Below are 60,948 nucleotides of genomic sequence, written 5' to 3'. Positions count from 1 at the left end.
AAGTCGGGAATATTAGTGAATCTTACTTTGAGAAATAATGGGTTTACATTAATAGCCATGTGGCCTCTGCAGTGGGATTGATGTTAAACTGAAGAAAGGCTCTGGGGAGTTCAGGAAAATTGTATGATAATGTTTTGCTGCTTAATTATTTTTCAGTCATTGCAGTCTTTTCAGGGTCTCATTTCTCCTTGCAAAGTAAGAAAACATGCTCGATGCAAAGGTAATTTTTTATCTTTCTTCCTAGATGTTGATGCTTATATAAATCGAGACAGGACAGAGTTTGAAGCCCTTGGGCTGTTGTGGCTAACAACTGACGCTAGGTGTCAGGTTCTGATTGGTGCTGCAGGAAACTGCTCAGGATTCCTGCTGTGGTTGAACATACTCATAGAATCAACCAGGTTGGAGAGACCTCCAAGGTCATCCAGTCCACTCCTATCACCGAGCCTTATCCAGTCAAATAGACCATGGCACTAAGTGCCTCATCCAGTCTTTTCTGGAACACCTCCAGGCACGGCGACTCCTCCACCTCCCTGGGCAGCCCATTCCAATGGCCAATCACTCTCTGTGTGATAGTCATGATGTCCATTTCCAGTGTGAGGTGCCTGAAAATGCTAAAATGTTACATCTTTCTCCAAAACGCAGATCTGACATTTCTCTACTCAGCCAACTGAGTGAAGCATGTCTGAAACTTGCAGAGGATGGTCCAAGGAAGAAGAATGCCAGCCTTGGGTTTCAGAGCTTGCGCACAACTTCTTGGGTGACACCAACTACTCATGTCCTGAGAAAAAGCTCCCCAAAGGTACTGCTTCCACCTCCTAATTGTTATTGTGATCTGGGCTTCTAGGCTTTATGCTTTTAACTTGTCTCCTAGTTCATAAGGAGAAGAGAGTGTCTGAATCTGCAGAATTGGCTCCTCTAGGCACTGTTGTGAAGTATGCAAGTATCTCCTTGGATGCAAAACCAGTGTCTTTGCTGGTTGTTGATAGAAATTGTTTGTTTTGCTGCCCTTTTTAGCAAGCAAGTCTTTGGGGTGATCTTGGCTTCCTAAAGGACAGGAAAATTTCTGCACTGCCTCTGCAGAAACACAGGTGATGCAGCAACAGACTCTTGGCCAGTGCTTCTGTGTGTCAAGTAGATGAGTGGGGATCTTTGGGGATCTGCTCAATGCTCAGCAAGAGCTAGCAAGAAGATGAGGCCAGACTCTTTAATAGGACAGCAGGCACAAACTAGAACCCAGGAGGTTCCATCTGAGCAGGAGAAGAAACTTCTTTGCTGTGAGGGTGCCAGAACCCTGGAGCAGACTGCCCAAAGAAATTGTAGAGTCTTCTCTGGAGAGATTCTCAAGCTGCCTGGACATTGTGATCCTGGGCAACTTGCTGTGGATGCCCCTGCTTTAGCAGGAGGGTTGGATTAGATGATCTCCAGAGGTCTTTTTCATCTCTGGCGATTCATTGATTCTGTGATAGGTGATCGTGAGATGAAGGTTTTGCTGAACTTTGTTTACACACACACGCAAACCCATTCTCCCTTTTGTGAAGGCACCTCAGCCCAGACAAGAGGATGCACGGCACCTGACCTCCCCTCCTGGAAGCCGACAGGGAGAAGCCCCCAAGAACCGGCGACAAAGGTAATGTGAAGGGCTGCTTTTGATGCCTTTATTCTCCTGCACGGGGAAGGCCGGAGAGAAGGGATGGCGGGCTCGGTAAGCTAAAGGCCGATGAGAAAGGAGGCACGGCACCGCCGGTTCCCGAGGGTTTGCTGCCCGCGCAGGCACTACTACACCCCCTTTCCTCCTCCTCTCTCTCCTCCTCCTCCTCCCGGAAAGGAGGCCGTGCCCGCGTTCCCCGCCTCGGCGGGAGGCGCTCGGTGCTCGCCGCCCACCGCCGCCGGAACAAAAGGGGCGGCTGCATGGTGGCTGCGGAGCGCTCGGCCGCGCCCGCCCCGCTGCGATCCCCTCTCCGCTTCCCGCTCCCCCGTTCCCCTTCCCGCCACCATGTCGGGCAGCGGCGGCAGCAACAGCGCGGTGAAGAAGAGGAGCCCGGCGGGCTCGGCCTCCTCGCTGGCGCAGGAGGAGAAGCTGGCGATGGAGAAGATGCTGGAGGTGGCGAGCGGTGCGGCTCAGGAGAACGGCTGCGCCCGCTCGCCATCGCCCGGCGGCTCGGCTGAGGGCGAGGGGGTGACGCTGCAGCGCTCCATCACGCTGCTCAACGGCGTGGCCATCATCGTGGGCACCATCATAGGGTCCGGCATCTTTGTCACCCCTACCGGCGTGCTGCGAGAGGCCGGTTCGCCCGGCTTCTCGCTGGTGGTGTGGGCTGTCTGCGGGGCCTTCTCCATCGTGGGTGCCCTCTGCTACGCTGAGCTGGGCACCACTATCACCAAATCCGGCGGGGACTACGCCTACATGCTGGAGGTGTACGGCTCTCTGCCCGCCTTCCTCAAGCTCTGGATAGAGCTGCTGATCATCCGGCCTTCCTCACAGTACATCGTGGCTCTGGTCTTCGCTACCTACCTGCTCAAGCCCCTCTTCCCTACCTGCCCGGTGCCTGACGAGGCTGCCAAGCTGGTGGCTTGTCTGTGTGTCCGTAAGTATCTGCAAACCCTCTCCATGAGCCTGCTGCCCTCCCTCCCCACGTGGCTTACCATCGCCTTCCCCGGCGAGTCAGCCCAAGCAGCTAGCTTGCGTAGGAGATGCACCACCTCTCCCGTGCTACGCTGCCCCCATACCTGGGTTTTGGGGGCTGTTTGGAGCAACGGGAGTAGGAAATGTGACCCCAACACAAACCGAACAGAAAGTGCCCAAAATGCCGCTTACGGGCGACAAGCCTCGCTGATTTCTAGCGCGGCAGCGAGCAATGAATGCTATGTGCGTTTTGCCCATGTGCTCGAATGAGATCTCTCGTGTCCTTCCCACGGGAGTGTCTTCAGGCAGGGTAAGAATCCCCAGCCCTGCAGCGCTATGGTGGCTGGCGTGGGTGTTTTATATGCAGACGGGAGAATAATGTTCAGTTGGGAAATTATCTGTCAGGAGCAACTGGTGCTGAACGTGGCCTGTACTGCAGTGCCTGGCAGTTTTCAGCACCGGTTTGGAGATGTTTCTCAGCTCTGTGTGCACTGATACCGTGCTCAAAAGCAACATGTTGGTTGTTGTCTGGGTGGGGGGGGGGTTGAATAGTGAACGTTATTATAATATCATGAGACTTGCCTTGCGGAGAAGTTTAGCGCAGGGGTGAATTTAGGGCTGTTGGTGTCCGCCGTGGCATGTATCTGTCCCCTATACTGCAGTTTTTATCATCTTTGGTATTCTGGGGTCTGCGGGTTTGAAGCCTCACTTTCACCATTCATCTGGTGCCTACAGAGTCACCCCGTCTAAATTTCTCATCCTCTAAATAAGGGACCGTTTTCTGCCTTTATTTCCTATTCAGTTTATGCTCTACCTCAGTGGGTAGCTTCTGTGCCATTGCAAAGATGTCTGTTGGGGAAGGATGTAGTTTTTTTTGGTGAGCATTTGTTTGATGTATGAAGTTACACTCAAGTGATTGTTTTACTTGTTCATTTTGACGCTGTGAGGAGAAGTCAGCTTGTTTGTGCTGTCCAAAGGGAGATTGTGTTAGATTCCTTCACCCTCTGAGGCTCGCAGGCATTCAGAAGTGGCAGCACATGGTCGTTATAGGAAGATATATTGTCTGCAAATGTCTTCATACACAAACTGCCCCAGGCTTTGGTCGGTACGTTCAGTGGCTGGCTAGTAAATAGACTACAATAAGTAGAAGGCAGAGCAGCAAATCGTACTTTCTTTGGGCAAGATTGAAACTTGTTACCCAGATGAGTGGTGAGGATCATTAGGGCAAGCAGACAGGCATGTGGACTTCACATCTGAGTTCCTAACGAAGTGTCTGTGTTAATCACAGTATCACAGTATCACCAAGGTTGGAAGAGACCTCACAGATCATCAAGTCCAACCCTTTACCACAGAGCCCAAGGCTAGACCATGGCACCAAGTGCCACGTCCAACCTTACCTTGAACTGCCCCAGGGACGGCGACTCCACCACCTCCCCGGGCAGCCCATTCCAGTGTCCAATGACTCTCTCAGGGAAGAACTTTCTCCTCACCTCCAGCCTAAATTTCCCCATGCGCAGCCTGAGGCTGTGTCCTCTTGTTCTGGTGCTGGCCACCTGAGAGAAGAGAGCAACCTCCCCCAGGCCACAACCACCCTTCAGGTAGTTGTAGACAGCAATAAGGTCACCCCTGAGCCTCCTCTTCTCCAGGCTAAACAATCCCAGCTCCCTCTGGAGCCTCTCCTCGTAGGGCTGTGCTCAAGGCCTCTCACCAGCCTCGTCGCCCTTCTCTGGACACACTCAAGCATCTCAGTGTCCTTCCTAAACTGGGGGGCCCAGAACTGAACACAGTACTCAAGGTGAGGTCTAACCAGTGCAGAGTACAGGGGCAGAATGTAGTCACTTCACTGTAGCGGGGTTAGGAAGTAATTCTATCGATGGATTTCTTGTCTGAAGCAGGGGCTTGTGAAAAATGTTTTGGCCCTTTGCTGCCAGTCTGCAGTGTGGTTTCTTTGGTGACACAGAGAAGTGGGGCATGCTCACAGGTGGCATTCACGTGTTTTGCTGGGAAGCTAGTGGAGCATTGATTAGCTGGGCTTCCTTGTTGGTTTATGGCAAACTTTTGCTCTGCAGGAGCATACTGTAGTTGACAAAGCCTTTGAGAACTTGTTTCTAATAATAAGCAACTCTTCAGCAGCAGGATCTTTCCTGAAATAGGGATGAGGTGCCTCTGTTCCCATTTTACTGATCAAGAAATAAATGCAGGGATAAAGCAGACTTGCCCATGGCGAGAGCTATTCAGTGCCAGGATTGCAGCATAACATTTCTTGATGCCAGGTCTCAATCCCACATGCTTCTCCAATAAGTAAAGTGTCTCCAACTTTCTTTTGCTAACAATTAGTAGTTTTCTTGGAGCAGAACTTGCTCTTGAACCTCTATCTTGAAATGCCAAGGATAAAGAGTTGCTGGTTCCCCATACCTGCGTCATCTCCATGTGTTTCTTCTTTAAACTTTTCTCTCCCCCCTACACCCCTGACAGTTTATGCTTTGAGTTACATTTTTGTTTGTCTCCTTTGCTACAAAAGGTTAGTTCATCATGCCATGCCTCCAGCAAGTTAGGGTTTTTTTCTGTGACTTTGATTTTTGCAGTTAGCTTTTTAGCTGTCTGGTGCCAAAACCACATCTTGAACTAGGAACAATAAATGAAGGAGATCTGGTCCAAGGACGTAGCGACTCACACAAAACTTCTGTGGACTGACAAGTGGCTTTGTTAGGTGGTTGTGCCAAACATACCCCTACCCAGTGAGATACTCCTTTTTGTTACAAGAACTCTGGGTTAGGGAAAATGGCCTGTTTGTGTGCATGTTCCAGAGCATATGTGAACAAGTTATCTCAGAGAGAGGCAGAATGGTTTAGGAGGCAATGAGGGAACTTGGGGCCCCGGGCTGGAGCACAGTTGACTTACTATGAAGCCAAAACCCAGCAGTTTTGATCAGCACTAGCTGGGTTCTTTGCGAAGTTTGTATCTCAACATAAATTGCAATTGGCTGCACAGTTTCTAGTAAGAGGAGAAATAACTAAAGTTGTTTGTTTTCATTTAGAGTGTTGCTGGTGTTGAAGGGTTGAATAAATAATGTGTTATTTGGTATTTGCCACCATGAAGTAGAGGAAATTGAATTCCTGGTCATTAAGATAATCAAAATAAATTGCAGTCTTGAAAGGAAGGAAAATCAGTTGGAGTAGAGAATTTTGTTCCCTTTAAAGTGTTGAGGAAAACAAGGTGGGTGGTAGGAGGAATTTAACTACAAATAGGTATTTTCTGCTCTCAAGATGGTAATCTACAGACAGGCAGTTGGTATGCAAGAGACCTCTTCCATAAGACACCGCGAATGCTTGTGAGGGTTGCCTAATAAATGTGGGAATTCACCACAGGGAAGTCTTCCTGTAACAAGATGGGTCAAGCTGTGCACCATCAGTGTGGCTTGCTTCATGTTCACCACGAAATGTGCAGTGCCCCTAGGTGTAAGAGTTTGCAGGCAGATTGGCTTAGTGCTTTCAGGTAACCTGAGTAACTCACAAACTGCACGTTATTTTGCCTCTAAGATTGGATGGCTGATGCTTTGAGAACATTAAATCAGAAAAGCAAATGCTGAGGGATATCAAACATGAAATCTACCTGGTATCTAAGGAGTTTTGAACAGGAAAAAGTTCCTGAAGCTGAGAAGTTGTGCACATGCATGAAAAACCAACAATAACTTAAATTCCTCCAAATATGATCTCATCTCAGTCAACTTTACCACATCTATAGCAGATGGAGGGGCAGTTACTAGGTCCTGTCTTTGCATATTTGATTGCTAGGTCCTGATTTTGCATAATTCATAGCTATTAAGGTTGGAAAAGACCTCTAAGATCATCAAGATGACTGTCAACCCAACACCACCGTGGCCACTAAACATGTCCCAAGGTGCAATGTCTACATATCTTTTGAACTCCTCCAGGCATGGTGACCCTACCACCTCCCTGGGCAGCCTGGTCTAGTGCTTGGCTGGAATCTGGTGATGTCTGCCTGAGAGTAGCATTATTGTACGTGGCAAAGAATTAAACTACTAAGGATTCTGTACTCTGTCTCAGGTGCACATACCAAGCTTCTGACAGAAGATAAATGAGAATCCACAATAAGAGAATATTTAGGTAGTAAGTGCAGTTTGGAAAAGACTTTTTAATATTGACAAGGTCTTGCAATGACAAGATGAGGGGTAGTAGGTTAAAACTGGCAGGGAGGAGATTCAGAATGGATGTTGGGAAGAAGTTCTTTACAGTGAGGGTGGTAAAACACTGGCACAGGTTGCCCAGCAAGGCTGTGGATGGTCCCTCCCTGGAGGTGTGCAAGGCCAGGCTAGATGAGGCCTTGAGCAATCTGTTCTAGTGGGAGGTGTCCCTGCCTAAGCCGTTCTGTGATTCATTCTATGAATATATGTTGCAGGTCTGTCTTCATGTAGCAGAAGCATGAAGACACAGAAGCAGGATAGTGTAGCAATGTTAAATCCTTTCTTTTTTCTTGTCCCCATTGAAGAAATGGTGTCCAGGTAGTGGCCAGGAGAGTGTCTGGGTGCCAAGTTCATCCCTGATACCTTACAGTGCAAGTGGGCCAGAGACTCCAGCCACTTCTGTCAACATTTCTTATCTGAGCTAATAAATCTTACAAAGATCATTACAAAAATCATAGATCACAACTTGACAATGTTTGTTTTAGAAATGGCTCCAGGATGGAAAGTTTCTTCTTGCCCAGCCATACTCCTTATTTCCCCCTGTTCATTTGCAGATTTCCTACATGTGAGAGGGCTTTGAATTGTGGCACAGTAAATTCCCTGTAGGGAGACCAAGGGATATTGCTGCTTCCAGACCTGAACTGGTTCTTGCTTGGTGTTTCACCAGTGCCTGAACTGGTTTTCCTGCACCCATTTTATACACAGCCTTCTACACACCCTGTGTGCTACATGACAGGTACTTATTTCTTGACAGTATAATCTGCTCAAGTTGCATATAATTTCACTCATGATCTTCAATGTCAAATCAGTGGTTTGATTGTTAACTTCTGAAGCCTTTTATCACTTGTTAATTATAAATACTATTTCTACAGCAATATCTGCTCCTTCCCAAGCTCTAGTATTTTAATCTTCTTTTAATAGTTCTTTAGGCTTCCCTTTGCTGCTCCTGAAATACTCTATTGGGCATTCCTTCTGCAAGTGTGGAATTCCAGTGAAGTGATCACCTGTTCCTCATTGGTCTCTTCTGTTATGAGCAGCCTAATAGTGGAAGAATTGTTAGCAGTCAGTGCAGAGTTGAATCATACCTAATAGCATGTGTGGCTGACTCTCCCTGCGAGTATGTTGTGAGTTAAGGGAGGAAAATGATCTGAAGTCCAGGGTTTGGCAAAAGAGGATAAACAAATGCCTTGAATCCTTGACAAATAACAGCCATAGTCCATTGAGTGTCAGCACTTCACCTAGAAGTTGTCTGTGTTGAAAGCAGCAACATCTTTGTTTAGATCCATAGAGTGGTTTGGGTTAAAAGGGACCTTAAAGATCATCTACTTCCAACCTCCTACCAAGGGCAGAGACACCTTCTAGTAGAGCAGGTTGCTCAAGGCCTCATCCAACCTGCCTTTGAACACTTCCAGGCTTGGAGCCTCCACAGCTGCTCTGGGCAACCTGTTCCAGTGCCTCACCACCCTCACGGGGAAGAATTTCTTCCTAATGTTGAATCTAAATCCAGCTTTTTTCAGTTTGAAGGCATCATCCTATCACTGCATGCCTTTGTAGAAAGTCCTTCCTGAGCTCTCCTGTAGCCTCAAGGCTGCAATAAGCCTTCCAGTATTTGAGCCTTCTCCAGGCTGAACAACCCCATCTCTCAGCCTGTCTTCATAGGAGAGATGCTTCAGCCCTTGGATCATATTCATGGATTCTGCTGGACCCACTCTAGCCAATTCCATGTCCTTCTGTGTGGTGAGCTCCAGAGCTGGATGCAGTACTCCAGATGGGGTCCCATGAGGGCAGAGGAGAGGAGGTGGATTGTCTCCCTGTGCCTGCTGCCAGTGCTGCTTTTGATGCAGCCCAGGGTACAATTTGGTATTGAGGCTTTTCTTTCAATCTGACAGATTTAGCTGTTTGACCATCCTTGGAAGTGAAGCTATGGATAAATAGCAGGGATTAGGTGGCAGCAGGGCAAGCACAAAGTACATCTTACCCGTGTCTGTTTAAGATGGGTTTATTCTGCAGCATTGCTGCTTGGAGTTTGATCTGCTAGGGCAAGCAGGGTATGAAGCTTTGAGGATTTATTCCCCCCCCTTCTCCATAAAGGTGGATTAAATGACTAAGCTATATCAATAAACTGAGACTTGTTTGATCAGGGTGAAAGGAAGGGGTTTGTATAGACTCCCTGCTCTATGATTACTGTTGCAAGACTGAGGTTGCTTTTTTTTGTTTAAGCTCACATTTAATTAGAGTAGCATTAATGAAAACAGCCCCTGACACTAGCAGGACTGTACTGAAATGGATGAAGGTTTGGAGGACTCTTGGAACACAGCAAGCAACTGCTGCATTTCTTGGCACCCCTCTCTTGGCTCTCACAACAAATGACCCTTTAGATTTTATTGTCTCTGAATGGTTTACATGACCGTTGAGATCCTTCAGTCTTTCTTTTCTGACATGAGCAAATTACTAAGGCTTTTTCAGAGAAAATCCATCACCAGTCCAGTTCAGAGCACCATCAGTGGGTATTTCAAGTATTCCAGCAGTCTCATAGTCCCAGTGTCAGTAGATCAAATACAACGGATGAGAAAGCAGTTTCTTGCCAGCCCTTATGCAGAGCTGAATTCCGACCTTCTGCATGGCACAGGTGGCATGAATCAGCCTAAAATCTGCCTGGAATTTTTCATTAGGTTCATTAAATTCATGGCCCATGACTCAGTGCTCAAATTCAACCACCATCTGATGGCCTTGTGCAACCAAATCCAGTACAACTATGGAAAGATTCTTCTGGGTAAGTGGAACATCACTCTGGGCCAGGTAGGATGCTGATTTGCTTTGATTCTGTTCTGTGTTTTGCAGGTCCAGTAGCTGTCAGTCTCTTTGGCAAGGGTGGTGATGTTTAGGGGGGGTTTAATGTGTGTCTTCAGGTGTCCTTTTAATTTGCTGGGACTGGAAGAAAACTACTACCTTTTCCCATGGAAAATCCATATTGTTTGTCTTTCTGTGGTAAAATGACCTCTCTTGTGGAACTGCTGCATCAGGTTATCTAGCAGCTGTAACAGGAATGACACCAGCTCCTTTCTAAGGAGGCAAACCAGTAACTTTTACCACAAGCTAAGAGTTAGCTTCCCTACAATTACTAAACTCTTAATATTTAAGTTTTTCATGTGTTACACAGTTGGAATAGTGTGAACTGTTATCATTGCTATCACCTTGGTACCAAAGCAATGGGTGTGTCTGTCTGTGCTTGAGATCCAGCCTCTGCAGTATCTACAAACCATTGAATTCCTCCCTCAGCTCTTCCTTGGTCAGCCCTGGTGCTGCCTTTTGGCCCTGGCTATGCTGCACTGGTTGGCACCGCTCTTGAGAGAGAGGGGTGGCAAGAAAATACCTGTGAATTTATTAGTGCCAGAATTCTGGAAGCTCAAGGGTGTGGATGCTTCTGGGATCTGTGCTGCATGATGAAATGCTGCCATCACCCCACTCTGCACTGACTTCGCTGGCATCTAACTCAGAGCCTGTTTCAGCACCAGAGGCTTTCTGGAGCTGAAATCCAGCAGAGATGTGGAGCTCTGACCCCTGCAGGGTGTCTGCAAGCATTTCTTGGAGACGTCTGGAGCCCATAGTCTCAGTCAGGGCTAGAGGTGATTCCTTTACTTTCAACTCAGTTTAGGGCAGCTTTTGCTTTCTCCTTTCATCTGTCATTTGTTGATGCCCCAATCAGCACTGCTATTTTGGGAAGAAAGATGGGAAGAGAACTGTAAAACGCTGCCAGGTATGTTTACTACTAGACACATTTGCTCTGGAGCCAAGTGCTTCTTTCCAACAGCCTCGTGTGCCATTAAGCATTTCCCTTCTACAGACTGATTGCCCAGGCTGTTAAGTTTCTCCAGGGACTTGTCCTCCAAGAAAGATCTGTAAAGTTTTGCCTTCTGCTTACTCTTTTAGCACCTTGCAGGGCACAAGTCAACACTTAAGACCTATGAAGATGAAATTTGCCTAACCATTTTCTATGTCCTTTTAGGTTTATCTCCTGTTAGATTGTGCTGTTAGAAGTAGACACTTGAGACTACTGAAAGACACTGCGGTGTCGCAGCCACCTGACTATAAGCTGGGAGATGTTTTGGCCTTAGTGAATTGATTTTTCCCATGGGTTTAAATCACTTTAGTCAGTATAATGTCATTCCTTGGTTTTGTACTCTCTGTTTTCACCCTGTCTAACCTCTGGTGAGCTTGAGCAGCAATTCTCTTTAAAGCTTGTGCACCTTTTGTGTCTGTGCTATGTGCTGCTCGTCATCCCCGCGGTGTGTTTCTTGGTGGATCAGGGTTCAGCTTGTTTTATCTCTGTGTGAAACCTGGTTGCACTGTGGTAGAAGAGGAAGCTGCTTGTCCATCATCTGCACTCTCTGAAGAGTGAGAGGAGCAGCCTTTGCTGCAGGATGGGGAAATGGAAAGGAGATGAGAACTGCAAATAACTATGAAGAGAAGATGAACATCATCTGGTAGCAGATGGTAAATGGAAGCATCATCCTGAAATTGCAAGGGCTTAGCATTTTGGAAGTGTGCAAGTTAGGAAGGGGAACCATTGCATGATTTATCCTCTCTGTGTGGGCAGTGTTACAGTCTCAGTGGGGGAGTTGACGTGGAGGATTTCCCTTCATTCTCCCCTTTTCTTCCTACAAATTCCTTGTCCTACTACAAACTTTCTTTCTAGTCCTGTAATACCACAGGTCGCAATCCTTAGGTAACTTGTAGCAAGTTAGTTGAGTTTGCTTCTTCAAAGCAAGCTGCTCGGCCACACATACCCTTGTTAGAGATGTGCAGAATGAATTTTATAGGAAGCACTGCAGGAGATGGAAGAAAGGACAAAAGTGACATTGTGCAAGGCTCCTCGGGTGTGTAACTTCACAGGCAGCATGAATGCAGCTGTGCTGGTCCCTCAACAATTCCTACACTTATTGCAGACATGCTTCACCTGAAAATCTGCTGAAGGTCTTTGGTTGAGCAAGCTGCCATCACCTACCCCATCAGCAAGTTCCTTTTTACCCCTGTGAATGAGGGATGAGAGCCGTGGATCAGCTGCTTGTTTGCTTTTTGACCCCAGTGAAGCCTCTCTGAGCACTGTCTTTACTCCATCTCTGATCCTTGGCCACATTCCATTACCTGAGGAAAGCTGCAGCCCTGCCTTTTTCTGTATAGTATTTGCCAAGATCATCACATTGTAAATGCCAAGCCCTGGGTTACCTGCATTAGGGCTGTTTGCTTTGGGCAGAACCACGTGCCCACAGGGCAGCTTTACTACATCCTGCCTCCCCTTTGTAGTCACAGGAGCTGCTGTTACACATAGTGCTTGCTGTGGGCTTGTTCTGCGTGGTGATTCTCATGATCCCTTTCAGCTTTGTAGGGATTTATTCTTCTTGTCATCTAGAAATCATGGTTGGGAAAAGTCTTGGCAGTTGAGTTCAAAGGAATGTGCCTATATAATGTGAATTGCTGGGGGGCAAGGTTCTGGGGCCTCTGTTGTATTTGTCAGTTTATCCTTGGTTCCTATCAGTAGTGGGGAAATTACCAGATTGTGCAGGTGAGTGCCAGCAGAGCAGGTTCAGTGACATGCCTGAAGCCAACTGGGACTACTAGGGCAGAGTAAATGATTGAAGCCATACCTGCTGTTGTCTTTTGGAAGCTAAAGTTCTCTTCGGAAGCCTCTGGCTTCCCCTGTGGCTTCAGTGTCTTCAAATATCCTAGACTGGATATTAAAAAAGACATTCTTTACAGTAAGGGTGGTGAGACAATGGAACAGGTTGCCCAGGGAGGTTGTGAATGCCCCTCAGCTGGAGCTCATAGAATGGTTTAGGTTGGAAGGGACCTCAAAGATCATCTATTTCCAACCCCCCCCACCATAAGCAGAGACACCTCCCACTGGAACAGGTTGCTCAAGGCCTCATCCAGCCTGGCCTTGAACACCTCCAGGGAGGGAGCAGCCATAACCTCCCTGGGCAGCCTGTGCCAGTGTCTCACCACCCTCACTGTAAAGCACTTCTTTCTAACATCTGGTCTGAATCTCTCCTCTGCCAATTTAAACCCATTACTCCTTGCTATGTCATTACAGGACCTTGTAGGTAGTCCCTTCCCAACCTTCTTGTGTAGGCCCCCTTCAGATATTGGAAGGTCTCTATAAGGTCTCCTCAAAGCCTTCTCTTCTCCAGGCTGAAGAGTCCCAACTCTTGTAGCCTGTCCTCATAGCAGAGCTGCTGCAGCCCTTTGAGCATCTTGGTGACCTCCTCTGGACTGGCTCCAACAGTTTCATGTCCTTCTTGTGCTGGGGGCTCCAGAACTGCACACAGGACTCCAGGTGGGGTCTGAGGAGAGCAGAGCAAAGGGGTAGAATCCCCTCCCTTGCCATGCTGGCCACACTGCTCTTGCTGCAGCCTGGCACACGGTTGCTGTCTGGGCTGCCTGCACACTGCCAGCTCATGCTGAGCTTTTCATCACCCCAGACCCCCAGGTCCTTTTCCTCAGGGCTGCTTTCAGCCATTTGCTACTCAGCCTGTATCTGTGCTTGGGATTGCAGCAAACCAGGTGCAGGAGCTTACACTTAGCTTTGTTGAATTTCATGAGGCTGGCCTGGGCACACCTCTCCAGCCTGTCCAGGTCCCTTCTCTCTAGCGAGTCGACTGTGCCACACAGCTTGGTGTCATCTGTAACTTGCTGAGGGTGCACTTGATTCCTCTGCCCATGTCACTGACAAAGGTGTTCAAGGCCAAGTTGGACAAGGTCTTGAGCAAACTGGTCTAGTGGAACATGTCCCTGCCCATGGTGGGGGTGATTTGAACTAGGTGATCTTTAAGGTCCCATTCAACTCAAACCATTCCAAGCAACTCTCAGCCAGGGAGAGCAGTCACCAGAAGAGACAAAGGAGGGTACAGCACCTTTGGAACATGTTCTCTCTACAGCAGTCATTTCTGCTTCTGCCAGGAGTAAATACAAGTACCCCCTCTTACACTGCAGCTTTCTAGCTCCTATTATCCCAATTAATGTAAAGCCTTTGGAGAGGGGCTGCTGGATCAGACAGACAGGGTCACATCAGGTCGTGCTGAAATTCTTGTTTCTAGAATGGCTCCCAAGAGCAGCCCCAGTGGGTCACACAAAAGGTCTGCCTGGCTGCAGAGCTGGCTTCTGACAGTAGCCAGTGGCTGCAGCCTAAGGAAAGGTGCTGCAGAAACGAGGGCAGTGCAGTCTCATCTTCCCCTGCGTTGTATCAGTGCCCTGATTCATAGCAGAGCCCTGGCTGCGCAGCTTTCCCCCGTTGTTGATGTGGAGCAGTTCAGCTGAGGTGAACAGAGCAGTGCCAGCAGGAGTCCCACAGCCCCTGCTTCACTGGGTAGCATCTTGGATCAAGAATAAAGCTTTCTGCTGTAAGAAGCCCTAGCCCTCTGCTCTCCTGGGAAACTGAGCAGCCACTGGAATTTGTTGTGGAGTTTTCAGTCTGTCTTCTTTCCTCAGTGTCTGTAGGGTTCTTTCTGGTGGGTGAGACTGGGGTTTGAATTGGTTTTTTTTTAGCCCTTCCTGCATTGAAAACTTTTAAGCACAGTAGTAACTCCACCACACTCCTTTAGGAAAGACAAATATTATTGCACAGTGGGAAAAGCAGTGGAGGGAGACTGTGACTTGGAGGGCTTGATGTCATGTCTGATCTGAAAGGTCTCAGCTTCGTTCAGAGGCTCTACCCCAAAGTGTTTTCTTGCTTTTATGGGACCTGTTTATCTGGCAGTGGTGTTTTTAAGGGCTCAGTAGGGATGTTTCCATTGTTCTTTGATTTTTGGACTGCATAGAAAGCTTTTGCCTTTTATGTCTAGCACTGCTGTCCCATGGTCTGTGGGATCTCTGCAGAACACGAGAAACGGCCCTGAGACAGTCAGCATTTCATGTGGGGGGCTGAAGCAGCTATTGTCAGAGAAAGAGAGTGCCTAAATGGGGAAGGCAACGTCACTGTCACACCTCTGAGGGCTGTCTTCACTAGCAGGAGCAGTGTGCTTTTGGATGTGTTAGCTCATCCCTGAAACATCCCTCTGTAAACAAGGGCAGGTTTATTTTTAGTGTAATCGCTGGTTGAAGGGAGTCTTGGATCCTCTGCTCCTTCCCACTAGCATTCACCAGAGGTGCTCTTAGCAGGTGAATTGTGAGCAGTGCTTAGAGACAGCTCACTTGGTTTTCATCTCTCCCCCTTGCCTCCCTCCTGTAGCACAGACGCTGCCAGCTGACCTTGCTAACCTGTGTGTTCTCCTGCCTTGCATATCTGGACAACCTCCCTTTTGTCATGCCAGCTGGAGGCAGATACCTCCCAGTCTTCTGCAAGGTGACAAAGCTGTGACCCTGCAACCCCTCGATAGTGTTGGCCTGCTGCTTGATGCTGAAAAGCCTCCAAACCCAGGCACACTGTGTCTTTGCAGTCAGATGCACCATATCTCCCCTGCACAGCATGGGGTGGAGGGACCCTGGGCCAGGGGTGTTAGTTTGGGGGAAGGTGGTGTGGCAGGTTTGTCAGCTCTGTTCCTCCCTGCTTGTTCTGGGCTGCCTGCTGAAGCAGGTCAGCCAAAGCCCAGCTCATGCTGTCCTGTGGCCTGCGTGGCAGCCCATGTGTGTCCTTCTCAATGAAAACAGCTCTGGGTCTCGCCCACTATAAATGCCCAAAAAGCCCCAAAGTCTTTGGGATTGAAAGAAGTGACACAAAAAAATGTGAAGCTGAAATTCCTTCTTCTGGCTTTCGTTCTTGTAGAGCATACTGGATCACACGCACAAACCCTTCTTTGTGAAGGCTTCCATCTCTTTCTCCAATCTTCAGATACTCTTGTCTTGAGAGGACACTAGATCCTGGGAGTTTGGTGGTGGCAGGAGGAAGCCAGGGATCCTGAGAGCAAATATCATATTCCAGGATGTATAGTCTGCAGTACCAGGACTGGTTTTGCTCTCCCCCATCTGACAATCCCTGCCCTGAGCAGCCTTTCAATATGGACACTTGAATCCTCTCAGCCTGATGCATGTTGCTGTTGTGCTGAGCCCGAAGTGGGGTTTCAGACTCCTGTGGATGATGCAACTCATCCCTTCTTGCCTGCATGTGCTATGAGTCACGGGGAAGTCCTGTCCCCTCAGCACTCGCTTGAGCAGCACTGTGAAGCCTCATCATTGCTGTTAGGCCCAGGTACTGCAGGCCCTGAAGACCAAGCTCTCTGGAGCCAGCCTGTGGGTGCATCTGAGCTTGTCGGTGCCCATATGTTCTGGGAAGCCTATTCCCAGCTCTGACGTGGGCTCTGAGTGTAATTCCCTGAACTCTTACCACAGGCATGGCAGGATGCAGGCTGACAGTGACCCTTTTAAATACCTCAATACCATTGTCTTCTCCCATGGTTTTATTTGTCAGCTCGCAGCTCACTGTGCCCTTGCTGGGAGGCAGGGGATGAGATTGCAGGAACATGCCTTTGCTCCCAGCTGATGAGATATGCAAACAGCTCTGGTGCATGGTCCTGCCACAAACCAGGGTAGAGCCAGGATCATCCTGTTCATCTCAGCTTGGAGGTGAAGTAGTGAATGCATGGTATGCTGGAGCCTGTGTCCTTCACATGCACCTGTGTGCTTAGGGTGCACCCAGATGGGTGCTGGTCTGTAGCTGGAAGGAGCCTTCCTTCAGAGTAGGGGTGAGTTGTGGTTCTCACTGTGATGCTCCATGTGTGTTGAGGGTCTTAAAGCACAGGATGCTCTTGCTGGGCACTACAGACTATCTGACTACTTTATCCATCCCTTTCCCTGCTCTGTTCTGAAGTATCTCGTGTGGCTCAGCCCTATGAGGGCAGGCTTGCAGCCAGAATCTCTACTGACAGTCTCCTGGAGACATTTGGGCCCCTGGTGAAGGTGCTGCTCATCCCCCTTATTTCTGGGGTTTTGATTACAGCTAAAATATCCACGTTGCATGCTCTGGGCTTCAAACTGAGTGTAGATACAGCCAGAAACCTCAGGAAAAAGTGATCAGCCTTGAAGGTGAATATTTTGGGGAACAACTGCTTGGCTCTGCTCAAGGCAGCGGAGTCCTGTGAAAATGAACTGCAAAATGTGGGGGAAAGCCTTTGCCACAGGGACAGGCCAATCTGGAAAGATCCTCCAGGGAAAAGCCTCCAAGAAAGGTTGAGCTCTGCTCCTCCTCGAGCTGCTCTATGACTGGTTTGCTCCAGGGGCTGGTGTGGAAGCAGTAAGGGGTGGTTTGGTGCAAGGGACACAAGGAGAGGAGGGCATCCAGCATGTGGAGCACTGTCATTCTCTGTATGACACTTGCTCATCTCTGTAACAAGCAACAGGCTCTGGGGAGCAGGGAGAGAGCAGGACACAAAAATAGCAAGTGATTTGGAAAAGCAGTAAAGGTTTTAGCCATTGTTTTCTCTGAAGCAGCTGAAACTTGTCCAGTCAGCAGCTTTCAGGCTTCAGACAAGCCCTAGTTCATGCTGTCCCTTGCGTGGTAGGGTTGCCACACTGCATGGTGGCCGGAGAGGGTGATGCAGAAGGGAGTGATGAGGAAAAGAGGAAGACAGAGGTAGGAAATGAGGCTTTGCTAGCTGCATTAACCACTGAGCAACTTCCAAGCAGTGGGAGCTTCTCAGCAAGCAGAATGCAGTGTGGGGGTGCAGCATGATCAAGTACAGGAGCAGCCAGGGCAAACATGAGCTGTTGCTCTGGCTTGCTCTCTGCAACCCACTTGTCCATGGCACTGTGGGATGTGATCTTTGTGAGCATCTCTGAAAGCCTGCACCACCTGCCCTGGCACTGGGGGTCAGGTGGGGGATGAGGGCTTCCTTAGATCCAGCTCCTTCTCCCATCTGTGCTGCTGACCTGCAGGTCTCAGAGCTTCCCAAATGGGTCAGGACAGGAACATTTCTCTGTTTATGCAGCAGGCAGTATGCTGTGGCCTCCACAGCCTTCTAAGTACTATTGTTAGACAAATAACTGTTTACCAGCTCTGGCACTTCTGTGGTGTTGTCACACAACAGTGGCATTAAACCGGATCAGCTTGACAGGGACGGCGGCCAAGCACTTTGATGCTAAAGGTTGCAGTAACCACTTGTATTTGCATGCCCTCAGAAGTGTGGTTAGCAGTGGGGCAGGGCAGTTGTCCCAAGGAGCATATGCACTGCCTGAGCCACCTGTCCAAAGGCAGAACAGAGAAGTGTGTGCCCACAGAGCCTTGCTTTGGAAGAGTTTCTGTTTGCGGAAGAGACTCTTTGTGCTTGCTTAAGTTTTAGCAAAAAGCAAGTTCCAGTGTGGTGTAATTTGGTTCTCAGTGTTTCTTTGCAAGCTGATGTGGCTCTTCTTGTCCTTCCTCCCCCCACAGTGCTCCTCACAGCGGTGAACTGTTACAGTGTGAAAGCTGCTACTCGTGTTCAGGATGCCTTTGCTGCGGCAAAGCTGCTGGCGCTGGCTCTGATCATCATTCTTGGCTTCGTGCAGCTTGCAAAGGGTGAGTAGGCTTCGTTTTGCTTCTGAAGGTGGTGGAAGCCCAAAAGTTGCTAAGCCAAGCATTTCAGAGCTAGCAGAAGTGCTTTACAAACTCCTGAGTTTCTAGCTCGTACTTTGCAAAGGGCTGAGTGCTTTTGTGCATTTCCTTGGTGAGATTTCCTGTTTGCCTTGCTCCAGTTCTGGTGGATTCCATACCGCTGGAACCTAGCATACAGAATTTCAGACAGGTTTGGTTCGGAAGTGATCTTGAAAAGTCATCTAATCCAAAACCCTTGCATTCAGCAGGGACATCTGCAACTAAAACAGGTTGCTCTGAGCCCCAGACAATACGACCTGGAATATTTCCAGGGCTGTCTCCCACCTCTCTGGGCAACTTGGGCTGGTGTCACATGACCCTTGGTCAGTGTGAAAAACTTCTTCTTTCTATCTAGTCTAAATCTCCCTCTTTTAGTTTTAAAATATCCTCCCTTCTCCTGTGAGAACATGCCCTGGTGAAAGTCTATCCCCAGCTTTTTTATTGGCTTCAAGGCCTTTTCCATTTAACTCAGTCACTGCAGCCTCTCCCTTTGAGACTGCAGCATTTCCAAGTCCACAGGCAATGAAAATTTGGGTGCTGTGGCTCTTGGAAGCCTTTTCTGTAACTGTTAGCTGGTCATGACCATTTGTTGCTAGAGCAGCACCTGCACATGCAAACGAATCCCAAGTAACTTCCATTCTTTCACGGCCTGCCCCAGTACATTTTCCTTCCTCCTGCTTTGGGTGTGGGAGAACCTGGCCAAGTCCATGGGGTCACACAGGGAAGCTGGGGTCAGGCAAGGCTGCAGAAGCTGCATGGTGAGCAGATATTAGGGCTGTCAGCTGACACTAGCATGCATGTCTGTCATCTAACACCAGGAAGGAAGATAAAAAAGGGAAGATAAAGCAAATTTTCTGGTGATTTTGCTTGTTTTCATCATGCACATCTAAAATCCTTTCAAACCTAGGGGGAGATATTTTGTTCCAAACCCATCTGATGAACTAATCCACACAGATAAGCTTCTTTGTGTGAGTTTTGAGAAAATAAACTTTTCTTAGGGAACAGTAGAGGCCCTACTGGTAAAATCTGGGTGAAAGTCTGTAGATGTTCCCACCAGTCTGATCTGTTTGTGTGCACACAGGGGTTGTTATAATTCCTGTCTCAGCTCTGGGAGCCAGTGCTGTCTGTGCAGAATTTCTTGCTTTATCAGAGGGTTTATTCTCTTCCAGCTCAGTGGCTACGCTCAACAGGACCATTGTGTGAGGCTTATCACAAACTGTACCTCCTTCCTCTTCACAACTCCCCAGACTGCTTTGCTAAACTTTTTTTCTCTCTTAGAAGGAAGAAGATAAGTAACCATAAATCTCTGACAGTGTTTTAGCATTTTGCCAATAAAAGAACTTTACAGTTGTTTTTTTTGCTTCCAGGTAATAATCTTGATTTGCTTCTTCAGAATCTCCTTCCCTCCCTCTGTGGAGGGTGCCTTTGTACCACAATTCCTCACACAACATTTGGGAGATCTGTCTCTCTACAACTCCCTGAAATGAGGCTTGAGCCAGATGGGGTTTGATCTCTTCTCCCAAGGAACAAGTGATAGGACAGGATGAAATGGCCTCAGGTTGCACCAAGGAAGGTTTAGGTTGGACTGTTTCTTCCCCCAAAATGAGAGGGTTGTCATGGCCTGGACCAGGCTGCTCAGGTAGAGTCTCTGTCCCTAAAGGAATTCTAAAGCTGTGGAGATGTGGTGCTGAGTGACATGGTTTAGTGGTGACCTGGTACTGCTGGGTTACGCATTGGACTCAATGATCTTAAAGGTCTTCCAACCCAAACTGTTCAGTGATTCTACTTCAGACCCTTTTTTTGTAATGGCATTGACTAGAACCTTTGCAGCAGCCAGACCACTGGATCCTACAGCTTGTAGTGTTGACTGTTACCTCTGTACAGTTCTCCTTCCTGTGGCCCATACATACAAATTCCCTGTTTCCACCGATTTAGATCTGTAAGCAAGAAAAGATTTCAGTCTATACTGAACCCATCCTGTACTCTTTGGTCAGAGAATATTCTTGCCTTCTGTGATGCTGGTTTCAAGATTTTGATAGGTCTGGAGAGCTGCAGGTAGGACTTGTGTGCTTCTTGCACTAAATGTCATCTTCATGTGACATTGAGTTTCCTGCTGAACCACCTGGCCTCTTCAGACCGACTGAAAGATAACAAGGTCCAAAGCAGCAGTCAGGTGATAACATCTGAAGGAAAAGACCTTTTCTTCCTGTCTGTGCACACAACACTCAGCATAAAGCGGAGTGGTTCAGAGAGTGAACCTTAGGTTCTACAGAATCATAGAATCAGCCAGGTTGGAAGAGACCTCCAACATCATCCAGTCCAACCTAGCACCCAGCCCTATACAGTCAACTAGACCATGGCACTAAGTGCCTCATCCAGGCTTTGCTTCAACACCTCCAGGGATGGTGACTCCACCACCTCCCTGGGCAGCCCATTCCAATGCCAATCACTCTCTCTGGGAAGAACTTCCTCCTAACATCCAGCCTAGACCTCCCCCGCCACAACTTGAGACTGTGTCCCCTTGTTCTGTTGCTGGTTGCCTGGGAGAAGAGACCAACCCCACCTGGCTACAGTCTCCCTTCAGGTAACTGTAAACAGCAATGAGGTCTGCTCTGAGCCTTCTCTTCTGCAGGCTGCACACCCCCAGCTCCCTCAGCGTCATCTCACAGGGCTGTGCTCCAGGCCCCTCACCAACTTTGTTGCCCTTCACTGGACACATTCCAGCACCTCAACATCTCTCTTGAATTGAGGAGCCCAGAACAGGACACAGCACTCAAGGTGTGGACTGACCAGTGCTGAGTCCAGGGGCAGAAGAACCTCCCTTGTCCTACTGGCCACACTGCTCCTGATCCAGACCAGGATACCATTGGCTCTCTCAAGAGTTTCTCTCAAGATGCTCCTCACAGAGACCACATTTACACCTTGTTCTTACTGTCACATGACTACTTGTCTGTGTTCCTCTCTTACCACACACTGCCTGGGATTCTTTCTGTGCTCTAATGTGGATTTTATTAATCTCCTTATAGAAGTTGCAAGCTCTCTGATAAGTCCCTAAGAATGCACAAGCTCCTTTCATTTGCACTTCCTCAGCTTCCACATACATTCTGCAGGTTCCTCAGATGTTCTTTACATTATTTTGGATAACTTGATGCTTTTATGTATCAGGAGTACCTTGAGAAGCTGTCTCTCTTTCTTTTTTCCTTCAAGGAAAGCATACTGGCATCACTTAACACATGCCAAAAATGGGAAAGTGCTGCACTGTTCTGCATCTTCCCAAAGACAAGAAATGACGTGGGCAAGCTGTGAGGCAAGGGAATTTATTAGCAGAATGCTTAATTGTAAGGCAAAGCTCAAGGGGGCTACCCATGACAGTTGTTTCACTGGAGATTTACAAAAGCAGGTTAATAAACTCCTCTAGGGAATGGCTTAAGTGACTGGAACCTGCCTTGCATCAGAGGGATGTACCTGGTGCACCTGGAAGCCACCACACCTGTGCTCTCTGGGGCTCTGCTGTGTGTCAGCAATGAAGCACTGAGCTGCTGGGTCATCTCCAGGAGAAATGCTACAGGCCTAGTCCTCTAAAGTGCTGATACTTGTAAATGTGTCCCTTTTCTCTAAAGCCTGTGTAACCTCTGAGTAGATGTGTGATCCTGGGTCTCTTGCCTCACCACTGTCCCATGCCTTTACTCTGCCTGCCCTTTTCTTTCATACCTGTTGGACAAAGAGGGCTCCTACCACTACCAGCTCAGTAAATTCAGTCCTAGGCCAGCAGCTTGGGGTGAAATCCATGCCAAGTGGGTTTGTGTGGGGCTGCAGTTTCAGCACTGAAGGGCTTGTGTGTTCCCATGACAGCGTGAGTAGTGCTGATTAACATCTTTAATGGTTACTGTCCCGTTGCTGCTTTATGTTTACAGTATCCATAAACAAAGGAGGAGCAGTACCACAGTTTCTTGCTCAAATGTGGAAACTTCTGAGACTTCACAGAAATGTGTCTGACCGCCTGCCTTGGCTTTCTTTTTTTTTCCTTTCATTGGGATGTTTTCATTCTTTTCAGAAGAGCAGCAACATCTCAAGCAGGACAAAGAAATCTGTGGCAATACGAGCACACAGCAGACAGTGTTTCCTTGTGATCTTTCTGTGGACAGCTGGGTTACATTGCTTCTTTCATGCAGCTTCAAAAGGAGGGTACAAGTTGGCTTCCTACTTAGCCTTCCATCTTCTTGAAAGGGCAGACCTGCTTGGGATGCAGTGATTTTACTAGTCCAAAGTTACATTTGAAAAGCCTTTTGGGGGCAAAAGCTGTGTAGCTTTAAAAGTTCACTGTCCTGACCATAGCGTTTTGGTGCATAAAATAAGTGTGACCCTCAACTGTACACTCCACCAGTCTGTGGCACTTCAGTAGTATAAAGAACTTAGAGCATAGACAGGCTCAGGGTTTTGTCACTCCAGTGTTAAAAAAATCAGGCTTAGTTTTGGTTCTGCTGTTTTCCCAGCTCTCACAAATTGCTTTCCTGGGTACTGTGTTCTTCACTTGGTGAGTGGGATGTCAATGCTTATCAATATCTGAAGGGCAAGAATCAAGAGGCTGAGATCAGGCTCTTGTCAGTGATAGGCAGCAACAACAGAAGGAGCAGTGGTTGCAAACCGTAACCCAGGAGGTTCCCACTGAAGAGGAGAAGAATCTTCTTTGCTGTGAGGGTGCCAGAACTCTGGAGCAGACTGCCCAAAGAAATTGTGGAGTCTTCTCTGGTGACATTCCAAACCCACCTGGGCATTGTGATCCTGGGCAAGCTGCTGTGGGTGACCCTGCTTTAGCAGAGGGATTGGAGTTGATCTCCAGAGGCCCCTTCCAAGCCCCACCATGCTGTGATTCTGTGACTAGATTGTGCAGGCAGTTTAGACAGGGGCTGTGCAAGTCTGAGGGATGCTTTTTGCACACAGAGATCTGTGGTAAGATCTGCAGCTGTGCTCTTTGTATCCCATCACCCTGCACCTCACAGTGCCTTCAAAACTGATCTAGGCATGAACTGGTCATAAGCTGTACTGACCTTTAAGGACACTCTCATGCTTTTTGCATGGGAGGAAATTCAGGAGAGGTTTTGGTGTAAAAAAGAACCAGCTAAAACTCTGATATCTCTGATATTTTCTCTGTTGTTGATGTCCTAAGGTCTCTTAAATATTTATCTGCCCTTTAACAGCTCTAGCAGTGAGGTGCTGTTCCTGGCTGCTGCACATCTGGGGAGTGCTGACTCTGCCATTCTTCACCTCCAGTTCTGCTTGAAAACAAAACCAAAACCAATCCAGGATTGGGCATTTGGAACTTTGGGAATTAGAATTTAGCACTTATTTTATTATTTTTATTGAACTTTCTTTTCTCCTCTTAATGCTTGATTTCTGATCTTGAATTTCTCATCTGTGGTGCCTCGAGTGCCTCTTTGATGGCAGCAGCACTGTTATCTCTAAGTCCCTTCGTGGGCTTGCCAGAGAGCAGCAGAGTGGCATCTGCTGAACAAGCACGGGGTGAATTGAGGACAAAGCAGGCAGGGCTACCTCCAGACATTTGCTGTGGGGAACTTGGACGCTGCAGAGATTGGTTTAATGATGGGTTTTGTCTTTAAGTGGATGTGTACAATGCCAGCCAGCACTGGCACCCCCCACCCAATACCATATGCTTGTTGTCAGAAGGTGTTTAGAGGTGTAGTTGTGGATGGCAAATAGTCAGCTCCACACAGGAGAGTTTCTGAGAGGACTGGGATGAAGACTGAAACCTTCAGTTGTTGGTGTGTGCTTAGCATGTCTGTGAAGCCTCCTAAAAGTGTCATTGAAGTACACTGGGTGTGAGGCAAATTCTGGGTGCTGAGGGTGTGTGGGTACATCTGGGTCCTGCTTTCATTTATATTGTATCCCTTTGTCCTTTGCTAGAAAACATCTGTTTGGTCTCTGCCTTTCTCTCTGAGGGTTATTTTGCTAGTTCCCTACCCACATTTTTCTCTTTGGCTTTTTTCTTCTGAAAAATCTTGTGATGAAGACAGACCTGAGGGAAGGAAAGTTTACTCACTATTCCTTTCCTCCCAGACTTTTTTCTCTGCTACCAATGGAAACATCAGTTGAATGTCTTAAAGAAGCCCATTGAGCAGGCTCTGGAGTGAGACTGGGGTGCTGAGAGGTTGAGCCCTGCAGGCAGCAATGGAGAGGACACAGTTGTAAGCCTAGGGAGGGCAGGGCTGCTCTGGAGGGGTCCTGCTGACACAGCAGGAGTACTTGATTTTGTGGTTGGTAATTAAAATGTCAGGCTCCATCAGATCTCAGGGCACAGTGGCATGTAGATAATCCAGAGAAAACAAGAGTAACTCTTGTCTGAATTCTCTTGGGTTTGTACCTACACTTAATCACAGTCAGCCAGCCAGAGATGAATGAGCACTTAACATAGCTAAAGAAATTTGCCAGGAGTCTTACTTTGACTCATTGTCATCCTTCACATCCATAAGGTGCACCCAAGAGTGAACCTGATCAGCAGGTTTGTGTTTAGGAGTTTGGGGTTTTTAGCCACACTTTGAGTGCTGTGTCCAGTTCTGGGCTTCTCAATTCAAGAGAGATGTTGAGATGCTGGAAGGTGTCCAGAGAATGGTGACAAAGCTGGTGAGGGGCCTGGAGCACAGCCCTGTGAGGAGAGGCTAAGGGAGCTGGGGGTGTGCAGCCTGGAGAAGACGAGGCTCAGGGGTGACCTCACTGCTGTCTACAGCTACCTGAAGGGAGACTGTAGCCAGGTGGGGGTTGGTCTCTTCTGCCAGGCAACCAGCAATAGAACAAGGGGACACAGTCTCAAGTTGTGCTGGGGGAGGTCTAGGCTGGATGTTAGGAGGAAGTTCTTCACAGAGAGTGATTTGCATTGGAATGGGCTGCTCAGGGAGGTGGTGGAGGCACCGTCCCTGGAGGTGTTCAAGAAAAGCCTGGATGAGGCACTTAGTGCCATGGTCTAGTCGACTGGACGGGGAGGCTGGGTGCTAGGTTGGACTGGCTGATCTTGGAGGTCTCTTCCAACCTGGTTGATTCTATGATTCTATGGCCTGCTGCTGTGCTAACAGGGGATGGATGTAGCAGTGCTTTTGTGCACCCTGTGTGGTGTTTTACACAGCAGTTGTCACACTGCTGTCTGTGCCCAGAGGGAGCAACTCACCAAGGGACTGCCTTTAGGGCACAACCTAGGATACAAGAGCCAGCTGATGGTGGAGCTGTAGGTGTCTTGAGAGGAGTTTGGAGGCCAAAGCCAGTGGGCGTTCACTTAGCCAGCCCATGACTAACTCACACTGTAGATCCTCTTTGGCAGAGAAGAGGCAAAGCCTATGGATAGTGAATGTCCCTCAAGCTCTCAGTGTGTCTCTGCACGTTGAGACTGAGGATTGTGCAAAAGGGTTTGCAAGAAAAGCTTGCCCTGCAGCTGCCCATGCTGTTTCTTGTTACTCTGGCATTCACAAATGCCACTGTAATATGATTTTCCAGCAGTGAGCTTTGAAGGCAAGTTATTGTGCTTGCCTTACCCTCTTGTTCGTGGAGCACACGGAGATTGGAAGACCGTGCCGAAGGAGAGATGAACAAGGAAGCTGGGAAAGCTGCCAGCATCCTGCACCTCTAAATCACATCAGCTACATGTTGAAGATTAATCAGGCACCTTAATGCTGGAGGGTTGATACAACACAATTATGTTTTATGGGCCGCTTGCTCTCTCATTTTGGATTGCTGTTGCTGCCAAAAGTGGATGCAGATGCTGAGGCTAGGTGGGCATGGCAGATGAGTGTGCTATGCAGCTTGCTTGCTCTGGTTGGGAGTCAGCAGCAGTTCAGTTCTGCTCAGACAATTTTTTTCTTGCCCCCTCTGCCCAGAATGTTTTTTTTTTTGGCAATTACAGATTCAAGGAGAGTGTTCATCTTGGTGGGGCTTTTGCACTTTGCAAGTGTGAGCTTACTTGTCCAAGAATAAATGTAACCCCCTCAGTAACAGCAGAAAACCCTCTCAAAATACAGAAGCAGTTGGTCAGGGACCTGTGCTTGTTACGATCACTGTGTGCACATGCTGGCCTTTGGTGATGATGGGAACTGTTGTGTGTGGGTATGGAGGCTCCTGGCTCTGCTAACTGTTCAGGATGTAGGTGTGCCTTGACATCTGAAAAGCTGCTTTAGCTGAGGAGTGGGGATTGTAGTATGTTGCACATTTTCACTATCCTGGATGAACTGCCAAATGCTAAGCCAGATAAAGATATGTGCCTTGTGCTCGAAGCTGAGGAGCACATCTCAGACCTGCCAGAGTGGAGCACTCGTCACTGCTGTGGGCTGAGTGGTTTTAAGGCAGCTGACATGGGAGGCTCTGTTGGCTTCTCATTTTCCCTAGTGCAGCTATCCCAGCAATGCAGACATTTAACTAGAGAGCAGCTAATACTTTGGATCTCATTTCTCCAAAGCCTTTGGCTGCAGCAGAAGCAGTAGTTCGTGCCTAAGGTGTATCAGTATAGCTCTGTGTGTGCGTCCATGTGCTTTTGCTTGTGTTTTATATTCTGATCCTTTCCTACAGCCTTCAGCTGAAGTTAATGGCCTAGCCTGTGGTGCTCGAGCTGTGGGTGACAGGCAGGAGGATCTGCTCTCCCTGGATGTTCTTGGCTCTCCTGCATGTCAGGCAGCTTGGCTCTGCTTATCCTGTCCAGAGAATTCAGGTGGCTCATTCTTTGTCATTCTCAGTCACAACATTCTTTGTCATTCTCAGTCACAACATTCTTTGTCATTCTCAGTCACAAGCTCCTATGGATGCAGACTGAAGCTGTTGTGCAGATATGGAAAGGAAAAAGGAGCTTGTGGAAGTGGCTGGAGACCCCCTGTGTGGTTCCTTGAGGCCTTGCACTTTGCTTTTCACTCTGCATAGACAGAGGTAGACAAGGGGACATTTAGGAAGCATCTCAGAAGCATAGAATTTTTGTTTGGAAGAGACCTCCAAGGTCATAGGGTCCAACTATTGACCTAAAACCAGCATGGCCACTAAACCATGCCCCAGAGTGCCATGTCTACACATTTGGAACACCCTCAGGGACAGTGACTCTGCTACCTCTCTGGGCAGCCTATTCCAATGCCTGAAAACACCATTCCATGATGTGCTAAAGGTCATCCAGGGTCTTTTCATCCAGGTCTCAGTGCTGCTTCTGTGCTTTCTGTATCGCTGTAGGGCTCACATGCTTTTGATGTCTGCCACTTCTAGGTCTGCTTCTTTCTTTTTCTTCAGCAAACTTTATGCTGCAGACACAGAGGTGGTAAGAATTGAAAGACATTTGCTCAGGAGGAGAGTGAAAAGTTTTATGATAATATCAGCAGGATGCAGGGGAGGTGGGAAAGGTCTCTGTGGCTGAAGTAGCATTCTGGTGGATGACTGCAAAAGAAGAAGCTGTGAAGTTTGAGTAGGGTGTGTAGGGTGGAGTGAATACAGGAGCCCATACCCTTGGCTTCACCTCGGAGGAGAAGTAATAGTTCTTTGTAAATAGTCTTGGCAGAACTTCCCAGCACTGGGAGAAGAGCTTGTCCAGAAAACAGAAGGAAGCACTTGAAATGAGAGCATGTGTCATAGTCTGCCCTCAGCCACTGCTGTGAATTGGGACTAACCCCAGAGCTCCAGCTCCTCCCTGGATGCCCTCTCAGCTCTCCCAGAGTTCCAGTGTTGTCTTTCATCTGCTGTAGGACCCAAGTTTCATAGCTGCTGCTCAGAACTGCAGAGCTACAGTGATCAGATGAGCAAAGAGGTTTTGTAGCTGCCAAGTGTGACTTTCTAGGGGTGCCACGAGGTGCTGAGATGTTCTCCTAACCTTGGCCCCTGTGTGTTTCTTGCTGCCTTGTTTTTCTGGCTTAGCTGATTGAATTCCCACTGCTTTTCTCAGGAAATGGCTCAACAGCTGAGTGGATCTTCTCCTCTGGGGTTTTTCATGTATACAGCACATTTCTCCCTGGCTTGGTTTCCTCCATGAGCAAGCTGTGCTGAGGGTGTCGTCCATCCCCCCCGTTCTCTTGCTGAGCTCTCTAGATGGCTGTGTTCCCTCTCCTCAATGTTTAGGCAAGTTAAAAATCTTTAATTATCATTAAATGCTCTCTGCAAGAGAAGATTGCTGTGCTGTTAAAACTGGACTGGACATGACTGGGGAGCAAATGAACACTTTCAAAGGAAGGGTCTGAACACGCAGCACATGCACCCGGGGAAGATCCCTCCTGCAGGAAGGCCCCAGGTGACTCATCACTTGCTGGCACAATTACCAGAGTCTTGGCAGCTGGCAAGATCAGCAAATGGGGTTTATGTCAGAGCTTGTTATCTTAATTTGGTTAATTGTAGAGCAGAATGCAGTGGAACAGCCAGTTCAAACCAGGCTTCAGCTCGCTGGGATTGCCGGGCACGGGCAGGGCATTGCCTAGAGAGCAGCTGCATTGGACTGGGAAGGTGGGCAAGGAATGGCCCTTAGAGACCTCTCACTCCATGGGAACAGTGAAGGTTGAGCTTGGCAACCTCCGTGGCCAGTTTGTAACCCCTGATTTGATGCAATGTCTTGCAATTCAGACCTCCAAGAGGCTCGAAGTGCAGTTGAGGTTTGAAAGATGCAGCATCTGGAGCTGGGTTTCCTAACTCCAGTTTGAACAGCAGGCCTTAAGGAGAGTTTGTATTAGAGGAAGGAGGCAAGAATGAGCTGAGCCATCTGCCCAGTATCCCCAGTCCTCCAGCTGGGGCCAGTAGCAAGCATTAGTGGGTAAGTGTAAGAACAGGAAGGACAGGTGGTGCTTCCTGGACACGTGGATAGAAGAGCATTGTGGTGAGGACAGCTGCTCTGCTTACATGTTATCTTTGGGCTGTGCTTGTTGAGGAGTCCAGGCTCCTCTCGTGCAACCAGGAAGTGATAAAGCATGAAAGAAGCAAAAGTTGTCGCAAAGGAGCATCATCTGGACTCTTGAGAATGAGCTTGTCCCATTGGAGTGGGAAGAGACAGATCTCAGCTCCTCTGGTTACTTAATCATGTCCTGATGTGTTGCTACATCCATTCCACCACGGGAGCAAAGAAGTGAAGTTCAGTAACTTGCTGCCAAGTTTTTGGAGGGCTACAGGTCTAGCTGGGGGAGGCAAGGAGAGGGCAGTGAGGTGTCAGCTCCTCAAGGGTTGTGGAGAACAAAAAAACCCTTTCTTCCTACCTAGTCTCCTCTCTTGGCTGCCTCCACCCTGACTTGCCACTCCTTTGCCTGTAGCTGCATTGTGATGCTTCAAAGAGATGGGTTAGGTGCATGCCACGGCGGGTGCAGGGAGAAGTGTGTGACTAATTAGTTCTGTCCCACCCACCCATTCCTCCATCCATCCACCACTCCTGCCCACCCACAAAGAAATGAAATGCCTTAGTTGGAGTGCTGGTGCCATAGCAATCTCACTTCACTCCTCTTTACTCTTGTGTCCTGGAGGGCAGCAGTCCTGACACACAGCCAAAGTTTCTCTACAGCCCAGCAAGCCACCAAATTGGGCTCAGACCCTCCTTGCCTGGAGGCTGAATATGCCCCTGCTTCCTAAGTAGGTGGCACATCCTGACTCCAGGCATATGGTTTCAGTCTGGGGACCACTAATGCTCTCCTGGCCAGCTGGGTGATGGTTGGCAGCTCAGCCCTTCCTCTGCAGTCACCAGAACACAGTTTCCGTGTGAGGTTTGGGAAGGCACAGAGTGAAACCTCCAGATGCCTCATCACAAGGAACATTCAGCCTGAGAGCTTTTTCCTCTTGTGATAGACAGAAAGAGGCTTTGGTGGAACCTGGTGTCCAGCTGTAGACGAGAAATGGAACTGTGAGGATGCTGCTTGTGCCTTGTCTGCTCCCAGGTCTCAGCATCCTCCTGACTTAAAGGTGGTGATCCCTCGGCACCAGTGGGAGCCATGCTGCTGGCAGAGCACAAGCAGACCTTTGAGTTGTCTCAGGGGGTGTTTGCAATGCCTGGGGAGCTCTCCCAGTCCATGCTGTGCTGTTCCTGTAGCTAACTGCAGTCACTGTTAACAAAAAGTGTATCTCACTCCCTTAACAGAAGACCTGGAAAGGCCTGGACTGGTAATTACTCAGGAGAGGCAGAAAATAAATTCAGGAAAGCTGAGCCCAAGGGATCCAGCAGAATGTGATACAGTGCACACCCACGTCCTGCTCAGCCTTTTTATTCACAGCCAGGCCCAGGGCATTAGTGCTAAGTTAAGATTATATGACTGAATCCATAAGCTAGGAATTAGGGCTCAACTCACAGCCTTAGATTGGTCTCTTTGCATTCCCTTACGCTCCAAGGAGCATTTTCTAACAACAGTTGGTGCATTTTGCTAAGGGGGGTTCTCTGGCTGAAGGGGCACCAAATCAACCAGCATATCTCAAGGTGGCTTCAGAAGAAACTTCCCTAGTGCAAGAGGCTGTTAGGAGAGGGGCAAGGCAACAGCAGTGGAGAACTGCAATCTGCAGTAGGATCAGGACAAGTAGAGCCTTGGAAAATTGGTATTTCCTGACTTGGTTGCCCAGCTGCTCTTGTGGTCCTGCCTGTTTTGCAGCTCACACCCACAGCATCTCTTTGTAAAGGGGAGAGCAACCAAGAAGAGGAAAAAGGCAGTTTTGGTTTTCTAGGTAGGATGGGGAGCAGAGAGCATCTTGGATGCCCTGTTAGGGAATATCTTTTTGTCCTGGTTAGGAATTTGTGGGAGAGAAAAGAGGTGAAAGAAGCAATGCCCAGGATGGAAAGAATGGAGATAGAACTGGAGGATCAGGTAGTGCAGGAGTAGGAATAAAGGAAGTGAAGAGAGCCATACTCGGGATGGAAAGGATGGAGCTAGAGGGTGAGAGACATGCCGTAGCTCTCCCACGTGCACAGGGCAGCTCTGTGTCACTGGCACAGATTTAGAGCAGTCCCTTGCAAGGAGGCCCCTGTGAATACAGACTGCACCAGTAGATCAATACTGCCACCAGGAAAGCCTTGGAGGGCTTTTGCATCCGTGTTTGTTACCCAGCCTGTGCAGAAGTGGCTTTTGGTGGCGCAGGGGAGTGAAAGTTGAAGTGTGAGACGGGAGGAGGCCATCCGGAGGAAAGATGCCCGGTTGCTAGCGTGCCTCTCCTTTCCCCCGTGCAGGTCCTGGGTACCTTGTGCTGAGAGCTGAAGGGTTAAGCTCCAGGTCCTGCTGACTGCCATGTGATGCAGCTGCTGGGCGATTAATGAAGGTCTGTGCCCTAAGAGCAATCACATGGGCCTCCCCGGGCTCCCTGCGTGCAAACGTGCCCTGCTCCCCGCTTCCGTCCGCACCGAGGGGAGCACTAGCTCCGGGGAGGGGAATGTGCCTCCACCATCCCAGGCCTGCACCAGGCTCCACATCAAAAGGCAGGGAACAAAACAACTTGCAGAGCATTTTAAAGCAAAACAAATAAAGCCTTGGCTGCTCAGGGTGAGTTCTTACCCAAGGTACAATCAAGTGGTCTATTTATGGCTTTCCAGTTCAAAAGCAGATACATAACAGGAACTGTGGATATTCAAGCCCTAGAGAAGCTAACTTCTGGTATTCCAGCCCCAGAGAACCTGACTTCCCACAATCAAAGGGCTTGCCATAGCCCTCTGCTTTATCAGGTGGCTGGTGGGACCAGAGGAAATCCTTGGTTTCTGCTTCACTGGGTGGCTGGTGGAAGTGGAGGAAATCCTGGGTTTTTATCGAGTGAAAACAGCTTTCAGCTGAGAGGACAATGTGACAATATCTGTTTGCCTAGCATCTTCCAGTAGGAAGGTCCCCAGAACGTTTTCTTCACAGGGTGATATCTGAGAGATCACCTCAGTGATAGCAGGTTGAAGTGTGAGAAAGTCTCCAAGGACTCAGCCTCAACCAGTTGCTTGGCTACATTTGGAGCTGGTGACTTGCTGCATTACTGCAGGTGAATTACAAACTGGACACCTGGAGCAGTCAGCTCAACGGAAATCCATGCACATGCTCTCCAGCACAACCCTAAGTGCATCAGCACAATCGTTGTCCAAAGAGCAGCTTTTGCCTCTAGGTTTCTCCATTTCAGCACCCACAGAAGGCCCTTGGAGTTCCTGGTCCATCTGCATCAGTCCTTTCTTGCTTTTGTTTCATGCAGGTGATGTGTCAAACCTGACTCCTCAGCACTCCTTCGAAGGCACGAAGGTTGAAGTGGGGAACATTGTGTTAGCTCTCTACAGTGGTCTCTTTGCCTATGGAGGATGGTAAGATGCAGCTTTCTTGTCTTCTTTTTCAGTGCTAAATACTGTAACCTGTTGCTTTTGCTCCAGGGCTGAGTTTGCAGGCAGAGCCTGGTCTAAAGCTTCCTGTCTGTCTTGTAATAATCACACTTCACACCCCATTTCCAGCAGAGATGCAGAAGCACACAGAAGTGGAGGTTTAGAAGAGGCAGCAAGTGGGTGATGATGCACCATGGTGCTTGGTGCATCTCCTAGATGTGCTGAGAGAAAGCAGTAGGGTAGGTTTGGCTAGCAGAAGAGTAAAGTGCTGTATGCCAGCAGATTACTTGGAGCACTAAGCTGAAGCTCCTGCAGGTCTTTTTATCAGGCTCTTTGAGCATTTGCAAGTACAAGGAGAAGAAGGTCAGTTATAGCCACCCTGGGGTGTTTCTGTCACTCCTGGGTCCAGCTCTTCTCTTGCAAGGAAGCTTGCAGCTTGGTGTGCTGCATCCACCAGCACCATCCAGGACTTGGGCTTGGTGGGTTTTGTGCTGTAGAGCTTAAACTACTCATCAGCCATCATGAGTTCTACTGTGGGTGTCAGTCTCCCTACCCCTCCTGAAACTGCCCTGCAGAGGAGTGAGATAGGATCATAGAATGCTCTAGGTTGGAAGGGACCTCAAAGGTCATCCAGTTCTAACCCCCCACCATAGGCAGGGACACCTCCCACTAGAACAGGTCACTCAAGGCCTCATCCAGCCTGGCCTTGAATACCTCTAGGGAGGGACCATCCACAGCCTCCTGGGCAACCTGTGCCAGTGTCTCACCACCCTCACTGGAAAGAATTTTTTCCTAACATCCAGTTTAAATCTGCCTTTGCCAGTTTAAACCCATTACCCCTTTTCCTGTCATTACAGGACCTTGTAAATAGCCCTTCCCCAGCCCTCCTGTAGGCCCCCTTCAGATACTGAAAGACCACTACAAGGTCTCCTCAAAGCTTTCTCTTCTCCAGGCTGGAGAGCCTTAACTCTTGTAGCCTGTCCTTACAGGAGAGGTGCTCCAGCCCTCTGAGCATCTTGGTGGCCTCCTCTAGACCTACTCTGACAGTTTGATGTCCTCCTTGTGTTGGGGGCTTCAAAAGCATACAGAGGAGGGTGTTTCCTTTATTGCAGGGGCTAACCAGAATTAACCACTCTGCTTTTAAATTGCAGGAATTACTTGAATTTTGTTACAGAAGAGATGATCAATCCCTACAGGTAGGTGTGTGTCCTGTGGTAGCTTCCTTGGGAGGAAAACTTCTTGTCCTTGGGAAGTCCTTTCCTTGGGTGTGTACCAGGGGTTGCTAATCAGCCCAGAATCCAAGGTGTTTTTCTGGGGAAGTAGGCAATGAGATAAAATAATGACATCGTTCCTCCCTGGAATGGAGGGAGAAGTGTAGCAATCTCTGCATGAGCAGGACTGCTGCTTGCACTACTTTGCTGAACTGACCCTATCAGTGTTGTTGGGATGTGTTGCTTCCTTGGCAGGGCACATCTTTGCCTCTCAGGCAAGGCAGAAGCGCTCAGGACTTCTACCTTGTGAAGCTCTCACAAGAGAACTTGTGCCTACATATGTTTGTCATGTGCTCTTCCTCGTCTGTTGAGCAACAGCCACCCTCTGCACTGCTGGAGCCTTTCAGGGGTATACAGAGGAGCTGGGGAGATGGCCCAAAGCAGGACATGGCTGAGAAGCCTGGTTTTGCTCGTAGGGGAGGTGCCTCTGAGGCACTGTCCACGTGAGCTTCAGGGTCACTTGTGCAAGAACCTATTGCTGGCTGACCCTGGCAGTGGTTAGTGCCTGCTGGGAAGCACAAGACTTGAGATGCCCTTTCCTTGACAGACAGAGTTCTTCAGAAGGGGGGCTGTGGTTTGCAATTATTTTCATGCCTTCTGAATGCAGTCATGGTATTTGACTTTCTCCTCCTGTGGCTTTGAGCTCCACTAGACCAATTTTATATGGCATCAAGCAGAGTTTCCTTTTTCAGTTCCCATTTGCAAATGAAGTCAGACCGTTTGGAAAGGTAAATCCATCCCAACACAGACCTGTCTTTGCAGACCCACTCAGCCTGTGTCCAACCTCATTTTCTTTGGTGTTTCATCTGTCCAGCCAGCTGCACAGAGTGACAGCCTAAAAGCTGCCCAATAAATCCTTGAGCTTTCCATCTTCTACAACAGACCCAGCAGCACAAATGCTTTTCACAAAATCCCACTGTGGTGAGGGTTGAAAGGGACCCCTGAAAATCATCTAGCCCAACTCTCCTGCTAAAATAGGGTCACCCACAGCAGGTTGCCCAGGATCTTGTCCAGATGGGTTTTGAAAGTCTGCAGAGAAGGAGACTCCACAATCTCTCTGGGCAGCCTGCTCCGAGGCTCTTAGTACCCTCACACCGAAGAACCTTCTTATGTTCAGATGGAACCTCCTGGATTCCAGTGCCCCTTGTCCTGTCACTGGCCACCCCTGGGAAGAATCTGGCCCCATCCTCTTGCCCTCTCACCCTTTGGCACTTGCTGAGCATTGATCAGATCCTCTCTCGACTGCTCTTCTCAGGCTAAGCAGCCCTAGGGCTCTCAGCCTTTCCTTCTCACAGAGAGGCTCCAGGCCCCTCAGCATTGTCTCCACTGAACTCTCTGCAGTAGTTCACTGTCTCTCTCAAACCAGGGAGCCCAGAACTGGTCACAGTTCTCCAGATATGACCTCACCGGGACAGGAGAACCTCATTCAGTCTGTTGGCCACACTCTTCTTTGTGCCTCCCAGGAGACCATTTGCCTTTTTGGCCCTAAGGGCACATTGCTGACTCACAGGCAACATGTTGTCCACCAGCACTCCCAGGTCCTCTTCCACAGAGCTGTTTTCCAGCAGGTTAGCTCCTCACCTGTTCCCCTTCTCCTTTGCCCAGTAGAGAGTAAACAACTCCCTGGAGGTGTTAAAAACTCCTGTAGATTCCAGGATGTGTTTAGTGGCCTTAGTGGTGTTGAGTGGACAGTTGGGTGTGATGATCTTGGAGGCCTTTCCCAGCCTTGTGTGAATACATGTGCCAGCCCACTGGCTAACAAGAGGCGTGGGGGGGTTACTTTTAATTAATTGCAGTGATCTTGGCTTAGTGCTCACCCAGACAGATAGGATCACTCCATGCAAAATGTCCCTTCTGCCATAATCCTTCACTCTACATCTGTCAGCCTCCAGGCTGTGACCATGTGGGCATATTCTTCTCTGCTAGGGGGGCAGAGGAAACTAAGAGCCAAAGAATGCTTCAAGCCAGCTTTGAGTGAGCACAGGAGGGCTGCAAGATGATCTCTCTTATAATTGTCTCTTTTCTTCCTAGAAACCTGCCTCTGGCTATCATCATCTCACTACCTGTGGTCACCTTGGTTTATGTGCTGACAAACCTGGCTTACTTCACAACCCTGTCAACCGAGCAGATGCTGACATCCGAAGCTGTAGCTGTGGTAAGAGCAGAGCTGTTCTGATGTGACTCATCTGATTGCTGGGGCTGGGTGAATCAGGCTTGGAGTCTCTGCATGCACCTCCCTAGTTTGTTCTGGTCATGGCTGCTTACAAAACCAAAAACCTGATGTTTCACAGGAGATAAAGAGCAACTGTGATGGGAGCAGAGAGGTACAGCCAAGTGGGATTGCTCACAGACAGCAGTGAGGGTGAGCAGCGCTCGCTGGCATCATAATGCTCGTAAATAGTCAAGGTTGTTGCTGGCCTCCTGACTTCTCCTCAGTCACCAGAGAGTGGTATTAATGGGAAAAGGTCATTCAGTTAGTCCTGAGCCAGACTGTGCTTCCTCCTTTTAATCAGGAGAAGAAAACAATATTTCTGTTAATTAAAGTGGAGCTGCAGGCAGAAATCCTGATTGCTTCAGAACTGCAAGCTGACTGGGAGCAGGATTGTTTAGTGCTTCAAGAGCAGGCTGCCAGGCCAGGGTAAGATGGTCAGGGCCATTGAGGTGACAGTGCTTTGGGTTAGTACCAAGCCTCTGTTCCAGCCCGCACCTACACGGTGCTAGATTACTGGAATCATAGGATTATTAAGATTGGAAAAGACCTGTACGATTATCAACCCAACACTGTCATGGCCACTAAAACACCTTCCAAAGTGCCATGACTACAGGTTTTCTGAACCTCTTCACTTGTGGGTACCAGCCTGTGCTGCTGTGTGCCTTTGCAAGCCTTGAAATCAGTGTGACAGTGCTGCAGAAAACTGCAGTGAAACTGCAATTTCTGATAACCTACCACAGCTCCAGGTCACTGCCTTGCTAAGCTAGTGGCAGTAGCTATGTGTCTTGATAGTTTTTGGTCTGCTGCAAAAAGGACTTTGGGGTGCTGGAGCATGGTCAAAGAAGAGCTTCACAGAATCAAGCAGGTTGGAAGAGACCTCCACGGTCATCCAGTCCAACCTAGCACCCAGCCCTAGCCAGTCAACCAGACCATGGCACTAAGTGCCTCAACCAGGCTTTGCTTGAACACCTCCAGGGGCGGTGACTCCACCACCTCCCTGGGCAGCCCATTCCAATGCCAGTCACTCTCTCTAGGAAGAACTTCCTCCTAACATCCAGCCTAGACCTCCCCCAGCACAACTTGAGACTGTGTCCCCTTGTTCTGTTGCTGGTTGCCTGGGAGAAGAGACCAACCCCACCTGGCTACAGTCTCCCTGCAGGTAGCCCATTCCAATGGCTGGTGAAGGATCTAGAGATCAGGTCTTCTGAGGAGCAGCTGAGTGAACTGGGGCTGTTCAGCCTGGAGAAAAGGAGGCTGAGAGGAGACCCCCTGGCTGTCTACAATGCCCTAAAGGGAGGTTTGAGCTAGGTGGGAGTTGGTCTTTTCTCCCAAGGAGCAAGAGACAGGACAAGAGGGGATGGCCTCAAGTTGCCCCAGGGGAGGTTTAGGTTGGACTTGAGGAACAATTTCTTCCCCTTGGGGGTTGTCAAGATGTGGACCAGGCCACCCAGGGCAGTGGTGGAGTCCTCATCCCTGGAGGGATTTCAAAGCCATGGAGATGTGGTGCAGAGGGACCTGTTTTAATGGTGACCTGGCAGTGCTGGGTTAACAGTTAGACTTTATGATCCCAAAGGTCTCTTTCAAAAATTCTGTGATGCTGTGAATCTCTTTGCAGTTTGTTTGGTCCTGAACCATTTTGGACTGCAGCTCCGATAAACATTGTGTCCTGACCCTGAGAGGTGTTTTTGCAGTTCCACAGTGTGGTTTTTCAAGAAGGAGAAGCAGCAAATGGCCATATGGAAAACTCTGTGGCAGCTCCAGCTCTAAGCCATGTAGCTCATTCAGATGTCTACCAATGTTAACTCTCCATAGGTAGCTCTGAGTTCTTTTGGACATTTTGGGTGTGAAACGTCTGTCTCGTTGCTCCTCCTGTAGGACTTTGGAAACTATCACCTTGGTGTCATGTCCTGGATCATTCCTGTCTTTGTTGGCTTGTCATGCTTTGGATCTGTTAATGGATCTCTCTTCACTTCTTCCCGGTAGGTTTTCTTGCACAATGTTGTGGGGTTTGTTTACAAAGTCATGCTCAGTGCTCTGCGTTTGGAGTTGTCCTCCAAAGAGTGGCTGTGGGTAGACACAAAGACTAAAGGGTCTGGAGGCCATGTGGGGAATGCAGAGGGAAACAAATAAAAAACTGGGACTTGAAAACTGTATCCAGTTTAAAGGAAAACCTTTCAGTGGTCTGAATCTTCTCTTCCTCAGGCAAAGTTCTGCAGAAGTTATTAGGACTTAAACAAACACAGGCTTGGGGCTCGCTGATTGATGTTGCTTGAGAAAGTGGCTGTAATGAAAAGCAGAAACTTATGAAACTTCAGGGTTGAGAATTCCTCCAGAAAGGGGAGAAAGGACAGGGCAGGACAAGGATTGAGATGGTTCCAATGCTGACACACATCTCCTGGGTTGTCTAGGGAAAGTCACTTAATTGCTTTCTCTGGCAAAGAAGATCAAGTACATCTTTTCTTGCATTCTCTGATGGTCTCCAGCCTTTCTCCTGAGACAGGGACTTTCCACTCTGTGTGTGCAGCACTCCCCATGCTGGGCTCTGATCCTGGAGAGCCCTGCTGCTGAACTCCATCGACTAGCATAAGGGCAGAGCTGGCATCATGCAGGTCACTGCCCAGGGAGAGAACCTTGCGTGAAGCCTGCGTGTTTCTGACCCGCTGCCTCAGTGCTCTCCAGGCTGCGCTTGGGTGGCCCCACTTGTGTTGTGCTGAAGAGACAGGGATTAAAGGTTGAGGAAGTGATAACTGCTTTGTCTCCCTCACCTCAGGCTGTTCTTTGTGGGATCCCGAGAAGGACACTTGCCTTCAATCCTGTCTATGATTCACCCCAGGCTCCTCACTCCTATGCCATCCCTCATCTTCACGGTAAGGGCCTGGGTCTGCGGTGATGAGCTTCAACTTGGTACTGAGAAATGGGCTGTGAGTGGTTGGAGTAGAGCCACCTCCAGACACAACCATTCCTGCATGCACCTTTTTCTGTTCCTTCTCACATCCTTATGTTCCACTTGTGGTTTGAAATCACCCCAGGCAACAATTAACAATAGCTTAAATGAGTCAAAGATAATCAACCTGATTCTTTCCCTGGCTGATAGCTCGAAAACGCCTGGATTTACTTCCCTGGAGGTGTTCAAAAACATGTAGACATGGCACTCTGGGGCATGGTTTAATGGCCATGTTGGTGTTAGGCCCACAGCTGGGCTTGATGATCTTTGAAGTCTTTTCCAACCCAAACAATTCTGTGGTTCCATAGTGCTGTAACCTACATGGTTACCTACACGGTGCATGTAACTTACCTCCTGCCTTTGCTAATGTTTGGGTTTTTTTTTTTCTCTGGTTGCAGTGCATCATGACTCTGCTTTATGCTTTCTCCAACAACATTTTCTCAGTCATCAACTTCTTCAGCTTCTTCAACTGGCTATGTGTGGCTCTGGCCATCATCGGCATGATGTGGCTGCGTTACAAGAAGCCAGAGCTGGAAAGGCCCATCAAGGTGAGAACAATGTGGTAATTACATGGTGGGTTCTCCTTGAGTCTCTTCTCAGCACCAGGGGGCTCACCAAGTGTGCTTGCTTGTCCTGCGTGGGAGAAGGACTGGGATTGCAATCATGCAGGGGAAACGTTGTGCTGGAGCTCACACAGGTGTCCCAGCTGCATGGAAATCTGCTGGTTGAGAATCGGTGCAGGAGGATGAGGAACTGCCATGGATGTGGGCACACAAGAGTGCAGGATGTCAAAGATGTGGGGTGGCCAAGTGGGAAGCTCTCATTGCCCAGGAGATATCACGTGGCTCTCAGTGAAACACTCTGTACCACTGTGGAATTCACTTAAAATAGGTTTTTAATAAAGCAGACAAACCCTTGCCTGCAGAGAGAGAACTTTGTTCTCTTTGTCCTTGGCCAGCTTGGCAGTACCATGTCCCATCTGGGAGGAGGCCAAGATCATGTCAGCCACAAGCATGTCTGCCTTCCTTAAAGGCATGCCTCTCATCCCTCCAGCACACTCAGGTCCCTGCCAGCAAGCAGGCAGCCAGAGAGAAGCAGACTCCCAGACCTGCAGCAGAGCCTTCCCAGGGAAGCTCTTTGCAAGGAGTTGCCTTTGGGGTTTGGTTTCTCTTCCTGGGCTGTTCTCAGCAGGGGCCCTGCTCAGAGCAGGGTAGCCAAGACCCCTGAGCAACACCCTTGAGGATTCTTTGGCTTGTGCCATGGTTGCTGCTGAATTTGATGCTGTTGGTAGAGGTGATTTTTATAGGGCATCATTCAAGATGGACTGGGGTCAAAAAAAGGCTGCTGAGAAGGGCTTGTGGCTCTTGGCAAGTCACGTCTCTGAGCATTGTTTTGCTGGTTTTAAGGGTACCTATTAGGTGTTTGCCTACATCTGTTTTGTCCAGGATTGATGGAGAGCTCTGCCTAAATCGATACCTTTCCCATGGCAGCACAGGGTTGTGGTCCCCTTGTTCAGAACAGTCAGACAGACAGGAGCAGGATGACAGAGCCCTAGACAAGGCTGGCCAGAGAGGTTGTGGACCTCTGTCTCTGGAGAGATTTCAAAGCTGCTTGGATATCGTGATCTTGGGTAGCCTGCTGTGAGTGCCCCTGCTTTAGCAGGGGCTTTGGACTAGATGATCTCCACAGGTCACTTCCAACCCCTCACCATGGTGGTATCTGGAATTCTGTGAGCACTGTCCATGGTGCACACAGTCTCTTTCCCTCCTTGGGCTCTATGGCAAGATGAAGTTCACTGACAACTGTTCCATGTTCTCCTGATACAACTTCTAACCTGTTCTCTACGTCCTCGTGTAGGTGAACATCTGCCTGCCCATTTTCTTCATCCTGGCTTGCTTGTTTCTCATTGCTGTTTCCTTCTGGATGACACCGAAGGAATGTGCGATCGGCTTCGCCATCATCTTCAGCGGGATCCCCATTTACTTCTTCGGGGTCTGGTGGCAAAACAAGCCCAAGTGGGTCCTCCAAGCCATCTGTAAGTACTAGCAGTGAGGAGCAAGGGTACAGGTCGACCTTAGAATCATAGAATCAACCAGGTTGGAAGAAACCTCCAAGATCATCCAGTCCAACCTATCCCCCATCCCTAGCCAGTCAACTAGGCCATGGCAAAGGTCGACCTTTGCTCCAAAAGGAGCAGCTTCCCAGTGAGCATGCTGCAGCTGGTAGCACCAGCTCTCCTGTGTGGAGGCTTCCACAAGGCTTGTCTTGGCTCTGATTCTGTTCTTCTGTAACAGCAACAAGTTTTAACCTGGTGATGACCTGATCTACCAAGCGCCCAGACTTCACCCTGACTTGCAGTAATTGCAAAGCTTGGGTCGAACACCAGCAGGCTTTTTTTCACCTTGGCAAGCAGGTGGCTGTTACACAGTGGAGCATAATTCTCTGAGCACATTGCTGCCTTTCGTCTGCCTGCTGTAAAAGCACAGGGTCAAGCCTTCTGTCCCTGCCTGGCGGTGTAGGAAGGGGAAAGAAGCAGCAGCACAACAGTCTGAGCACTGTTGGCCTCACTGGGGCTGGCTGCTGAAAATCTGTGATTGGTCCCAGCCCTTAGCCAGCGCTAACATTCCTGATCCAGACAGAACTCTCTCCTTGGCATCAAACCGCGGCAGCGGAGCAGAGGGAGGGGAAAATCCCTGGGATGTTTCCTCTCAGGAGGTTTGTTTTTAAGGTACCTTCACAGAAGGTTTTCCGACAGCTGACGCAGCACCGCGGTGAGTTGGGAAGGGATGGAGAGGCTGTGCTTGGCACGTGGGACCTCTGTCTGAACAACTGAGTCCAGAAAGTCACTCCCTCTTGTCCCAAGTAACTGAACTCTGCTGTCTGCTTCCCAGGTCTTGTACAGCAGACTGACCTAGAAAAGCTGACATGTGCCCAGCCTTAGCTGGGTGCTTTTTATGAGGAAGAAAAAGGCTTTTAGCAGTGCTCAGCACTTGCTCTTCTTTTTTTTTTTCTCCTCCTGCCCCCCTCCATCCCTCTCTCTCCCTCACACTCACTTTTTATTCTGAGTATTAGGCTCAGCTCCTGGAAGAGCCTAATTTTTGCAGCTAGTGGGTGGCAAATTTCCCTCTTAATTGTCATCCACCACCAAAGGCTTGTAAAGAGAAGACAGAAAATACTCTCGGAGCAGAGGATGATAATCCTGTGAAATGTGTGGACTTTAAACCCTTCACCCTTTGCAGATAATCCCCAGCACAACTTGAGACTGTGTCCCTTTGTTCTGTTGCTGGTTGCCTGGGAGAAGAGACCAGATTGGTGTCTTCTCTCTAGTGCCTCCAGGACAAGAGGAAAGGGCTTGAAACTGCACCAGGGAGATTTTGATTGGATTAGGAGAACAATCTTTACTCAGAGTGGTGAGGCATTGGAATGGGCTGCCCAGGGAGGTGGTGGAGTCACCATCCCTAGAGCTGTTCAAGAAATGTGTGGATGTGGCAGTTTAAGGGTCACAGTGGTGTCAATGATCTTAGAGATCTTTTCCAACCAAAACAGTTACACCATTCTATGTATGTGTGCTCTCTCTGACCAGTACTTTGCTTTCTTCTTCATAGACTCTGCCACAGTCCTGTGCCAGAAACTGATGGAAGTGGTTCCACAGGAATCCTAAGCAGGAGGAGCAGAGACACTGAGCTCGAGGAAACGCACAACACTGTTTTGAGATGACACAAGGAGAAAACGCTTCTGATCCCTCATAAATGAAACCTAGGCACTGGAGCACCCCGTTGGAGCCACTTCGTGTCTGACACCAAGCCTCTGGCTCTGCCTTGTCTCCTCCAGCCCCTCCATCACTCCCCTGTAACCTGGCAGATGAGCAAGCCTGCAGTGAGAAGTTCTTGGTACGAATGTGGGCCAGGAGGAGGAATTCTTGCTGGCAGCTTCAGAGGGGCCCTGCCTGTCCAGCAGCAGCAAGTCTCATCAGCATCTCTGTGTGTGTGGGGGGAGGGGGTACTGAGGGCTGTGCTCTAATTCTGTGTAGGCCGACTTGATTTGGGTCTGGGATACTCCAGATAACACTAAATGAGCCCAGTCTGAGTGTTGCCAGCTGTACAAATATGCCTGTGTCTGGAGCTGGGACTGTCACAGAGCTGCAGAGTGGGCCTGAGCCGGGCCCACCTGCCTTAGCTGGTCAAAGAGAGGTGGTTGGGAAGCAAAGTTTGGCTGAGGTTGGCTCACACACACACAAACTCATACCAAAATACGTGCTGCTGGATGCTTTGGACTCTGTCCACTAGCAGTGACTTCAATGAGACAAGGCAGAGCAGAATTAGTGTCAGAGAAATGATGTGGGGAGGCCTCATCTGACCTTCACTGCATTCCTGACTAGAGCACTTGAGGCCCCTGCCACTACCTGGCTTGTAACTCAGATCCAAGCCATCTCCCTGCTATTGAGCCAGTCCTCTGGAATGCTCTTCACCAGAATGCCCATCCATGGCCCTGTGACTCAGCCCTGGGGCAGGTGGAAGCCTGAGGGTGGAATTCCTCCTGAGAAACCCAGGGAATTGCAATAAGCAGAAGGCCAAGTCCTCGACTTGCTTACTCTGTGTTTCTCTGTAGATAAGATCCTGACCAGCATGGAATGAGCAGTATCATGCTCTCCAGATGACCCTGTTCACTGCCCACAGTATGCCTCGTGTGCTGCCCCAAACCGTTTGCAAAGAGGAAATGAGAGAGGTGGGATTCCCTTGGCTCAGTCCCTGGGGTCTGTCTCTGCATTGCCTGTCACTATGCCCTGCATTATGCCATGCAGGGGAGATGGGACCAGCTGGGTCTGGGGGTGTAGAAAGGGGCAGATGCTTTATCCTAATCTGCTGTAGATGGTCTGGTTTGCCTTAAGAAGCAGGGCCTGGGGCCTGGTCCTTCTTAGTGCAAAACTGCGGCATCAGGTTTGGCTTGGTGAGATCCCCCTCGAAATCCTCCCATTCAGGGAGTGGTCTTAGAGCACAAACCACAATTCACATGTGAAATCTTGGTGTTCTGTTGTGGTGCAGTCTCCTCCCCTGGGCCCACCCACAGTCCCTCTAGTTCCCAAGTAGTCGAAACTGTCCCCTTAGGAACATGTTACTTTGTGTGGTCAAAAGTGTCACCTTTCCAGCAAAACTGCAGCTCTTGAACCTTCTGCTCATGGTGCCTCTGCGCTTCAGGTGATAATTGGAAATCAAAAGCATCTTGTCCTCACAAGTGAGCTTCGTTCTCTGCTGCACATCTTCTTTGTGCTTGTGCTTTGTGCAAATGGGGCATTGAGATTACTTTATCTCCTCAGTATTTCTGTCAGCTAAGCTGTTGGGGAGCCAGGATCCTCCAAGAGCTACAGCTTTCTCCTGGCTGCTCCTCATTGCTTAGAGATGTGTTGGGTGACAGGGCATCGAGGACACCAATGGTACTAGCTGATGCTTTGTCCTTTGAGGAAGTTTTTAACCACAAGAATCATGTTAAGGCAGGTGGCAAACTCTCTTCTGGCATCTGTGGCAAACTCTCTTCTGGCACCTGTGACAATGATGGTGGCCAGATCTATGTGCAGCTCTTTGCTACTGCTTCACCAGCTGCGTGTCTGCTTGGAGGCAGTGCAGGGGGAGTAGGTGAGACAATCATCACACTGAAAACCTTTGCTGTCAGGTGGCTTATTCCATGGCAGCTTAGTCTAGAGATACCCAAACCAGCTCAGGGGCTGCTTTCGCTGTGTTAGTGTTGAGCTCTCCTGGAGCTGAGTTTGGGTGTAGCTACAGCACAGAAGAACCCAAAGCTGATGGCCAGTGCCTGGCTCTTTAGGGACCTATGTGCAATGAATTGGAGCATCTTGGATCCAGTGCCTGCAGAGAGGCATTTGCAGAAGTAAGATCATGAACCATAAAACCTGAACTCGAAGTTTTTGAATCCTTCCAGCTGAAGGCTGAGAAATTTGGGCAGAGTTGTGATGGGAAATCAGTGTTTATGCTGGACCTGATTCATGGAGAGAGAGCCTCTGCCTGTTATCTTCCACCTGATCCACAGTTTTTTGGTTGTTGTGGTGAAGTTCATCATGAGGGTGGTGGAACACAGGAACAGGTCACCCAGGGTGGTGGTGGAGGCCCCATCCCTAGAGATATTCAGGGTCAGGCTTGATGGGGCTCTGAGCAATCTGCTCTGGTTAAAGATGTCCCAGCTTACTGCAGGGGAACTGGACTAGATGGCCTTTGAAGGTCCCTTCTAACCCACCCCATTCTATGATTCTTTAATGGCCTGTGGGCTACCTTCCTGCAGGATTCAGCGCAGGGGCTCCCAGTGCTAACACACACCAGCAGAACTCCTTGGGAAGCAAAGGAATGGGATTTTAACTTGCAGCCACCTCAACCCAATGACCAGAGCAGTGCTCAGAGATCAGAAATGGGCCCAAATCTCCCAAAGGCCTGGGGGCTTGACTGGATTGGACAGACTTGAATGACTCCCATCAGTGGTGAAGACCATCAAATCACACTTAGCCCTCCTAGTGAACCTTTCACACTGGTTTTAAAGAGGAGATGTCACCCTGAGAAGTTCTTTGGTTTTTTTTTCTTTTTTAATTAATTAACAGATCTTAATTAAATCCTTCACTGGCTTGCTTGCTTTTTATGGATTTCCATGGGGTTTCATTTGCTGCTTTCTGTTACTAACCTACTGGCTCTGGTGTTGATGCCACCCGTGTCATAGATGATTCTGCCAGTGTCTCCCTGACAGCAGAGGTGTAGGAAGGAACTGAACCAGATACCAGCACAGAATGACAACAGTATTGAATCTGCTAAGCCACAGCTTGCATCTCAACAATCATCTTTCCAAAACCTTTTTTTGTGGATTCATTGACCCTGACAGTTCCCTCTCCACCTCCCTGAAAGGAGGTTGGAATGAGGTGGGGGTTGGTCTTTTCTCCCTATAATCAAGTGATAGAATGAGAGGAAATGGCTTCAAGTTGCACCAAGGGAGGGTTATGTTAGATACTAGGAACAATTTCTGTACAGAAAGAGTGGTCAGGCCTTGGAACAGGCTGCTCAGGGAGGTGGTGGAGCCACAGTACCTGGAAGTATTCAAAGATGTGTAGACAGGGCATTTCAGGACATGGTTTAATAGCCATGGTGGTGTCAGATCAGCAGTTGGACCTGTTGATCTTAGAGATCTTTTCCAACCAAAACAATTCTGTGATTCTCCTCCACCAGAGTTTGGTGGCATGGCTGTAAGATGTTGGATTAGGGAGATGAGGAGTAAAGGAGTAAAACTGACCTTCATTTAATACAGCAAACACAAAGTCATCTCTCCAGTGGGTGGAACTGCTGCTATAACAGCATCTGCTGTCCAGCACCACAGCTTGGAGCTCAGATCAGCAGCCTACAGTGGTGCTGCCCTCAGGGGCTTGCCGTGTTCAGCTAGGTTTAGGTGTAGTAAAAAGAGAGAATACATCCTCCCATGAAGGACCTCCCTGCTGCCTGCTTTCCTCAAACGTGGAGTGTAGATGTGTCCTGGAGGACAAGTGGAGCAACACAGACCTCACAGAAAAATTTCCATAGCTGCCAGTCCTGGATGTGGGATTTTTTCTGTTGTTTCTCTGTTTGCTTCTGCTCTTTGGAGCCCATGATCAGGTCATGCCTGTTGTGACCCACCATAGGAGATAAACCCTTCCCACAAAGGATGCTCACAAGGGCCATTTGCTCTCCTTAACAGTAGCTACAGTTAACGAGGCACCACATGGATCTGCTTCATGTGACAGTGTTCTCCAGGAGCAAGCAGAGAGGCCATGTCAATGGATTCAAAGAGGCATTTAGGTTGGAGAAGACCTTTAGGATCATGGAGTATTTCTGTAAGCCATGGCTGTGCTGCAGTCATCCCTTGGCCTTTGTACCAATCCCCTTCTCAGTTACCCCTCTCCTTACCTTGTTTTCAAGTGTTGAGGCTGCCAGCAGCCCCTTGCTGGAGATGTCGATGGAGCAGGGACCTGCAGGGACCTGCTGAACCATGAGGCCCGCAGAGCCAGGTGCTTCCTCACCCACTGCCTTCCTCTTTCTAAATGAGAAACCCTCCCACCCGAGATGGGAACCAGCCCTGCAAAACACTTCCCTCCCAAAGTCTTGGGGGTATTTAAGTCATCCTGGATGAATTCTTTATTTGTTTTTTCTTATTTATGTTAACTTCCTGCAGGATTTGCAGTGCTTCCCCTCTCAGACACCCTGTTCTGGTAAACATGCGTCTGTTTGCGGTGGCACCCTCTGTGGATACCCAGTTCAAAGGGGCTCTGTCACCATTGAACAAACTTTAAAGACCCTTCAACTGGATTAAAACTCACAAGAAGTAGCTTTGTTGTTCTCCAAGCCTCCTCCCTGTGTGTGGCTCAGTTAGGGGAATAAATTTGGCCCCTTCATGGGCTTCTCTGCTGTAGGTCTGCCCAAGAGCAGAGCTCTTGAAAGGCAGCAGCATTGCAGCTGAGCTCTTCCTGTGGCCACCATTTCCTAACCATGCAGAGATGTTTGCAGTGGCAGAGTCTCAAGCTGGCTGCAGGGAAGGGCAGGAAAGGCTTCCTCTCAGCCTGGGAAGGAGCCTGAGCCTTCAGCTGAGGCTGCAGCGTTCAGGGGCTTTCATAAGAAATAAAACTTAAAGAAAATAGAAGGGAACAGCCAAATGCTGCCATTATGCAGTACTGTGGCTGCCTGGGGCTCCTCTCGTGGGGTGCCAGCTTTCCCATCAACTGGCTGCACAATTCTATTTCCAGTGACATCAAAGGGGAAGATGATGTTGGCCTTTGAGAAAGGGCTGGAACAAAGCTTCCTCCTGGAGCTTGAGAAAGGGCAACCCGGGGCCAAAATGGCTCCGCTTTCCCCTGGGGCTCAGATTGAGGTCTGCTGGCCGGCGCCATGACCTTGGCAGAGCCCTATGGACTGAATCACAGCTTTGGGACATCTCCATGCACATCCCCAGCATGGCTGGAGCCGGCAGCACTTGGCTGCCAACCAGGGATTGCGGCAGGCAGCTCCCTGAGGGGATGGGAACCTGCTCCTGTGCCTCTGCCGGGCACCTTCCCTGTACCAGAGCATCAGCAAGACCTCAGTACTGAGGAATGCTCAATAGGCTCTCCAGTTCTGGTGGCTTCCTGAGCTGCAGCCAGCCAGCCTTTTGCTGGTTCTATCCATACCTGAGTAGTTTCTTCCCATTTTATGTGGTCCAAACTGGAACTAGCAGCTAGGCTGAGGTGGTTCTGTGTGTCAAAGCCAAGTGTGGTTCAGCTGCAGGCAGGAAACGTGGCTTGGATTAGGTCACCCCGAAGGAACCGATGTCCAGAGGATCCTTTCTTTGCTCTCAGCCCCTGCTCCTTGCATGAGAAGGGCTGTGGCTTCCTCCAGCTGTTGAAGTGTTAATGAGAAGAAAAAAGAGTATTTTTAAAAATCTTTAATTCATTTTTAAATGGCCTCAAAGAGACTTTATAGCTACACCTAAATGTCCTCTCTGGGTGACCTCCATCCTGGCTCAGGTGCTTGTGGTATGTGGTGCTGCAGGGCCTGGCTGTGGCTCCTGCGCTGGGACAAACGCCCCACTTTTGGGGGGTGGGGAAAAGCCTTATTTGTTCAGAGGACAGGGTGAGGTCTGTGTCCCACCTAAACCCTTGCACAGGGAGAATGTTTAGTGGTGCCCAGACCTTGCACCACTGCCTGTGGGACAAAAGGAAGGTGGAGTTCACTGCTGGTGAAGAATCTGACTTCCAGAGCCACCTTTCCTCTCAAGTCTGTTGGGTTTGGTTTGGGTTTCTTTTTTTTTTTTAAACACCTGGGAAAGGAAAAAAGATATTAACAGACCTGATTAAGCATTTTGTTATGTTTGGTTGCTTTAAAAATGTTTTACTAATTTAAATGTTGCTGTAGATGACATTCTATTTATTTTAAGGGGTTAAAGATCTTTCAGTCTTAATACTTCTGCAGTCGGCACTGTCTCTCTACGTTTGTGGTCCTGTCCACACAGCTACTCTCCACCACTGATCAAGTGCTGGTCAGCCACTAGTAACTGAATCAAACTGCCTTGTAAACCAAGATGTCTCTTGCAAAGTCTGGTTTGGGTTTGTTGGTTTGGTTTTTTTTTTTCCTAGTGATTCTTTTACATCTGTGGTTAACAAATCTGTTACATGTTTGGGTTGTTCTATGTTTTTTGGGGTTACTGTTTTGGTTTTTTTTTTAACAAAGAAAGCTGGATTACAACTCTTGTGTTGCTGGTTTTTGCCTCTCAAACTTTTCACTCTGCAAAAGGTCATCTGGTTTTATCCCACAGCCAGCACCCTACCCCTAGGTTTCCAATTGTTCCTCTTCCCACCCTCCTCTTTGGAAGTCTAGTTACTGTTTCTGGGTGATAAAACTAAGGGAATGTCTCTGTGGGGACAGGCTGCAAGAGTTGGAGCTGTTTGGTCTGGAGGAAAAAAAGGCTCCAGAGAGACCTTAGAGCAGCCTTCTAGTACCTGAAAGGGGCCTACAAGAAAGCTGGGAGTTGGCAGTCAGGATGCTGGTGCAGGTAAAGGGTCCAGGAGTAGCCCAGACTCATTGCAAGAAGCATCTGGAGGCTACAGTGAGCAGAAAGATGAAGAGCATCCTGGGGAGAGACAGGCAGGTTTCACAGAGGGAGGTAAATCCTCAGAGAGGACTAAGCTTGCAGTGCCTTTTGAGTTTCAGCAGGCTCAAGTCTCTCCATGCTTCCCCTGGGATTTGAAGGAAGGCATTAATCTTGGTAATAATTGTATGGGAGAGGGAACACTGGCAGAAGCAAGTAGTGGAGGGAGATGGCCTGCAGGGCCTGTGCGTGGATCTTCTCTTGGTTCAGGCCAGTTCAGCACACACCATCTGGAAGAGGAGATGGACATAGGTGACAAAGTCTCATCGAATACAGAGCTAGTTGAAGTGAGAGATCTGCTGGCAAGGCAATGAAAGTGCAGGTGAGAAGAGTGTTAGGAAGTGAGACAGAAAAGGAAAACTTGCAGTGACACTGCCATGTCACTCCATGCACCTGCCATGAACCCCGAGCTGGTCCTGGTCCCCAGCGCCCTGCCCGGGACTGGGGAAAAGGGAACAGGAGAGGTCTTCACAGAATGAGGGCTCAGGCGGGTGGCCAGAAACAAAGGCAGGAAGTGTCTTCTCCCACGGCAGCATTAAATCATGTGCCTGTTGTCAGGGGATGTTGTTGAGAAAACTTTTATGTGCACACTGGAGTTCAAAAAGGGCTCAGACAAAAGGGTTTGTTATTATCTGCAGGAGCTCTGCTGCAGCCTCTGCCTGAGGAGCCCTAGGCTGAGTCTGAGGCTAGGATCAGACCCCATGTTCCATGTGAGTTTGCCCACTGATGGCTGCTGGAGATGTGTTCTTTAGGCCACGTGTTGACTCTTCGTTTCACCTCTGTTTTCCTTTGGTTTGGCGTCACTGCACCAGCTACGCCTTTGTGCCTGGAGGATGAACATCAATGGTGGCAGAAGAAGTCCCATGGTGGTACAGGAAGCCTCCTGCTGGGCTTTGCCCATGAAAGACTTGCTGTGTGGGAGCCACGTGTGGACCCAGCAGGGTCTCAAGGCAGCACTAAGCTGTCTAGACATCTCTCCAGCTTCAGTCTTGTGTCTGCTGGTCTTTTGTCCCAACAGCTGGAGGTTACAGTGGTGGTGGGAGAGGGCAAGCGTGGGAATGCAGCCCTTCTGGAAGACACACAGGCAGCAAGACTGACAGTTTTCCATCCTCAGACCCCAACCCAGGAGTGCCACTGTGAGCAGCACAGGGCAGGGGTGGGTCTGCCACCAAGGGTGGGCAAACCTTCAGCAGGCAGAAAGGTCTCTGCAGAGTGGAGGCAAGCCCAGCACAAAGCAGTAAACCCCTTGCTTATTGAGGACTGGTGTGACAGACAAAAGGGTCTAAGTATGTTTGGGAAGATGCCACTGAGGGTGGGGAGTGACATGGGCTGGGAACTGCTTGAAGGGTGCAAGCATAAATGAAAGCAAAGTGGCTAGAAGTGGGGTTGAAGCAGAGAAATGAATGCTCCAGAAACAAGACACAGGGGTGGGGAAATTTAATGAGAAGAGAACTGATGTTGATAAACTTCCCTGCAGTGAAGTATAGCCAACAAAAACTTGTCCCCTTAATATTGGAGCAAAGGAAGTTCTGCTTGGACATCTGTTTTATTTTTAAGAGGAGATGATGTGATTTCACCTGTGGTACAAAAGCTGAGAAGTTAAAGGTGTCTCTTCAGAACATGCTGCTCTGTCCTGGTTTTGCTGGAGACCTGCTAAAGTGCTGGAGCCCAAGCACTGGGTTTATAGAGGAGTGGGTGTTGTAGGTCTTTAGTGAACCCTTAAATACCAGACCTCAAAATCTAGCAGAGGGATTTTCTGCTGAATGTTTACTGAATGTGCAAGTTTTCTGCCTAGCTTGGACTCTATTCCCCCCCCACTCAGCAGAGAAAGCAGAGAAGAGTGTGGTGTGTTCAGGAAGGGCCTGGAAAGTTGATCTCTCTGCCAACCAGCCACCAACATGTCTGGCTTTGTCTCGGTTTCCCCAGCTGTGAAGGATCTTGCCCACCAGAACAGATGAAAAGCTCTGTCTGAGTCAGGTGGGGCAGTACGTGCTGGGAATTCCCTTGGTCTTTATCCAAGCAAAGAGACCTTGAGCAGCTGAGTCTAGCTGAGAGGTGTCCCTGCCTGTGGCAGGGAGGTTGGAGTAGTTGATCAATAAGGTCCCTGCCAAGCTAAGCCATTCTATGATGCCATGATTTGAATCTTTACATCTAATTACAGACTAGAGAAGAATGAAAAGACAACTCCTCTGGCCCGAGCCTTTCTTTCCTGATGTAACTAACTTTTCCTCCAGATGCTGTCCTTCTGGGGCCACTGTGCATGACCCTCATATTCACATCAAGAGTTCTGCCAGCACCCTGTCCTCAAAAGTCAGCTTGCAGTCCAGGTTTTTTGGAGCAGAAAATGTATCCGTTGCCTTAGTCTTGTTAAATTCGTGCCTTGGGGAGCTTGTCCTTGGCTCTGGGTTAGCTGAAAGCACTTTCAGCACCATCCACTTCCCCACCATGTGCACCAGCAGCCATGGCACCCAAGGTGGCTGGCAGAGAGCTGGGCAGCAGCTCAGTTTGGCTGGAGCAGAGGAAGGATGCTGGGGACAGGGACAGTGCCTGAGACAATGGAATCAGGCAGGATGACAGATTGTGTAAAAAAATCATTCTTGTTTTGTATTAAAAGCTCTTTTCAACACCTCCTTTTGGCTCCCATTCCCTGCCTCCCCTTTACAGCCAGGGCAATAAGCACAGAAACTATCCAGCTTGAGGATTCTATTGTTCCTTCAACTCCTCTACATAGGTTGCCTTCTGCCTGGAGAAGAGAAGGCTGCAAGAGGACTTTCTTGTGTCCTGTCAGTACTGAGAAGAACTCAGGGCTTAGAAGAAAGTTAGGAACAACCATTTCAGCAGAACCTGTTGTCACAGGGCAAGGGCTGATGGTTTGAAACTAAAAGAGGGAGAGTTAGACTAAATTTCCACTGAGAGGGGAGCTCTTCTCCATCTCTCTGCTCTGCTTCCAGATGTCCCTGCTGACCGTGTAGGGGGCTGGACTAGATGGCCTTTAAAGGTCACTTCCAACCTAAACCATTCCAGGATTCCACGAACTTACAATCACTTGTCCCTGTGTCCTTCAGAGTTAAAACACATCACTGGCAGTGGCAGGCACACAGGTTACAAAGCAGCTTCTGTGTGTAGGGATACATTTGTCCATGGCTGCCTTCAAGCAGAGCAGTAGGTCTTTATATGTGCTCTGCAAGCCACCCTACCACTTGGACTCAAATGATCAAAGTTCTTTTCCAACATCTACCATTCTCTGATTTTCTGTCTGTACGTTCTGCCAGGCTCTTAGCACAGTTCCAAGCAAGCTTTGAGCAGGGTATCCTCAAAGGCCTCTACAGACTTGTGGAGATGAGGTTCTGTCTGTAACAGCAGGAAGTTAGGAATCTCACAGCCTGCAGAGCAGTCAGCAGAATTCTCACCAAAAGGGGCAGTAAGAGGCACAGGGCTTCACACACACCAGGGCCCGCGAGCGATGGTAGGGACCTGGCACCTTGCCTGTACAAACTCTGCAAGCACAATTACCCCCTGGGAGCATCAGTGTGTTCTCCACATTGGACCAGTTTTCTGGCTGGGTTGGTCAACGCCTCTAGGAGCCTGGCTCTGGATTTCAGTGAGGTCATTTCTGCTCTAACTTGCCTGGGAAAAGCACAGGCTCCCCTCTCTCCCCGCGCAGCTCCTCGCCTTACGCAAGCGCTGCGCGGGCAGGAGAGCTGGTCCTCAGCCCTTGGCTTTGCAGAGCTCGTAAATCAGCTCCTGGCATCTCAGGCATTCGCGGTGGTTTGTGGTGTAATGAGCTGCTTGGAGGTGCTGGTGCATGTTGTATCTGAGAGCAGCGATGGCTGCACAGACACCAGGCCAGTTAAAAGAAAGCAAGCCCAGCATCTGGAGGACCTCTGCCAGCAGCAGGGCGGGTGGTGAAGCTCACAGGATCACAGGATGTCGGGCTGGAAGGGACCCAAACTGATCATCGAGTCCAACCCCCCTGCCAGAGCAGGACCACACAATCTAGCTCAGGTCACAGAGGAACTCATCCAGACAGGCCTTGAAAGTCTCCAGAGAAGGAGGCTCCACAACCTCTCTGGGGAGCCTGTTCCAGTGCTCTGTGATCCTTACAGTAAAGAAGTTCCCCCTTGTGTTGAGGTGGAACCCCCAGTGCTGCAGCTTACTGCTATTGCTCCTTGTCCTGTCACAGGGAGCAAGTGAACAGAGCCTGTCTCCTGTCCCCCACCGACCACCAGCCCTCAGATATTTATAACCATTTATTAAATCCCCTCTGAGTCTTCTCCAGACTAAACAGCTCCAGGTCCCTCAGCCTCTCCTCATCAGGCAGTGCTTCAGTCCCCTCATCATCCTTGTAGCCCTCCAATGGACCTTCTACAGCAGATCCCTGTCCCTCTTAAACTAGGGAGCCCAATACTGAACACAGTACTCAAGATAGGGTCTCAGCAGGGCAGGGCAGAGTAGAGGGGGAGGAGAACCTCCCTTAATCTTCTGGCCACACTCTCCTAATACACCCCAGAATCCCACTGGCCTTGACCAGAAGGGCACATTGCTGTCCTATGGATAACTTGTTATCCACCAGCTCCTGCTCACTCAATAGGGACTAAAGCTCTGCAAAGTCTCTGTGTGATAAAGACTATGCAAAGCATATTTGGGCCTGCAAGGACTTGAAATGAGATTGCTGCTGGCCCTGGCATTCATTAACCAAAAGGCAGCAAAGCAATTGCACATGGATAATAAAACCAACAGCACACAAAATCTTTCTACATTGAGTGTTGAGAAAATCAAGCTGAGCATTTTGTGTTGTGTCAACAGCAGTTGGCCATGGGGAAATCTGGCCAGCCAAAGATGGACAATCCTAGAATAGTTTGGGCTGGAAGAGACCTTTAAAGGTCACTTAGTCCAACCCCCATGCAGTCAGCAGGGACATCTGCAACTACAGCAGGTTACTCAGAGCCCCAAACAGCCTGACCTGGAATGGTTCCAGGCATGGGGCATCTCCCACCTCTCTGGCAATGTGTGCCAGGGTCTCACCACCCTCAGCATGAAAAATGTCTTTCTTCTGTCCAGTCTGAATCTCCCTCCTTTAGTTCAAACCATCACCCCTTGTCCTGTCACCTTCTAAAAAGTCTTTCCCCAGCTTTCAAATCAACCCCTTTAAGTTCTGAAAGGCCACAAGAAAGTCCTTCTTATTGCAAGGAGCTCAGTTTGCAGCTGGACTGAAGGGGATGCCCAGACTTGGTGTAATGGAGGGGGAATTAATTGGCAGTGCCTCCTGTCCTGCGCCTCCTGTCCTGCCCCTCTGCCAAGCACTGGCACCCCAGAAAGTTGCCTGTAGGTCACTGGGACATGGGCACTGCTGGGAGAGACCTGGCTGGAATAAAAAACTACTGTGTGCCAGAGAGATGCAAAGGGAAAACACTTTGGTGGGCACAAGCTGCTTGAAAGACTGAGAGAACTGGGGCTGTTTAATCTCGAGAGGAGAGAGCTGAGAGGAAATCTTATGAACATCTATAGACACCTGAGGGGTGGGAGGCAAGGTGAAGGGGCCAGTCTCTTTTTGGTGGTGTCCAATAGCAGCACAAGGAACAAGACATACAAGGCATAACACAGGAGGTTTCGCTTCAACGTGAGACGATTCTTTACAGTTGGTACAGGCTGCCCAGAGAGGCTCTGGGGTCTCCTCTGGAGACATTCAAAACTCTGCTGGATGTGATCCTGCTTTGGCAGGGGTGTTGGACTCAAAGATCTCTGGAGGTCCCTTCCAACTGCTCCCATTCTGTGATTCTGTGACACGATAGGCAGTGCCAGCTTTTCACTGCTTCACTCTTTCTCTGAAGATAGCTGGTCCTTTGGAGCTTTTAAAGATCTTCCAGACGTCCTGATGATGCCCAGGAATTGCAAGGCTGGGAGTGCTCATGCCAGGCTGAGCTCCCTGCTGGTAACTGCAGTCTCCTAACCCTGCAGCTGCCCTCTGTCTGTCCGTCCATCTGCAGCTCCGCTCCTTCTAAATGGGCCTGAGACATTTGTCAGCGCTGTGTTTGCATTAGGAAAAGCAAAACAAATATTCCAGACTGACAGAGTTGCTGGAAATGGTCTTTCCACCACGTAAAGAATTTAAGCCCTCACATGACACGTTGGGTTGTGCAATTACTGCAGAAGTCAGCAGGGGCTCCAGCCAGCCTTGTCACAGGGGAGAGCAGCAACCTGAGAGAGCCGCAGAAGAGAAGGGTCTGGGCTGGGGAGCTGCTAATTGGACAGTCCTTCCGCCGGTGGAGAAAATAATTGCTTCAAAAGACAAATGCCAGTTCCTGAAGGAAAGCTATTTAAAGCCACACTAAGCCAAATAACCGAAAATTCCTGTTGCTGGTCACAGTTTTTTTCTTTAGCACCTAGGTACAGTTGGGGATGGAAAAATCCTTCTGGTGCTTGTTCCTGTTTGTTTTCTTCATATACCTCTAAGATTTTCTAGACCCAAAAGCCAGGAGCCTGCTATTACCTACTCAGAAAGCTTACAAGCCTCGAACCCCTCCAGTTTTTCTTCAGTTAATTATAATTAACACAGAATCCCAGCATGGTGGGGGTTGGAAGTGACCTCTGGGGACCATCTAGTCCAACCTCTCTGCAGGGTCAACCACAGCAGCTTGCCCCGGATCACAATGTCCAGGTGGGTTTGGAATCTCTCCAGAGAAGGAGACTACCTCTCTGGGCAGCCTGCTCACAGCTAAGTTTCTCCGCATGTTCAGATGGAACCTCCTGGGTTCCAGTTTGTCCTGTCACTGGGCCCCAGTTAAAAGAGTCTGGGCTCTCTCTGGTGTTTCCCTGTCCCTCTAGAAGTGAGGAGCCAAGAACTGCACCCAGTACTCCGGATGTGGCCTCACCAGTGCAGAGTAGAGGGAGAGAAAAATTTCCCTTCACCTGCTGGCCACACTTCTTCATGTCCCCCAGGAGACCTTGTTGGCCATTTGGACACATTGCTGCTTCATGAGCAACTTGTCCCCCCAGCACTCCCAGGTCCTTCTCTACAGAGCTGCTTTCCAGCAGGTCAGCCTCTCACTTGTATGGGTGTAGAGGTTCATTCCTCCACATGGGCAGGCCCCTACATTTGCCCTTGGTGAACTTCTTGAGGTCCCCCTGTGCCCTGCTCCCCAGCCTTACCAGGTCTCTCTGGATGACAGTACAGCCTGAGGAGGTGCCAGCTACCCCTCTCAGTAACACTTTACATTAAACCCCAGAAAACCTAAGCAAAACAAATCTATCCTGTAGCACCCCATGGTGTTTCTGAGCAGGTGCTGTCCCTGCTCAGCAGGAGGCTTTGTCTCTTCTTCATTAAGCCAAATCTGAGGAGCTCTTGCACCCAACTCAAATAGGATAACCCCCAAAATCTTGCAAAAATACTCTATGGAATTCTCTTCTCACTGTGTGCACCAAACACCATCTGGATTTCTTCCCTGCCCTCAGCATAGAGAAAAAAGCCTGTAAAACCACTTTTATACCTGCCTCACTCTGACCAGGGCCTCTTCAGTGTCTGATGCATGACCCTACCTATCAGAAGAGAACAGCAGGACCCATTTTACAGCCGGCAGGGTGGGAAAGCACCCACAGAGGCAGAGCTCTGCCTCGTCTTCCTCCAAAGCTGGGGGCTCTGCTTCCTTCCTCACAGGAGGCTCTTTTTTCTTTCCTTTATGTTTTTTTTTTTTTTCCAGGAAAGGAGCCATATTCTCAAGCCAGAGAGGCTGTAACAGTGCCTCAGCAACGGGATGATCTGCCACAGAATGAGAAACTTTTATGGCAGCTGCTGGTGATTTCACCTCTTTCTTGTCGTGGCCTGTTCTCTTCTCTGCCTGCTGGGCAAAAGGCAGCAGCCTGGGAGCTTTTGGGTGCTGCAGCCAGCTCGGCTGATTGACACAGGAGGTTGGAGGGACACTTTAGTTTGGCTCTCCTTGCTCTTACTGATTGGATTCCAGCCTATCTGTGGAGCTACACAGCCTGCTCCATCTGCCATGGTGTCACAGGCACAGGTCCTGGGGCAAGGTCTGTGTTGGTATTTCAGGGTGGTTTGTCCACGAGCTGCAAGGGTTGACCTGTTGCATCCTCAATCCTGAAGCCCTGCAGGGATGGGGAGCTGCAAGCAGCAACCCAGAGCAGCTGCATGTTCAAACCTTCTCAGGGACTGTGTTGGAAATAAACCACAGACATGAAGGAAAATCCTCTCCCATCCACCTCTGAGAAAACAGCATGGAGATGAAAGGATAAAACTAATCTCAAGGCTGGTTAGCTCCAGCCAGGTGTGATGGAACCAGGGATTGGGACCTGGAGACAAAGAGGGAAAATAACCTGGAATGAAAAAGGGATCTTGATCCTGCATTAGATCAAAGAAGAAAAGGCATGTTGGGAAGAGCTTCCCTGTTGGGCACATGGCTTGGTGGTGGAGCAGGAGGAAAATCTGGCAATCCCCTTCTGTACAAATAACCCCAAAGGGGTGGCAGGAGGAATTGAGCCACAACATTCCACTTTGGATTGCAGCACCTTGGCACTTGAGGGGCTCTGGATACTGCTGCTCAAAGGCCACCCCAAACTCCCTGCACTGTTTGGGTGATGATGCCGAGGTTATCAGACTGTTGGAGTTATCACCCAGAGCTAAAGGATTTTTCCCAGCTGGGCTCGGTGATGTTCTTGTAGCCTTGGGCACAGGCTGTACTCTGCTCACTGCTTCTCCCCAGCAAATAACCACTGCCTTGTTCCAACCTCACTGGCCTCCAGGTGCAGTGGAGAAAGGTGAGGGATTTGGTAGGAATGAGGAAGCCCAGCACCAGTCCATGCCTGTCTCCAAGTGATCCCTTCACCAGTTAAGTCTATGTCTGGGGAGAGCTGCCAGCCTCTCCTGGTAGCTACCCTGCAGTTGAGAGCATCACCATGCATTTGTCTGATGTGATCAAATCCTGCTGACAAAAAGCTGAGAGATGGCTCATGTCAGCCATCAGCTCTGTGCAGAAGAAATGACCTTCCTGGACCTCTGCATCAGTTGTCCCACACCAGTGGTGTGGTGCAGTAAGTCTGGCTGACCAGTGTGGGCTGTGCCTCAGCTTTATTTCATCATGTCTTGAAATATTCATGCTCTTTTTCATGGGCTGGCATCTCTCAGTGCCATCAATGAGCAGGAGCCTGTCCATGAAGGCAGCAGAGGACAATGGGCATCTTCTGTAGCTGGTGTTGCACAAATACATCCTCTGTGTCCTCCCCCTTTATGGTGTCTGTCTTGGTCTCTCACTTTGTACTAGCAGAACACCTGGAGTACTGCACCCAGTTCTGGAGCCCCTATTACAAGAGGGATATGGAGATGCTGGAGCATGTCCAGAGAAGGGCCAGGAGGATGCTCAAAGGGCTGCAGCACCTCTGCTATGAGGACAGACTGAAAGAGTTGTGGCTGTTCAGTCTGGAGAAGAAGAGGTTCCCAGGTGGCCTTCTTGTGGCCTTCCAGTATCTGAGAGGGGCCTACAAAAAAGCTGTGGAGGGACTTTTTAGGCTCTCAGGGAGTGACAGGACTAGGGGGAATGGAGCAAAGCTGGAGGTGGGGAGATTCAGGCTGGATGTGAGGAGGAAGTTGTTCAGCATGAGAGTGGTGAGAGCCTGGTATGGGTTGCCCAGGGAGGCGGTTGAGTCCTCATCCCTGGAGGTGTTTAAGGCTGGATGAGGCTCTGGCCAGCTTGATCTAGGGTAGAGTGTCCCTGCCCAGGGCAGGGGGGTTGGAACTAGATGATCCTTGTGGTCCCCTTCCAACCCTGACTGATTGTATGATAACAGGGAAGAGTGACTGTATTTAACAAGAGCCAGCCCTTTGCAGGGGGCTATAAGCCACCGTTGCTCACTGGCTGCTGGATAGACACCTTGGGCAAGAGAAACTGCACGAGAATTCGTGTCCTGCACCCCACCAGACCCAGGTACCCAGTCACAGTCCTGTTTCCTGCATTCTGCTTCTCACCTGGGTCCTATAATGTGACAGTTTATCTTGTGGGAAAGTGTGAAGCTGTCCTGCATGTCAACAGCCACCATAGAAACCTTGCTGAGGCTCCCGAGCCCTGCCAGACAGCACTGCAGACCAAGCAGCAGGTAGCAGAGTCAATATTGGTTCTCACCTAACTCTCAATATGCTTCATTAGCAGAGGAGCTTATGTGTGGTGTGTCAGACTGCTCCTCACGTGGTTATCTGTGTAACAAAGCTGTGCTTTCAATTCAAACAGCATAGAAAAGAAGAAGTCCATTGTGATGTGTTACCAAGGTCTGGGGCTTGCCTTCCTGTGTGGCTCTCTTTTCTAGTAAGCGAAATTACATCATGGGTCAAGGAACCAGGATAGTTCTTTCCTATAGAAAACAGAATCACAGAATCACAGAATTTCTTAGACTGGAAAAGACCTTCAAGCTGATGGAGTCCAATAATTAGTTTCACACTGAAAAGTCCTTGACTAAACCAAATCCCTCAGCACAACATCTCACCACTATGAATCACTATGATTGGAAAGGACCAACAGGATCAACCAGTCTAACCTTCATCCCAACATCCTTCATCACTAGACCATTAGCCTCAAGTGCCACATCGGCACCTCCATGGATGGCAACTCCACCACCTTCCTGGGCAGCCTATTGCAGTGCCTGACCACAAGCTCAGTAAAGAACTTCCTGTGAACATCCAACCTAAACCTCCCCTGACACAACTTGAGGCCATTTCCTCTTGTCCTATCATTAGTAACTTGGGAGAAGAGACCAGCTCCAGCCTCACTACAAACTCCTTTTAGGTAGTTGGAGAAGGCAAAAAGGTCCTCTAACACAGAACAGAACACTTCACAATGACAGAGAAAACTGTTCATGGGTACTACTTTCACTGGAATTGCTGCTTGAGGTTAAAATCCAACCTTTTCTTTTCAAAAGACTCAGTGATGGATAGAGATATGGGACAATCACCTCCTGTAAAAACAACCCAAACCACGTTTAGAAGTGGCTGTGATGTCACCTATTAAAAACTAAATCACACTAACTGCTGGAGTTTGAATCTAGCCAAAAAGACAGTACAAGAGAACAATATTGTGTGAGGTACTGGGCTTTGCAGATGGTCTTCTGCTGGAAAGAACAAAGAAAGTCTGATTGCATTTCATGGTCCTTACCTTGCTAATCATCTTTAGAGGGTCTGCTACATTTGTGGGGATTCACAAGGGAAACTGAGAAACAACTCAACGTAACTGCAATCTTGGACATG

At 49.1% G+C, this 60,948-nt stretch overlaps 1 protein-coding gene across 1 annotated transcript; it reads left to right on the top strand.

Annotated features, from left to right (window-relative positions):
- Positions 1-1,857: 1,857 nt before the first annotated feature.
- Positions 1,858-49,303, top strand: SLC7A5 (solute carrier family 7 member 5). Its single transcript, XM_064160085.1, has 10 exons — positions 1,858-2,585; positions 18,184-18,309; positions 32,521-32,626; positions 33,793-33,837; positions 35,944-36,067; positions 38,000-38,103; positions 38,895-38,991; positions 39,467-39,616; positions 40,926-41,103; positions 42,674-49,303. The coding sequence occupies exons 1-10, from the start codon at positions 1,994-1,996 to the stop codon at positions 42,727-42,729; spliced, it is 1,578 nt and encodes a 525-aa protein (XP_064016155.1). The 5' UTR covers positions 1,858-1,993; the 3' UTR covers positions 42,730-49,303.
- Positions 49,304-60,948: the final 11,645 nt, after the last annotated feature.

This window comes from Pogoniulus pusillus, chromosome 20 (genome assembly GCF_015220805.1).
Source record: "Pogoniulus pusillus isolate bPogPus1 chromosome 20, bPogPus1.pri, whole genome shotgun sequence".
Classification (NCBI taxonomy): Eukaryota; Metazoa; Chordata; class Aves; order Piciformes; family Lybiidae; genus Pogoniulus; species Pogoniulus pusillus.
This window is presented reverse-complemented; position numbering and strand designations above follow the sequence as displayed.

Coding starts and splice junctions, on each gene's coding strand:
- SLC7A5 (XM_064160085.1), top strand. CDS start 1,994: ATGTCGGGCAGCGGCGGCAGCAACAGCGCGGTGAAGAAGAGGAGCCCG. Junction 2,586..18,183: donor GGTGGCTTGTCTGTGTGTCC/GTAAGTATCTGC, acceptor CTCCCCCCACAG/TGCTCCTCACAGCGGTGAAC. Junction 18,310..32,520: donor CTTCGTGCAGCTTGCAAAGG/GTGAGTAGGCTT, acceptor TGTTTCATGCAG/GTGATGTGTCAAACCTGACT.